Below are 60948 nucleotides of genomic sequence, written 5' to 3'. Positions count from 1 at the left end.
AGTAGAGTCAGACCTCCTGGATTTATTGTTTCACATTTTCACCTGCTGAAATTCTAGTTTGTTAGCGTTATTATTGCTTCTGCTATGTGCAGACAAAGGGTATGACACCAAGGGTAAATGCAGACTATGACCCAGCTATGAAGGGCATGTGTATCGCATAGCTTTTGGTTTTTTCTCCCTGTGGAAAGCTTACAGCTCTGTTCATGGCAAAACAATTGTTTATATTCATGGCATTAATTTGAGTGGTCACCAGGTTAAACCTTTATCAGAATGGACTGTTTCCAAGTGTAATATATACCTCTGCAATATTGAAGTAAATGTACGAGTATGTAACTCTAGCTAATTTGTTTTTTCCCTTTGTTGATTTTAAGTTTAGGGAGACAAACTTTGAATCTTATTTAGATAGTTTTAAGTTTTGGGAAATCCCCTGATGCTTAGTTCCTAATGTTACTCTTTTTTTCTCGAATGTAAACACAAATGTATGAATATGTACATTAACTCCATGCAGAAATCAAGAGTACAATGAGGTGGAAAAGGATTGAAGGACGAAGATCGCTTGGTAGATAGGGAGGTCATTACGTATAATAAAAAGATGATTTATACGAATCTTCCATCATTGTTGCTGCTGCAGGTGCTTTCTTTTCAGGGAGGGCGCCAGCCATGCATCCACCAAGTATGCCTTGTTCAACCGTAGAGATTATAAAGTTTTTCTGCAACAAATACAAATACATTCAAGGATTAGTAATAGATATAAGCAAATATGAAGGAACTTATGTTAAAACATATGAAAAGAAGGTGAAATTTAAATTACCTGCAACGCTCTTGTCGAAGCAATCGGTGTCACACTTCATCTCGCAGAAGGTACTGCTTCCTCAACCAGCTTGGCATTCCTTTTCGCAGTCGTGGAAAATGCGTCCTGGGCTGCGGCAGTAGCCAACCGGACGGCGGCTACAAGAACAAGGCAGATGACCAGCAATGCACTTACTTTGTTCCCCATTGTCAAGCAGGAGACCTTTTTGGTCAAAGTAACCTTCTTTTTTAGCGGAGAACGGGGCATTGTCAGGCCCTTTACAGTTTTCGATGGGCCATGTTGGGCCAGCCACAGGCTTACGAACGAACCATGCTGGTGCGGACCATTATGCAGCTAATAAGCCCAAAAAATATTTCAATGACCAAATTGCCCTCATTCTTTTCCCGAACTTCCTCAGTTTTCTAGTGTAGAACAACTTCTTCCTCAAGACAGCTCCTACTTAGATACGGAGAACAGAGAAAATAAAAAGGAAACAGAAGGGAAAACCTCAAAAATCAAAGCAGAAGCAGATCGAAGGAAGAATGGAGTGCGTGTTCGGTCTAGTAGGCAATGGCTTCGCCATAGTAGCGGCGGACACGTCGGCGGTTCACAGCATCCTCGTTCACAAATCCAACGAAGACAAGATCATGATCCTCGATTCTCACAAACTCATCGCCGCTAGCGGTGAATCCGGCGACAGGTTCCCCCCTATCTTTTTTTTTTTAAATCTCCGTATAATCTACGAATATATGTCCTTATCTTCACGTTCTAATAAAATTTTTAAAAAAAAATTCATCAGAGTGCAATTCACGGAGTATATCCAGAAAAACGTGGCTTTGTACCAGTTTCGAAACGGTATTCCCTTGACGACTGCGGCCGCCGCTAATTTCACTCGCGGTGAGCTTGCCACTGCCTTAAGGAAGGTATAAAGTTTATTCCTTTTTTACAGTTTCGATTTAGGGTTTGACTTATAATTAGGTTTTTATTAGTTTTGAAATTATAACTAATTTTACATATCCCTTAATATTTGTTAAGTTGAAAATTTGTAGAATTTCTATAAAGCTTTTCAATTTCAATTTACTTGTTAAACTTTTAGCGGCAAAGAAGAATATAAATCCATGTGGAAGAAGAGTGTTATTTTAGAGTTGACACTAGTTAAAGGTTGACATTTTGTGTCGGAGTCGATATTAGCTATAATCGTTTTAGCTTTGCTTGATGTCTCTCACGGTCTTGCATATTTGAAGAATTGTTCAGCCTGTGACATAGATAACTTGTTCTGAAACCATTTTTCTAGACCAATGTAGAAATGGTTTGGTGGGTTTGATTAGTGTAAACCTTTACCAGGCTCTCAAGTATTCAAGGGTGGGTGTAGTCTAATATGATTTTATCGCCTGTTTTACCAGAATTTGTGGCAATTACTTTGCTCTGTTTACTGCATAATCCATTGTACTAGATATAGCATTGTTGATGAGTGCTAAACTATGATGATCAAGCTGAAAGTCTTACATGGAAAGAGGCAAACTCTTATTGTGCTTTTATTTAGAGCTGCATATGTTATAAAACTATAGCCATTTTTGGGGAGGTTCGTGGGTAATAGCAACTACTTTTTGGGATCAGTTGAGTTGAATCGAGTGCTTAGCTAAACCATAGGAAGTTCTGAACTTGCTGGGAAACATTTTCTCTGCTGAACTAAACAGTTAATGTTGAGCACTGTATTTGTTTGTGATGCTTAAAGTTGTTGGATGCTGAGTCAATTTGAGTGGCTATCGTCTTCATTTAAACTCCCAATTTTTGTTTGTCCTTTGAGCTGTACAATTTAGGGATTTTATGTGACGTATTAGAAGCATGTGAAAATGGTGTGGTTTCCCATTTTCATATGTTCTTGAATGAGATTTTTGTAAAGATATTTATTTTTCAGTGCAAAAAAAAATGTAATTAAACCTGGTACTATATATGATTGATGTGGTTTTGGAGCTTGGTAATCAGAACATTTGCATCAAGGACATGTACTAAACAAGGCTAGGCAATTGTTTCTTCGGTGTTCTGCAAGACAATTACCTGTGCTTGTTTATGCTAGAATCTTTAGTACTAGAAAGTTATAATTCTGTGTAAACTTAATTTAAGATTGAAAGTAGAGTTGATGCTTTTATGGCATGAATCCATGACCCACTGGTGCCTCACTTCAATTTAAATCGGATGTGGTTTCTGATGGAACATCTTGTCAAGCTTTGTGGCATTAATCCTGGTTTTTTTGGTTTGGAATATCATGTTAGAAAGGGCTAAGGTTTTTCAGGTTACATGAAATTATGTTGTTGCCTTTTCAGCTCGTGTGATGACTCTGAGCCTATGTAATTCCTTTTCATGTCTTTGAGCCAAAAAAAAAAAAAAACCTTTTCATGTCTGAATTACTTTTATGTCTGGTCAGCTGCTTCGTGCTGGTGTTCAGTTCCTTATCAGTCTTTGTGGTCCTTGAATCTTGCATTAAAGAGAGTTATTTCTTCTGTTGTCTCTATATATCTCTTACTCTTAGCAGTGAGGTTAATTTTCCGAGCTTTGATTGACCAGAATGAACTGACTAATTAATGAAGAAAAGATAATGCAAAAGTGTTTGCTCTTGAGCCTTGCTCTAGATAAGTCATCTGCTTTTACAACAATAAATTTTATCCAATAAGACGTGATTCAAAATTTGATCTGCAGTTTTAAGCAGTTGGCATTTGCACTAGGTATATGCATTCTTGTTGCTTTTGTAAGTACTTTTGAATGCACCTAAGATATATCTCCATTCTTGCATGAGACATGCACCTTTTAATTCTGTTGTTTGCCATAGCAAATGCTGAATTTTTTCTCCTGCTCACCTGATTGTTCTTTTACTTCTGTTGTTAACGATAACTGATTTGGTCTTTCCAGAATCCATACTTTGTGAACATCCTTCTTGCTGGCTATGACAAAGAGACAGGCCCATCTTTGTACTATATCGACTACATTGCTACACTTCACAAGGTTGATAAGGGAGCATTTGGTTATGGATCCTATTTTTCTCTTGCTATGATGGACAGGCACTACCACAGTGGCATGACAGTGGAAGAAGCCATTGATTTAGTCGATAAATGCATAATGGAGATCAGATCAAGACTGGTTGTGGCACCACCGAACTTTGTTATCAAGATCGTCGACAAAGATGGAGCTAGGGAGTATGCCTGGCGTGAATCTGTCAAGGATGCTGAAGGTGCTTCAGCCTGAAGATATATCCTGGATTTTCTCTTCCATTCTGGGTGTTGAATTTGCATGTACCGATGGGAAACAATGTCTGAGCAGCAAAAACTTAGTATCAAAAACTATTTATCCACCCTCTGTTGCTTGAATTGATGATGTTTTGAAGTGCAAAAGTTTAGAAAATGTGATGATATTTATTTTGAAGTGGAAACCATTGATGGGCAAATCTTGTCTATTGGGAGTTATTTTACTGAAATATAACTAAAGAGCTCTGAATTAGGCATTTTAGCTTCTTAATGCAGGAAGATGTGTTCCACTCGAGACGAGAAGTTGAAAGCATATGAGCTTTTTTGAGTCTTGGCTCATCTCCATTTTCCTGCAAAGTTTAGTCTGTCTTACCACAGTTCACAAGTGGATGTGTGAAAAGGCAAATAAATGGTAGATCAAAAAAAAAAAAAAAGAGGATCGAACAAATCAACAGTATCAAACTCATGGGAGAGGATTCCATTCCAAACCTCCCTGATCTGTATTTTCTAGCAATGGTACCCAGAAGTAGGAATACAAGTTTTGAGTTTATTGTTTAAAGCTACATTCAGTAAATCTCATGTTTGAGTTTGACCCAGTCTGGACGATGTGTACCCGTAGTTAATACCATGAGAGTGAAGCAAGAATGCAAACAGGATTGTCAGGTTAAACATTCTGATTAGGCCAGGGATATCAGTAATTCTTTTGTTTAGAGAATTTAACTCATAGGCAAGAATTTGATCCTTCAACAAACATATGAAGCCTGTCAATGTTCCGTCAACTAGTGCTTTATTCATTCATTTATTAACCATTCTCCAAATGCCAGAAGAGGAGGAACAGTTCTTTTTTCTATTTTCCTTTTTCATTTTCTTAAATAAGGTATTCAATGTAACCGGAATACCAAATTATAACGAATAATGCTATGTTGCCTCGACATTTTTAGTATGAAAGTTGTCAAACATTCATTTTTTTGTTTTTATTTGAATAGTTTCAAAATTAAAAATGTTCGCATCCTTTATCATTCCTCTTTAATTATATATTCCTAGTAAACAATCTAAGGGCTAAAAAAAAAAAATCTAGTAGGGCAAAACTACGCAGAGGGGAAGCTCTACATCTCATCTCCCAGCCTGAACTAGAAAACCGGTTCAGTACTGACGTAGAGTAGATGTCAATGGAACCACCGTGGAACCTCGAAGCTATCTAAGCTCCTTTCGAACAGGCAGGTAATTAGGTATGACTAGGCTTGCAAAATAGAAAAGTGCTGGCAAAGCAGCAATGGTACATGTCATTCTGCCATAATATAAGCTCCCAACTTCTGCTCTTAACTGCTTGATATCTCTCTCTCTCTCTCACACACACACATATTTGAGTCAGCCAATAATATTGGTTTTTATGAGAGATAAGGAAAGAAAACAGAGAGAACATGAAAAGTGAAGTTTGGCATGTGATAATATTGCCAAAAGGTTATATATGAGCAAGAAAGCTATAGCAGATCAATTGCTATTTTAGGAAAATAAATGAGTTGAATGAATTTGAAAGGTCTCATGGAGCTGATTCTTGTTAGGTTCTGCTTCTAGAGATACCTGAAATTCTAGTTTAGCTGTTTCTACTGATTGTCAAGTATGGCCGGTTTTACCGCTCGAGCGTTTCAAGCTCCTGATGATTTGAGAATCATGGGCATCGTCCCCGTTGGCCGTTGCCCACCATCTTTGTAACTTTACGTTTGAATCAGGGCCAAAAAGACTACTACTTAATTTTAATACAAGGTCTGATATTTCTTTGCATGAACAAATTCAAAAGAAAGGAAGAGGAAAACATGGTAGTAATTTCAGGCTTCTTGCAGAATTTGCAATTCAGAAAGGCCGAGTGCAAGGGCAGATCATACAGGCCCTACTTGACTGGAGTCCTCCCCTCGAAATCCGAATTCATTGGATCCTTCCACAAAATAAAGCCAATTGGCCCAAAGAATCAAACAAACCAAGGGGATGCAGCCACGTCAATCTCCTAAACAGGAATGGCTTTTTCTCTGCCACCTTGGACTCTCATATCATATACTCTTTTGTCAAGAAAAAGAGCATGTACGTATTCGCAGCTTGCAGGGTCAAACCTTCTGGTTGATGTGTCATTATCTTCTTTTTTTTCTCAGTCATTTCGTTTCTTTACTTTTCTTTCCATTCCCTCTCTTTTCTTTCCAACCAAACAGTAGTGTAAATGATTTCTCTTTCTTTCGATTTTTTAAAAAGAAATTATACAATGCCGATAAATCCAAGGTTTTTTAGTTTCCTAACACCCCAGAGTCCCTTAATTCCGGCATTATCTGTATCTGCATTGACCACTGTATCTTTTGTCGCCTTTCTTTCACAGTATTTTTGTAGCTTTGCTTTCTGCTGAGGTGGGTTTTTTGTTTTTTTTAAATCTCAGTGTGGGTGGTTTTTTTTTCCAAATCTGAGGGTGGGTTTTTTTTTTCTTTTTTTCTCTCAGCACAAGCTTTCTTTCCTCATTGTTTTATACACTGACTCATGCTCACGTGCTTCGTACGTATTGAATTGTATATTTGAAAATGTTGGGTTTTCATTTTCTGATAGATAACGGAAATCCTTGACCTTGATTATATTTCTGCTTTGATTTTCCGTCTTCTTGCTGATTGTCGTTATCCTGTTTTTTTGGGTTAACTCGTTACTGCTCATAAAGAACTCTGGTGATTGAAAAACTCTTTAACTTCATGGCTGGTTTTCTGATGATAATGAAAATGCTTAAACTCGATTGTCTTTCCGCTTTGCCATTGTCCTGTTAATTTGTTTATTGGTGATTGCTCATAAAAAAAAAAGGTTTATGCTTATAAAAATTTCAACTTTAAGGCCTTGCTTGTGCTTCAATCCTGAACTGTACATGATTGTCATTGCTGATGATGCTGAAAATGGATTTCCATTTTTTGCAGTTGTAATGTACTTTGTTTTAAATGTATAAGCCTGCTTTTGTAAGTGGCTAACGATTGTATATTTTGAATTTTGTTTCAAATCAGTTTCCGGTTGGTGATGGGAATGACTGGTGACAAGTGGGATGATGAATATTCTGTCATTGGAGACAAAGGAGAAATTGATTTCATTGATTATGAGAACGATAACTCTGTGTGTAATTACAATCCACTTGAAGAGGGTCCTGTTGTAGTCTCTGCACCATTTTCTTTTATAGATGGGAAGCCTCAATCCGTCTTTGTGGGAGAAACTGCTTTTGATTCGATCACTATCAGAAACACCAGTGGTGATCCTATGGATTTGTGGACTAAAATTTATGCATCGACTCCTGAGGATTCCTTCACTCTTTCTTTGATGAAACCTCCATCAGCAAATTCTGAAGGAAATAGAAGCCAAGGGTTCATTGAATTTTTTGATTTAGAGGACAGAATGATACAGCCTGGAGAGACTTTAACTATTTGGCTGTCTTGCAAAGCAAAGCAAATTGGCTTGCACACTACAGTTGTGCATTTTGATGTGGGAGGTGATAGATTAGAAAGAGTGGCCTTTCTGTTGGTCGAAGATAAGATCTCACAATCTTTGGCATCTAAGAAGCCATATTCTAGAGGACAGAGAAAGAAACAATTTGCTGTGGATGCATTTGTTACTGGATCACGCCCAGCAAGGGCAATGGAACGAGGTTTCAAAAGCAGGCTTCCCCGGTATGACATTCCAAAGGATATTAGAGAGCTGGTTGAGAGTAAGCAGACTCCTGATGTTATTAAAGCAGGTCTAACAAAGGATAATTATGCATCTTACTTCAAACATCTTTTAATCTTGGAGGAGTTACAACTAGAGGTAACTCTAATCTTCAGTAAGAAAGAAGATTAATATTCGTGATGTGAAATTATTGTTTATTTTCTTCTAAGATTCTTCTATTTTTGTTGGCTTCAGGAAGACATGAGGGCCTATAACATGGAGAATATTAACATGAGAAAGAATGGAAAGTTTTTATCGCTTAAGGTCCCAGGGCTTGCTGAAAGAAGGCCTTCACTTGTCCATGGAGATCATATTTTTGCTAAGCTCCCTTGTCAAGATGCAAGTGAAACATCTAGAGTTTATCAGGTCTGTGTACATAAAAATTACTATATGTTTCTCCTTTTAGCATTGAAGCACTTCCAGCCTCTTTGTGTGATATTTGAATGATTCTAGACGCCTGGGTGCTGCCATGTCAATTAGGTCTATATGTGACTTGATGCTTAGATACGTACTTTACTCCTTTCAAGGTCAAGCATCATGGATCATTAAAAACAGAAGAGCAAGGTATATCTTCATGTTTGATAGATAACGCTGTAACATGTGTAATTCTGATACCGCTCATCAACATAATCTGTATTAACAGGAATGCATCTACCCATGACTGCATAACACAAACTGGGTTGTCTTATTATGTGAATCTCAGTATCTATGTATTACGCATGTGGTATGGATTTTCTGATATTTTTCTCACTCTTTCCCTTTCCTTCAATTTCACTGGAGTCTTTAAAGTTCCTTGGCCCTTTTTTCTTTTGGAGAATCTTCTGGACCTTTCTCCATCACTGAATGTGGTGATTTGCAGGGTTTTATCCATAGGGTAGAAGCTGATGAAGTGTTTTTGAAGTTTGCACCAGAATTTCACTTGTCCCACATAGATGAGAATCTTTATAATGTACAGTTCACATATAACCGAATCAATATGCGGAGGTTATACCAAGCCATTGATGCTGCAGAAGGCTTAGAGTTAAATCTCCTTTTTCCATCTGAGTCCCCGAAAAGTAGGCTGATTGAAACGACTCCTCTGGTGCCCATATCTTGTACACTTAATGAGGAGCAGATGTGCTCAATTGAGATGATCCTTGGCTGCAAAGGAGGACCCCCTTACGTGATTTATGGGCCTCCAGGTACAGGGAAGACCATGACAGTAGTGGAGGCAATCCTCCAGCTCCACAAAACTCAAGATTGTTCTCGAATTCTTGTCTGCGCCCCTTCAAATAGCACTGCTGATTTCATACTAGAGAAACTCCTCAATGCAGAGTCTGTTGAGCTCAGAGAGAATGAAATATTCAGACTCAATGCAGCTACACGTCCATACAATGATGTCAAGCCTGATTTTCTTCGGTTTTGCTTCTTTGATGAGCTTGTCTTCAAATGTCCTCCAGTTAGTGCTATCACCTGCTACAGAATCGTCATATCAACTTACATGAGTTCCTCCCTTCTCTGTGCAGAAAGTGTTCCTAAGGGCCACTTCTCTCATATTTTCTTGGATGAGGCTGGTCAAGCTTCAGAGCCAGAAAGCATGGTCCCTATAGCCAACCTTTGCCAAAGAGACACAGTTGTCGTGCTTGCTGGAGACCCAATGCAATTAGGCCCAGTTATATACTCCAGAGAAGCAGAGACTCTCGGACTGGGGAAGTCATACTTAGAAAGGCTATTTGAATGCGAATTTTATTCTGAAGGGGATGAAAATTATGTAACAAAATTGGTTAGAAACTACCGTTGTGACCCAGAGATCCTATATCTCCCTTCATTGCTTTTCTACAATGGTGAATTGATCCCTTGTAAAGATTACATAGGTTCAGTCTTGAATTCAGTTAAGTTTCTTCCTAATAAGGAGTTCCCTGTCTTTTTCTTTGGCATCCAAGGCTTTGATGAGAGGGAAGGAAGTAATCCATCATGGTTCAATCGGATTGAAGCCAGCAAGGTTGTAGAGGTTGTTAAGAGTTTGACAGCTAGTGGCATTTTGAGCCAGGAAGATATTGGTGTTATAACCCCCTACAGGCAGCAAGTCCTCAAACTACAGAATGCCCTTGAGAATCTTGACATGCCTGATATCAAGGTTGGAAGCGTTGAACAATTTCAAGGACAAGAAAGAAAAATTATTATCATATCTACTGTCCGATCAACAGTCAAACACAATGAGTTTGACAGGACCTACTGTTTGGGATTTTTGAGCAATCCAAGAAGGTTTAATGTGGCCATTACCCGTGCAATATCTTTGCTTGTTATTATTGGGAATCCCCACATAATTTCCAAGGTATCAATTTTCACTTGAGGTTGTCATTTACTATCAAATATGTTGCTACTCTTTTTTAACTTACCTGTGTTCAACCAAATAATGTCATTGCTGTAGAATCATCACAGGCATTTTATCATACCTACAGCCCAAAAATTCAGTTTTTTATGTTTAGCTGACTGTTTAATCTTCAATGCATGGCAGGACCCATACTGGAGCAAGCTTATATGGCGTTGTGCAGATAACAACTCTTATCAGGGCTGTGCTCTTCCTGAGAGGCAGGTGTATGTTGATGAAGTTTCAATTGAGGAGGATTGCTGGAACCATGATGAAAACACCCATGCTGAAAGTGGATGGGTTCAAGGCACCATTGAAAGTGAAGTTCCCAAACCTGTTACAGATGAAGCTGAGTGGTCTGACGGTTGGAAATGAAATACTAACCCTTCAAGGGTTGTTTCACTTTTTTTTGCCCTTATTTTCATATGACCTTTTTGCCTGCGTTTGCTTAACAGTGACAAATGTGATGAATTATGTGTCTACTTCAAGTGATAATATGACATAATGGTAAAGCAAAAATGAGATCTTCTTACACTATTACCATCTGGATTTCATAATGCTTTGCTGACAGAAAGTATTTTACAATATCAGTTTGCCAATTACAAAGTAATATATTGAACGAATTGGGAGATCTACATTACTGTCGGTCTACAACTGAATCTAGTTAAGCAGAAAAATCATCATCCCAAGTAGAAACGAACTGCTCTGCTTGTAAATCTGGGTTGTTGCAGAAGAAACAATGGCTGGTTCTACTGATGAACTTGGTGGCGGTGGTGATCTTACAGCAGATTCCGGGGGTGAGTATATTAAAGCTGATGAATCATTATCTGAACCTGTAGAACGATTTTCTTAATTTTTCTGCACCAATAACAGTTTAATGCTAATGCTATAGCCTTCATATACAATTGAAATCTTAACAACTTTTGGTATCTGCCTATTTTCAGATTCTTAGGACTGGTAATAACCCTTTTCATTTCATAAAACGAGCGATGAACTACCCTTTAAAATCTGGTTTTTTTCTCTTTTAAACAAAACCAGTAACATCTGGTCATCTATGTGTATTTCAAACAAATAATTTAGGCTTGCATTTGGTCAATTATACATGAAAAAATGAAAAGGAAAAAAAAAAAAAAAAGAAAGAAGAGAGTGTTGGGCTTGCTTACCAGAACTGGAAGGTTTCAGTCTCCCTGAGTCTGTGGTGCTAGGCAAAGGCGGCAACGCTGGTACACCTGATGCATAATCGTAATAAATAATGGCATACCATTACATTAATCAATCAAAAGATTAAAGGCCTGGAACCGTATTAATTCTAAATCAAGAACTTAATTTTGATATTTGGAGTCAAGATTACTGTTTTTTCTACTGAAAGAAAAGAAAAGATGATAAAGAAATCAGTGAACTAAACAATTAGGTAAAAAGAAAGAAATCAATTAATTAAATAATTGGGTAAAAAGAAAAAGATGAAAACCTGTAGAGCAAAGCGAGTACAGAGAAGTGCGGTTCTTGGCCCTACAGAAAGAAGACAGTGAAGCGACCCTGGACTGGTTCAATGGGAACCCAAAGATCAACGGCTGCCGGAGGATGTAACAGAAACAGTAACTGTCGCCTGATTCGAAAGCTGAGGACCAGGCGGTGCAGCACTGTGGAGCGACAATGTCGGTCGCGTTGTTTGGCGGGGCTGACACATACGGGAGGCAGGGCGAGAAAGCCACCAGCTCCTCCACGCAGCCTGGCTGCTCAGGTGGTGGTGGCAGCGGCTGTGCCGCCACGGCAAGGAGGGTTAAGTGGAGGATCGCTATGAAGATGGTCGTAGCCATGGCATAGAGGGACAGAGAGAGAGAGAGGTTGTTAAAAATCTGTTATACTGGAGGGCGCTTAGGTAAAATGGGAAGGAAAGTGGCGGGAATGGCCGTTAACCGTTAACCGTTAACCGTTAGCCGTTAGCCGTTAGCCGTTAGCCGTTAGCCGTTAGCCGTTAGCCGTTAATTATTTGGGAGAAGTCTTTCAAAATTGAAACTCTTTTGAGGGCTTGGGCATTATTTTTCAAGCCCGGACATAGTTTGATTAACTTATTTTATTAAAAAATATTTATATTGTTATTAAAATTTAAATCTAAAATATGTTAAAAATATTAAAATATTATTTTATTGTTTTAATACATGCAATTGAAAGTGATCTACAAGAAGGGCTCAGGGGTGTATACTTTTGGAGTGTTAGCTTAAACAGATATATATATATATATATATATTATATGCAAATGTTCACTAGTGTAATCTGCATCTGCATGGCTTCGAAAAGCAGGATTAAAGTTTTAAGCTAATAAAATACATCCCTGAAGAGCCAAGGACAACAACAACGAAATTTGATGAGCCAACATCTTGGTTTTCTCCTTTCCATTTGATGTCCCGTTTCTCATATCAGACACGTACGATACCGGTTCTGAATTTTCAATCGAATGCGGCTTCCTTTGTTCTTCAGCGTGGCTATTGTCCTCAGTCAAGTTCAAGGGAACCTGAATCTGATCCTGAGCTGGGGGAGCAAGAACATCTATAGAAGGCGCAGAAGGTAGAGTAAGATTTCTTTCCGGACTATCTGGTGGAAGCACCACCGGCATTGGAGCTAGAACTTCACATGAGAGAGAAAAAAGAAAGGAGATACGTTATGCTTAAGAAGGGAAGTAAGGTCATATCAGGAAAAGAGTATTGATATCCGACATTACCTCGACAGAGGGTCAAGGAAGGCACTGGTATGTAACAATTTGACAATGGCAATGACAGTGGGGTGCTTAAAGGAGCAATAAACGATGACAACAGTGAGCACAAGCAATTATATCCGGTTTGGACGACTTGATTAAGGGCCCTGCAGCATGCAATCTCAATGGAAGAATTAATACCTTGATTGAAACACTGCCCAAGGTCTACATCCTGAACAGAGCAGCCTTGCATTTGGCTGTTAAACATGGGGGCAAGCTTGAAAAGCACAATTGCTAATAGCCAAGTAAACACCAATGAAACTTGCAGTCCCCGTAAACCCATGGTGTAGTGAAGAATTCTAGTTATATGTATAATGTGCCTTTCACGGGAGTAACATTGCTCCCATACTGACTTCAGCAGTACCTACCAGTTACTACCTCTCCTCCCTTTGCTATCTTTTGAAACAATGGCGAAGAAAATGCAGGGTGTTCTGTTTTTCCTTAACAGAGTGCTCTGAAAATGTCACAATCTCACAAACTTGTAGTTAATTATAGGGGAAAAAAGGCTATATTTTAACTGAGTTTCCTTAGAACAGCATGCCAATCTTGATGGGTGGTTTGGTAAATCGAGATCAGTCACGCGCATTGTGAGAAGTAGGTGGGTGAATCAAACAATACTTCTCGTAACAAACTTTGAGGTTCTAATTTGATGACCAAAGCGTGAGTGAGGCATGAGGATGAACATGAATGCTGATCACGTTGATCAAGAGACACATTCAGAGTTACTGCCTTGTATGTTTGATATCTTAGCTGATTTTACCAATCGTTTACAGATTTTTCGTTTCCATTTAAAACGTCAAATTAACCATTAGGCATGAAAAAACTGTCACTAGAGAAATAAACAAATCTTCTAATTTACTTATTCAGTAAAACTTACACTAATATCATTTTATTTAGGAACAATCACCCAATATAGCTCTCAAAACAATTGTGTCACTCACACCCCTAAAAGAATAAACTTCTCAAACAAATGGATTAATACGTAGAAATAGGAGATATCGCCGCCTAGAAGCTCTTGAAAATCACAAATGCTAATGTGAACACCACAAGGAATGGTGAAAAAGAGTAAGCGGGGTTGGCAGATGACGGGGTAAGAACAGGGCGGCTCCCTGTAGTGGCTGTTGGGGCCTCAGAACCCACTGTTGAAGATGGCGGAGTTAGAGCCGGTGTGGTGTCGGATTCTGGTGCCTCAGCGGACGGTGATGGTTCAGGCACAAAGGAACCTGTTCAGGAAAACAAAATTAACGAAATCAATATCACACTGATAATTGCCTTAGGCTTTGTGGTAACTCAAATGCAACAGCTTTCACAATTGAGCTGAAAGAGCAGTTCTATTTACCCTTTGGGCTTAGAGTTGGTGAAGCTCCAGGAGACAAGGTGGGTGAGAGTGCGATCGGACCTGTGAAAGAATAACTAAACCGATAAGCACATATGGTTCAGTTTATATTGACCTCATAAAATAAGAGAACGAACTCTGCAAACGTGCAGCTCTGGCCTGTTTGAAGTAAACTCTATTTGTCCCATATAAAATTTGAGTCAAATTAAAGCAATTTGTAATGGAATCCTATCATCATTTTGGAAAACATACCTGGAGCAGGAACAGGTACACCAGAGGTAGCTGCAAAACAAGAAAACGTTCATTTAGTGATTTCATTCGATTAAAAGGACAAAAAATGTAGAAATGTGATCCTTAATGTTGTATAGGTTGAATATATTTCACCTTTGCATTGGACGGGGACACTAGGCATGTTACAAGCCCGGGGAAGAGAGATAGCTAGAGTTTGGTTGATTGGTATCTGGAAAGGGACACCTCCGGTCACAATGAGGCAGAAACAGCCCATGCCACCACTTGTGAGGGTCTTAAGAGATTGGCAACAATCTGCAGTTGGTGAAGTACCATTGGCAGTGCTATTCCTAAGGAAATTCATACAAGGGGTGAAGGTACTGAGCATCGATGGATTGCATGGAGTATTGATCTGGCCATAAACAGGCAACATCAATGCTGTCAAAGCTACAAACAGAACTGGTACAAGGCGGGAAGATGCTTTGGAGAAACCCATCATACTGTGGTCGGGACAGACTTTGGAGGAGTTGATTAAGAGGAATTTATGTTGGTCAAGAAAAAAATAATAGATGATTGGATGTCGGAGTTTGGTGATGATTGGAAGGCAAAGGATGAGTGAATTTATAGAAGAAGGGGTTTAGGTCAGGTGGGCTCGAAGTTGGTTTTGAAGCTCAACTACCATAACCAATATTGAGTAAAACAAAGGAAATTGGTTTAGCCACGTAGTTAGTCTAATGGGACCCATTTTGACCTAAACCTGCCACGGGATGAAGTGCCAATGTTATCAATCGAAAGGTTAGTGAATCAGACCAATAGGAACCATTTGATGAATGTCCCACTGCAAGGTTTCACTGAATCCGCAAAAGATGTGATAGAGAATCTTTAGTTAACCTGACTTAACCCACTATTCTTTAAGCAGTTGGCTGTCTATTGTTACTCAAACTACTCCCATTTCGTGTTTCGAGTCACCGCAAATTATAGGCAATTTAATTGTTTAAGGAAGAAATTAATCTTCATTCTTTAATTCTTTCGGGATGGTTTAAACGTTTAATTTTGTTCACTACTTGAATATGAAAGCAATTTTTTGTGATCTTATGAGCTACAATTCAAACCAATTAACATCTGTATTATCTGATAATTTAATTTTATCATTTTATCTAAATTTACAAATTTAACAACAGGCAATTTATAATAGCTAACTTGTCTTAAAAAAAATTTTGACATAGTACTTTAAAAATTCCTTTACTATGTTGAAAAAAATTCAAATAAGATTTTTTTTATTATGTTTAATTAAACATTTATAATTTTATTTTGAATTAAATAAAATTTTATAATTAATTAATTATCATTAATCAAAATGACATTTATAATTCTTATGTCATACCATGTTAACATGTATTGATATAACATGATGATATATTTATTCACCTACATTAACATCATCTAGCTATAAAATTACAAATATTATTTTAATTAATAATAGTTAATCAAGGTTACTCATAAAGATATATTTGACTTAAAATAAAATACATTAGTTTGATAAAATAAAAAATTTATTTAAATATTTTTAAATAATTCAAAAAAAATTAAAATATTATACTAAAAATTTCCATTCTAGTAGGAAGCACTGTTACAGTCCATGATCTTTTCTCATTCATTGACGGTAAATGAAGTTTCCCTTTTCTTATGTTTTAGTTTTATTTCTCACATTTCCCATGGTAATTTTGTTTGAATTAAACTCGGCATTAAATATATGGTGCGGTGCCTAATTTTCTTAAACACTTCCTTATAAAAATAAAGTTATCAGGATGCTTGATCCATTTATTTATAAATAATGTTTTTTTATCTATTATCAATATCCATATCTATAATATAAATAGAAGTACGGATATGGAAAACTTTTTGATAGATAAAAATATCATATTTAGTTTTTATATTTAGAATTTTTTTCTTAATTTTAATAGTATTAAATATTGTAAAATTTCAATTATATATAATTGAAATTTTAATTTTCTTTTATAAATAATTCAATTCAATTATAATATGTATGTCTATTAATTAACTTTTACATTTGAAAAATATTTAAAAGATATATACAATTATAATTGTTATTTAAAGATATATATATATATATATATATATAGGGACGTGGAATCTACAATCATTTAAAAAAATCTGTTCTCTTTCTTCAGGGGCATATTACTCTAGACAAATAGTTGTCTGCCAAGTGTCAGATCCTAATTAATCCTCGTCGATGGTGTTAAATTTGTAGTATCAGGTTACCTGACATCTTTCGTCAATTATCCAAAGGTCATTTTCAATTCATGCATTTGGGCCAGCATAAGCATCTTGAGTAAATATGGGCTTTACATATATCCTTTTAGTCTTTACATATTTAATACCCCAAATTGACACATGTTACTACGTTCTTACGAGGATTATATAGCTTACCTCAGATTGTATGTTTTAGTTCACCAATAAGCCTTAATTCGAAAATTTACTACAAATAATCCTAATTTACTGATTTTCTATATAAATCAGCCCCCTTCCCTGCACCAGAATCCAACCCAAACTACACAATCTACAACTCCTGCTCAAGGTTCGTGCGGCACTTCGGCGGGCATCTGTTCTATTATAGTCAAATGGCCTCAAGGAAGATCACCGGGGGTTTAGTCCTGCTCCTGGTAGCCATGCTTTGCACAAGAACCATGGCTCAGTCAGATTGCACCAGTGTGCTAATCACCATGGCTCCATGCCTCAATTACGTGACAGGAAGCTCCTCAACCCCTTCTGCGTCATGCTGCTCGCAGCTTGCTAATGTTGTTCAATCACAGCCACAGTGCCTTTGCATGGCGCTCAACGGCGGCGGTGCGTCGCTGGGTGTGTCGATTAACCAGACACTTGCTCTAGCACTCCCTGTTCTTTGCAATGTGAAAACTCCACCCGTTAGCAAGTGCAATGGTAAAAGCCGATATGTTCTCTTTTTTAGAAAATGACTACATTTTATAGTTCAGCCATGTAATTTAGAGTTTGATGCTTTAACTTTTTGGTAGCTGCTGATGGACCTGCAACTGCAATATCTCCTTTTGATTCTCCAGCGAGTTCTCCTCAAGGTTTACCAGGCGGTTCAGCTGACACCCCAAGCAGCTCATCAGCATCAGGTCTTCTCATTGGTTCTATACCTGTCAACATATTGATCATTCAGGCTTTAGCTAATTATATCAGCTTAAACTTTAGAGCTTCTAAGTTCAAATCTTATATACACTGTAAACTTAGGTCTAGCTAGGCTTCTATCTAGCACATGGAGAAGCTAACAATAACATAAGCATAATTTGCTATAGTTAGATCCTTCCATCAACTCGAACTTAGACCAGTACTTCTGCTAAAAAAGAGAAAAGGTTACACATACTTTTGCTGCTAACCTATACTCTACCTTGAAAAATGCTTTCTTGGAAGCACAAAATGTGTGACTTAACAAAACCTAAGGAAAATTGATGTAAGAGCTTAGAACCACGCAAGAAATAACCTTAATAGTTTCAAAATCCTAAACCCCTTTGCTAAAACCTAAATTGTTGGTTTCAAATTTTACTAGTTTGAGGAAAAGTTTGAAACTAATTTCGACATCCACATGGGGGTCTTTGTCCATGGAGCAAACTATATCAATAGGGGGTCTATTTGAAAATATAGTTCGGTTCAACTTTCACCGTCACTGTAAGTACATCAAAGCGGTTCAATCATCTTCTCATTCTTTTATTGAATGGATGCAGGCGGGTCTAAAACAGTTCCAGCAACTTCCAGTGAAGTTATCATTAAGATGCCGATTCAGCTCATCCTGTTCTTGCTGCCCATAGCTTTATATGCTTCCATTTCCAGCAATTTCTGAGGCTGCTATGTGGGATATCTTCATGCTTCTATTACTGTTTATGATGCTATCTACTCGTGTTTTGTTCAGCATTTCATTGTCGTTTTAACAAAAGTTTGTATGGTTTGGCTTTAATTACCTCTTATATAAAGCTTGTGTGGTTTGCTAAGTTCATGCATGAGTAATTCAAAAGGTTGTTCACGCTTCAACTGTAATGTCTTTCAATGATAAGAAACTTATCTTTTATATTTTGAGTAAATATCTTTGAATCCAAAAAACGAAAATAACTGGACCTTGGCCGGTTTAAAGCATGTTGAACATTTTATTTTTTATTTTCTTTGATATTGAAAATCCCTAAATTTTGATAATTTTTAACAAGAGCATAATATATTTGAAAAAATTCCTAAACTGTTTAGGAAGATTTAAATAAGTGTTTATTCTTTTATTACATTCAATTATATTCTTATATTTTTATATTGAGTTAAATAAGTTTTTATAAATAATTGATTAACTGTAAACTGTAGTTAATCAAATCATCCCTAATTATTTGTAGCTAGTATAATGTATTAGCATGTCATAGTAGATGGTGCTTATATGATATGATAACATATATAATCATGTGATATTATTATCTTTCGTTTTAGTGTCATGTCAACTTCATATTAGTATAAAAATAATAAATGATAATTTAATTAATAAAAGTTAATCAATTGTTAATCATAAGAAATTATTTGATTGAAAGTAATAAAAATAAAAATTTAGTTAATTTTTTATATAAAAGAGAGAATTTTTTTTAAATTGAAAAAAAGAAATTCAAATTTTACTTTTTAAGTAAAGAATCATATATCAACTAATAAATCAAATATTAAAATATAAATCAAAAGTTTTTAAAAACATTATATCTTTAATAAATTTCTAATACGATGCGGGTAAAGAATTAATTAGCTCTATTTTCATAATGTTTTCACTTTTGGTTTCTTTTAAGGGAAATACAAAAAGTGAAGAGGAGAAGAAAATTCAGAAATGCAAGATTTTCAGTTTTGATTCGAGTAGGAATAGAAGTGCAAATGGCCAAGATGACAACTAGCAATAGTTTCCAATGCCATGAAGGCACCAACAACTGTCCCTCTCTTTTTACCCTTAAATAATTAGGGGACCTCCAGCAGGACCCAAAATGATTTCAAATCCCTCTCACCCATGATCGATGGGGTTAGGAGCAACCTACTCATGACCTAAGGATATGGCTGGCTCAACTTCTTTTTGGAAGTCCTAGGTCTTAGCCATAGTGATCAATTCAAGCTCACGCTTCAGCTTAGTTTACAGACCAATGGGGGAGTAATTTGATCCGTTTTAAGGGTATTGAACAAAGTTAAAAAGGACAATTACGAAATAGGAATCATTTACATTGAATTAATTAGCAGTACAAAATTGACCTTTTAAGTCATATTAAAACTATGTAATCTTTCATAATTTTCTCCCACCTCTTTTTCCCATTTTTAATTCCTTAAAAGAATGATTTTGCTTCAGTTTCCAAAGCCCAATCGAACCTTGCATGTTACACACTTTCATTACGTCTTCTCATTGATAAGAGAGAAGAGAAGAGGGGGAAATGTTAAAGAAATTGTAACAGAGAAAATAGTTAAAGTGAAACCCCATTTCTCTCTTCTTGCTATGATAAAAGTGATGGCGTGAAATCAATCCATGCACCTTGAAAATGCATCTACACTTTCCATCGTGTCAAGTCTGCTAAAATTAACAATGAAAATCACAAGCTCCAGGGGAATTGCCTAAACCTTTCAATCGAAATCTCCAAGGAATTTAACTAAAAAAAAAGAGACGATAGAAAACACCTGAACCAACGTAGGGGCAGCTGTCCTCTTTACCATGTCGATGACGACCGATTACAATTTTGTCTTTTAAATGTCTGCTCCTTGGTCCTTGAGACATGTGTCGTGTCCTAAATCATCAATGGGGGAAGTCAATTTTCTTTGGTCTGAAGCAAGAAAACAGAGTAGATATCATTTTCAGAGGATGCCCGACCCAAACATCTAGAAGAAGCAAGCAAGCAACGGCCTTCTCCAACACTCACAGTTTTGCTCAATGTCTTTTTTAACTTTGTAAGCGAATTTTTCTTCTTTTTAAACCAGATTCAGATTCTTAAAAGAGAGTTTTACAAAGACAAATTCCGTAGAAAGGTGGAGTCAGAAACACGTTATGCTTTCTTCATAGTTGGGGCTTCCAAGAGTGTTCAGTTTTGAACGTTTTAAACATCTATGCACCCTGCATCATAAATTCATCAACGGAACATAAGGTTGGTCACCCACAAAACCGCCCTACGTAGGTTTTTTTATGCTAACCAAACAAATAGTAATAAGCCTGAAGCCTCCATCATTGAACACTTCAGAGATATAACCTGTAGTTGACTATTGAATCCCGTTCAAGAGTAGGAAAGTTGGTCACCCACAACTCTTTTTCCAGACTTGCTGTTATTTGTTCCTTCCACAGTCTCCCTATAAAAACCAAACCAAACCATCCTGCCATCATTCCAAAGTTGCAGGAAATCAGCACAATCTTGCAGGAATTCTCAGCGATTACCCGACCAAGAGAACTAATGGCAAACGGGAAGATGGCAACATGTCTTGTCTTGGTCCTGGTTGCCATGCTTTGTGCAGGAGCTACAGCTCAGTCAAGTTGCACTAGCATATTGATCAGCCTGTCACCCTGCCTCAATTACATTACAGGGAACTCATCGACCCCATCCCAACAATGCTGCACACAGCTTGCAAATGTCGTACGTTCATCGCCACAATGCTTGTGTGAGGTCCTTAATGGTGGTGGTTCATCACTGGGGATCACCATCAACCAGACTCAAGCTTTGGCCTTACCTGGCTCATGCAATGTCCGGACTCCACCCATCAGCAGCTGTAATTGTAAGGATGCAATTAAATATTTCTTTCATATTTCAATCTTGAATAAATATCAACAAAACTTATTCCTTAGGTTAAAAGTTCTTCAATTAAGAGGCAATTAGATTTTACTCAAAATTTTTCTGATATTCCACTAACACCGACTGCTTGTTATCAGCTGCTTCTCCAGTTCCAGCGGATTCACCTGTAGGATCACCAGAATCTGGGAGCATAATTCCTACAGGTACAAAATAATTGTTGCCTTGTAGACTTTCTTTCATCGCCAGATTCCTGCCTTGCTTAGGCATCTACTTTATACTGAATTTTTTCACTTAACAAACAATCTCAATCAGTATGAAAACAAATGAGATATGTTCGCCCAAATCTTGTATATTTGTTCCTCAACTCTGTTCACCGGAGTAAATGTTTATAAAATGGGTGCAGGCGGTGGATCTAAAACTGTACCATCCACACAGGAAGATGGCTCATCAGATGGAAGCACCACCAAATTGTCACTCTCTCTTCTTATCTTCCTTCTATCGGCCACCTCATACAGTTCAATCTTCTCATCACATTGAATCTTCTTTAGTTTGCCCTACCTCTCATGACACCATCTTGTCAGTGAACATTTTACGGTATTCTTAATTTGTTACTTAGTTTCCCTTTAGTGTGGATACATGTAATATTTATACTTTTATCCCCTCCAAGGTCCATATGGTTTTGTATTGCTGAAGAGAGTTCTGGCTTCTCTTCCCTTCTAAATAAAGATTGTTTATGATTACTTACTGAATATATCTAATAGGGATTTATAAGCGTATAGTACTTCTAAGCAACAAAAAGTCAAATAAACATCACAGCAAGAAGTTAATGATATATAGAAGTAAACAAAAGTTGAAGCTCAAAACGTGTACACGTCTATGAAAACAATATTGCAATTCTGGCATATATTGGGGTCAACCAACAGCCATAAAATAGGAGAATTGATAATCAAAAGTTTGTAATTTCCTAATGCTGTTTTACCATTAACTCGCACAGAAGTGTAAAGAGAAGCATCTGGAGAACCACCTTGCTCCGCATAAGTCAGTATTCCAATCAGAGAATTCCTTCTAGCAGAATTTTAAAAGGTCACAGCAATGGTAAGACCTTTGGTGTGCATTGGCACTCGATAAAAGAAAACCGTTGGCCAAGCGTAACCATCTTCAATGATGTTTACTCACACAACTTAGTTCTCATATATCGTCATAGTGATTCCATCTTCAATTCATACCTGTTCCAAAGAATAAATTAACTTATGATTCAATTAAGCTAAGAAAGGTTTTCACATGCTTTTAGGAAGTAGTGTTTTGAAGCTGAAATTCGAAGGCTAAAAACGACCATATCAAAGGAGAGAAATAGCAATCTAAAGAGTTCAGTATGACCAAAACTTTGTCTTAAGGTAACCAGACCAGATGAAAGATAATAGAAGGACAACCCTTACACATGCTGTAGCCATTTGTCCAGATATCTGAAATCACTTCTCTCTAGTAATGTAGATAAAAGAGCAAAACAGGAAGCAACACAATATACTTAAGCTAACAACATGCCACAAGGAGATCCAGTTAAAGATGAAAAAGGGATCTAGAAACAGTCCCTTGATTTGCATAACACTTGCCGTGCATCCACCATACTTAAGCTAACAAAGCTTGAAAAGTTAAATGCCAGGGCAAGTATGAACCATGTGTAGCTTGTTCATGTTACATTTCTACACAAAAGAACGGTACCTGGACATTGGAAAGCAAAACAAAAAATCCACTTATAAATGTTTTACCCTAAAAACATTTAACATAAATAGACCAGAAAATAACTCCACCCTAATGAATCCATCTATTTTGCCCCCAGATATCTGCCCTAAATGGTTCAATCTAAAAAGAATATTTCACTCATACATTTGTTCCACAATTTACATTTGTCAAAATCAAAAAGGTCAAGGGACATCCTCTGCTCTCTGCACACATATCATCAATTGCAAACGATTATAATTCTGAAGCTGCAACCATATACTGCAGCTTGATCAGCATTGCACCCCTCACAAGAAAAAAGTAACAAGATTGCTAATTGTCATAACAAGATAATCAATATTCTTAAATACATAAACAAATTCAAAGATACATCCAGGATGAAGGTCATAGCTCATGAACATCAAACACGTACATATAGATGTTTCCTAAAAGCCTCACAGTCAGGAATGTGATCGTGATCGCACAAATTCTTCTAGTCTGTCCCAGACCTCCAGCGCTGCAGCCCTATCTTGGTGTCTCTTATTTTTGCTAATCTGAATAGTTGGGGCACATTGAGAAAAACAGAAGAAGAGAAATAAGAGGATAAGACAGAGGAAGAAGAATAGGTTACACCAAAAGTTGCACTAAATTAAGATGAAAAAACCATAGCAACTAAGGAGGAAAAAATCTTACCGAGATAATCTTCACATTCCATTGCTTCACAATCTTAGCAGACTCTACACTGTCATCTTCAAATCGCATAAAAAATCCAATAACTGCATAAAATTCAAGAATAAGTGTTTATTCTAATCAAGAGTGCACAATAAAATTAGATACATTCTCATCTTCCACCCATCCAAAAAACTAATTCTAAAACACTGACAAGTAAAGACCACATGTTAAAAGTATCAATTCTAAAACACAGAGCACAACCCCAAAACTTCATCATATCCATAATTTAATGCATTATACATATTAGACAAAATTCTCAGCTTCACATTTAACTTTTCAATCACGCTAAAAAAGACCCATCACAAATTAAATAGTAAAACTCAAATAATAATCCAGCTAAAGCTCAAAAACGCCCCCACTTACTCTTGTTAAAAATCTCCACATGATCCTTGAAAGGCCAATCCTTGAACTGCCACTCTTTCCCCAACACAAATACTGCCACAACACGATCCCAATCTTCCGGCTTCAAAGCAGAAGGCTTATCCCTCACTTCATACGCCGTTACTACCCTATCTCTGTCCCTACTAAACTTCTTCTGCACAGTAACACACTCTGGTCTTGCCCCTTTCATCTGCTTCACTTTCACATCAGTAGGCACAAAAACCCCATCTTCCAAAAACTCCTTCACATTATAAATAGTAATCAAAGTCTGAAACGCACTGGGCACTAAAATAATAGGCACTCCTTCCCCAATTTTGCTCCCTTTCAAATGCATTTTCGGCTTCGAATCGTATCCCACCATTTCATCCCCATAACTTAACCCCAATCGCCTCTCTTCAGCCCCCATTAATCTACTCTTAGCAACTAACCCATCTTTCCTCTGCTGGGACTCAAGTCTCTGCCTTTCTTCTTCCCTTTTCGTTGATGCAACAAGAACACTATAAAAATCCCTATTTTTACATTCCAGAATCCCTTCTCTATCCTTCAAAGGCTTCTCAATTGATCGAATTATTCCCATATAATCCGCAAGTTCTGTCTCTTTATCTTTAATATCGAAATGAATATCTCCAATTTCATCCAAAACAACATCATTGATATTACCTTTGGGTTTACTGCTATCAGGATCGAACCCAGAGGGATCGGGTCGAAACTCGTCGGGGAACTTCGGTGGGTTCCAAACAATGGAATCGGAGGTGGAAACTTTTCCGGTAAGGTAATCAAGGAGGGGTTTACGGTCGGTGAAAGTGACGGCGGGGATGCGGAGAGAGAGGGAGTTGTGCATGTAGTCCGTGTGCTTGAGATGGTGGTTTTGGATGTAGAAAACCAAGGTTTCGAGAGTGTAGAGGTTGCCTTGTTTGGAACGGTAGGCGGTCTCGCCGGAACATGGGAAGGAATAGTCGGTGCCGAAGCGGAACTCGTCGTTGACTCGGACGATTTTGTCGAGCTCGCCCCGGATTGTGAAGTCGCGGAGGGCGGAGAGTGGGTCCATTGCTTTTCGAGGATTGCGATTCCAAGAAACGGAAACAGAAACAAAAGAAGGGAAATCTTTTAGAGGGCCGACGGTTTTAGCAGATACTTGCGGTGTTCAAGTGGATTTCGTAGTGATCTAAGGGAAACAAAGATCCTGGTCAGTTCTGCTGACCTCCTTTTCTCCTTTCCTGTTGGAACTTGAGGGGATTTTATTTTTTAAAAAATGAGGGATTATACAATCATTTGTTAACTTTAATTTTTTTTTATAACAAAAATAGAACTCTAATTTTTTATGTTTGTGTTAAATAAATATTATGAGCAGCAGGCTATTATTCAAATAAAGATAATAAATTAATAATCGAGAAATACAGTGACAACTCTCCTATTTTGTGTTGCTGTGACTATCTCAACATCCCTTTTCCTCTAAGGATTTTAATTATTTCATACAATTGGTTGAACTGAAATGTTTCGCCATAGGCAGGGGCAGCTTGTCGAACATGGCCTACAAATTTATTTACAATAATCAGGAAACAATTCATCAAATTTGAGGATCAGTAGAGACAAGACTGAACATAACCCGGTCTCTAACTCTCCCCTTTAGGATGAAATACTTCCTTAAAACTCCTTCCTTTTGAAACCCGGCTTTCTCCAGCACCCTTTGAGACCCCACATTTTCTACATCAACCAGAGCTTCAAGTCTCTGCAAATGAGGCCATTCCACAAAAATGGTCTTGGCCACCATTTTCACAGCTCTTGTTGCAATCCCTTTGCCCCAGTACTTGGATGCCAAAACATAGCCAAGTTCACCCCTGCATTTATCCTTGCCTGAATTTGCTGTGACTGAAATGGCACCAATCGGTCTGTTGTCAAGGCATATTGCCCTGAACCAAGGGTGAGGTAGAACTGTGTTTCTGATGAAGTTTAAGCCATCCTCTTTGTTTGTGTATGGCTCCCAAGTGCAGAAACGAGCCACTTTCTCATCAGTAGCCCAGACCATGAAATCATCTATGTCTGAAGGATCTAATAGCCGAAGAGACAGATCGGAACATTCATCCTTGCCTTTGATTGTATCTAATTGAACAGGACAGTTTTCTTCCATGCTTTCTTGTAACAAAATTAGTGTAGGTCTTAATGTAAAACGAAAATTTTAAGATAAGAAGCCACCTGGGGAAGGGCGAGATGCAGATTCCCCTTGGCTATATACAACAAAAGGTAGTGGCCTTAAGAACTTGCCAGGAACAAAGGTATGGTGGATTATTGATCCTTCCTTGGAGTTGGGGGAAAGGGGAAAGGGGAAAGGGGAAAGGGCAAAGGAGTGCTTTGGATGGCCGCCCTGTTTGACTTGTGTATCGAGGCAACCAGTAAAAAACTCCTGCGAGCAAACTTCTTTTTTCTGAAAGTGACTAAGGAGCCTTGGTCGGCAAAATCTAGAATATTTTCCGTAGTAAATGAAATAGAAAAATAATCATAAGTTGCTATAAAGCACCAGTTGATAGCATCATCATAATACTAAATAAAACTTTCAAACTCTTGGCTTCACTTCAATGACCAGAAGAAAAAAATACCAGGGACCAAGCCTGCTTAATTTTCCATTACTTGGGGTGGTGAGCACTGGATGCATGCATCAACTGGCAAAGTTGTTTGTAACGTTTGCTTGTATTACGCCGCCCTCGGTTGACCACCTGCCGATTGAAGTAGCCCCAAGTTTTTATCGAAAAGTGAAAGCTGCACATTGGAAAGAATTCTATTGATGAAGGTATAGGTTTATAACAAATTACCACAAGTGTTTCTGGGTATATACTTTATTAGTGCAAAATGTTGAGAAATATGCTTAAAGAAACAAAAAATTTCAACCAATAGTTGTAGTTATCATGAAGTGCAGATAAAATTTATGTTACGTAAACTCTTGATTTCATCTTAATATATTCATATCTGATATTTTTTAAATATTTTATTTTTATATAAATATAATATTTGAATTCTCAAAATTAACTTAAAACTTATCAAAAACATGATATAATCATGTCTGGCATTTGATTTCAAGTTCATGTAATATAGGGTGAAACCATGATTCGAATGGAACATATAAAACAAACAGTTGCACCAAATAATGATGACTACAACCTTTACTTATAAAAAATTGACTTACTTACCTTTTGAAAAAAGGAAAAAGAACACTATTTTTACTTGCCTTTGAACAAGAATTCAAGGGTCTACTGATCCGGTTGGAAAGGCTAAAAGGTTTACGGGCAAATGGAATTGTGAACTGGTCGGCTACGGTCCTCGGCTTGTATAAAATGGATGATAAAAGTGTTCCACTAGATAAGCTTAATCAACATTAGGCCAAAAACAAAAGGCTATATTCAATTGAAGCCTTCGATAAAAAAACCGAGTACTAAAGGGATCAAAAAGATCCAGAGCAACTGAGGTCCAAATATAATTATACCAATGGAAATCACGCTAAGACCCTATGAACTATCAGATATCGATGACTTCATGGAATGGTCGTGTGACGATGAAGTGATCAGTCGAACAAGATTGAGGCACTTCAGTTCAAGAGAAGATGCATTGAGCTACTTAAAGGAAGTAGTCATTCCCCGCCCATGGTGCCGTGCTATTTGTTTGGAGGGCAAGCCAATTGGGTTCATAGCATTCAAGCCATGTTCTGCCAATGAAAAATGCAAAGGGTCAATCAGCTATGCTTTGGGCTCAAAATACTGGGGCAAAGGTATTGTCACAAAAGCTGTGAAAATGGTTGTTCCAATTGTGGTTAAGGAGTTTCCATATGTGGAGAGAGTGCAAGGTCTTGTCGACGTGGATAACAAGGCTTCACAGAGGGTATTGGAAAAGGCAGGGTTCCAAAAGGAAGGTACCCTTAGGAAGTATCTCATTCTCAATGGAAAGACTACTGATGTTTATGTATTTAGCCTATTGGTCACAGATCTACTGGCAAGTTGAAGGGTTTTGTTTGATTGTTTTCTATACCCCATTTTCATACTACGTATATTTGCATTAATTGTAATTCACAGCTTGTAAAATGCAAAACCCCCTTGCCCCAATGCTTGGAGGCTAAGAAAAAAGCAAGCCAATTTCACCTTAGATAAACAATTGTCTGGATTTGCCAGCACTGATATTAAGGTTCCCAAAGGCCAGCTAAAGGACACCATATCAGTCGATACACAGCAGGAAAATTGGCAAAGCTGTCACTTGTTTACGTCCAATCCCTTAAAGTCCAACTCTCCCATCGTGAAAAAATATCTCTCCAATACGATTCATCTCTTTTCCATCCAAATTCAACTTGCCAAAGGCGACAAATCTTTGCAGGTCACTTCAGTCATACAATTCATGTCATGAAGTGGAGGAAAACCTCTAGCTAAAGGGATTCTTCCGACAAAAGGTAATGCTTTTTCTACTTTGTTTGGTATAGAAAATAGACTCTTTCATTGACTTGTGTCATATCTCAATTCCTGCAAAGGCGATGAGGAATGAGCACTTGGAAATTCTGGGATTTGAGGGACGTGTTAAAAGTTTGAACTAGAATCTATACATAGTTGCTTGCTTTAAGCTGATCTATAGCTTCCCATTGCCGCCCCTCTAATTCTTTATTTATTCAGCCTTTTTTTTGTACAACGTCATATAAAAGTCAGTCGAGCATATATTGACACCAAAGGTTTCAATCTGGAAGTACTAATTTTTTTTAATAAAAAAAAATCTAATGTTAGGATTAATAGAATATATTAAATTTATGAGATAAAAATTGTGTTGCTCAAGGCCCAGCAACTCCCAAATATGCCAAAACCCAGGCAATTAGAGCTACAAGTGTCTCAACCACTAATCTGTCTTCAAGCTGACCAACCAGTGTTTTTTTCCTTCATTTTTCTGTTTGTCTTCTTTTGGTATGGCATCTAACTTTGTTTTTATGTCCAACTAAAGGACACTGATTGATTTTACTTTCACTCGACCCACTCCTCGTTCGTATCACTTGCTTATTCTTACAGTTGTAATTATAGAACTATCCTTCTTTTTGTACTTGATCTAGTTATTGGTTTAATTCTTCTAAATGGTTATACTATATGTTAATTATATATGTTTCTATGCACTTGGAGCTTTGGACTTGGGTTCTTAGCGCCCAGTCGATTGCCTGATACGAGGCTGGTTCGATGCAATGCACCGAACTCTATCATTATTTGACCCGGTTCGCGGTTTTGGCTACCACAATTGACATATATTTATGGCTTTCAATCTATTTCAGGCCTTGCGAAGGAGAAGACTAAACTCTTGGCCAACGCAAGAATACAGTATTTTCAAAGCTCCTGACCCTGGAGCCAGCCATCTCCAAAGGCTGCTTTTAACCATTTCAGCCTTCATTAATGGACCCATCAAGAATCTCCCTCCGTCGTTTCCTAATCTCCGACGTCGACGACTTCCTGAAATGGGCTAGTGATGATAAAGTAACCCGTTATCTCAGATGGAACACCATCACTTCCAGGGAAGAGGCCCTGTCATATCTTGAGAATGTTGCTATACCCCAACCTTATCGTCGGTCCATATGTTTAGATGACCACTCGATCGGATACGTTTCAATCAAGCCAGGATCAGGCGATGATGAATGCAGAGCTCACCTTGGGTATGCCGTGAGTGCAGAGTACTGGGGACAAGGGATTGCTACAGCCGCGCTGAAGATGGCGGTTTCCAATGTGTTCAAACAGTTTCCAGGCTTGGTAAGGCTTGAAGCTTTAGTGGAGGTAGAAAATCTGGGTTCCCAAAAGGTGTTGAAAAAGGTTGGGTTTTTGAAAGAAGGCCTGCTAAGGAAGTATGGGTTTTGCAAAGGTGAAATAAGAGACATGCTTGTCTACAGCTTCTTGTCAACAGATTTGATCAAGTGATCGCTCCAAGCCCAAAAAAGAAAAAAAGTCCCTTCAAAGTTTACAAGTTGATGTTGTACTTTTGGCCACAGTGAGATTAACCTGCCCACCAGCTCAATTTGCAGAAGGCATTGAAATGCATTAAGAAGGTCGCTATGTCCCATACTTGCCTTAATTATTATGTATGTCTAACACAAAAGTAGTGCAGAAGGACCCTATGTACCATAATCTAGCACATTACATATTTACATGTAAGGATGACCGTGTATTCTCAAAGAAACATTTACAATTCAAGTACTTTTTTCCAAATGAAGAATATGCAGTGGGGTTCTCCAATTTATTTCCTTTGTTCTCATTCTAGGAATAGGAGTATGGACCATAGTATTCACCCTCTGTTTTATCCGCAAAAAGGTTTCTACACAGTTCGCATATTGCATTTGATACCATGGGAAATATTGTTTATAACATTTGAACCTAAAAGCATAAGAAAACTATATATAATTATTAACCATAGTTACCATTCACTTGAAAAATCTAGGGATTTTTTTTGTAATTATGAACCCACAAGTGAGTAAAGATAAAAGCATGTAAACATATGTACTATATATCTTTGATACATCATAGAAGACAACATGATTGAGAACATTACATCTTGGGTTTTTTTTTTTTTCAACAAATGATGTCACCTAATTCAACATTCAAATGAAGTGATTGCTCAGCTTTAGATTAGCAGCAGTCCCAATTCTCCACCTCTAACAAATGAAATTGTCTTTTCATACTAAGATTTTTAGTACAAACAAACTATATTAAATTAATTAACTACATATATATTTATTGACAAAATGTAAGAGTAGATAGGCTGTTCAATCCAAAGTAAGACAAGATGTGTCAATTTTTCAATGGATAACTAATGCCAATGAAGAAACTAAGGTAAGATACAATAGGAAGTCCCTTGTCTTTTTTTTTTTTTTTTGGTTAGTATGCTCAAGTTAGTAACAATTACACTTGTGCAGGTAAAATCATTTGTTGCTAAGATCACAAATAAACTTACCAATTGAATTAATCTCACGATGATAATTAATTAAAATGAAAAATTGATAATTAATTGACTATATTATTGTTATTGTAAATATTTACCTATATATTTCATTATAATAAAATAAAAATTGAAATTATTAAGAGCTATGTTTGAGCAAAAGGACCCAGTAACTTTTGGGTCGTCAAAACATTTGACCTAAATTTTGGAAATTAACCTTCTGAAAATAAGATTTGGCGAACATCAACATCAGATGGTTATGACACACATGTGTATTGATTGAATTAAACTCTGAGGCCCCTCCGATCTTCCAATGTGGGACCACATGGCGGTTATTAGTTTCCCTTTTGATATCAGTTGTGATCACCATCCATTTCCCGTATGCCACAACACATTGTATGTGCATGCAGATAAGAGATTGCCATCAAAAGGACGGCAATGATCAGTGCATGCGGTTAAATCCTGAGAACAGAAAAGGACCAAACTTGGGCTTCAGAAAAAAATCATTTTATGTTTTTCAAGGTCCCAATTAGTCCAATCAAAGTGCGCCACGTGGTATGCAGAACAGGGGTGATTGAAAGAGGTGGGCACACCCAGCACTTCAATGGATTTTTATCTGTGAACAAATTTTTAAGTGACACGAATTACCTTCACTTCGCTCCCAATTCAATCAAACATTCAGATGCTTAATTTTAAGTACAACTATCAATTAAAATTAATTAATTTAAAAATGTTATTTGCTCAGTTTTTCCACTTTGTCAACCCCACTGATCTACTAATACCTTTTTGTGTTTTTGGGGTTGATAATGAGGAAATTAATAATTGTGATGAGGAGAAAGAACAGTGTTTCCTTGCTAGGTAACTTGTAGACGTACTTGCTTGGGAAAAGAACAGTGAATAAATGTGCCCTTTCATGGACAAAGACAAATCGAAACTTGCCCTTCTCTTTTCGATGCTTTTTCCAAAATTCCTACTTAGCTTCTTTAATACAATAACCCTTTTCATACCCAGCAACCCATCATTCTCTCCTCTTTCTTGTTCAATTCAATGAGTGATAATTCTTAGAAGGAAAAGGGATTAATAATATCAGCCACATTTCCATCTTTGAAGTCTCCATCAGTGCTTTTGTCATCACGAGGGGAATCCTTTCATATCCTTCTTGTTGTTTTCAATCCAACTCTTCTTTCTTTCTTTCATTTGCCTATCACATTTCACTTTCTAAGAGCCTGGGTATCTTCACCACCAACAACACTATACCCTTTCTCTCTTTTTTTCTTTTTTTTTTTTCTGGGTACTTGTATTAGGCTTTAGTTGGTAGTCACTAGTCAGGGAACTTAATCAAAAGGAATGGGGTGGAATCTTTGAATGCACAATCCTAGTCGACTTTTTCACATATTGATCAAAACACTTCATTTAAGCAAACTTAATTTTTAAATGGTTTTTATTCCAATTATGAAGTAGTATCAAGGGCTCAAGGAACTGTTAGCCTTCCTGTTGATCTTGCCTTCATCTAGTGCAATAGTTAGGGAACTACAGCGACACTGGTCCCCTTCCTATTCAGAAAACATCTAAGCATGGAGCCATGCAAAAAATGTGATGATTGCAGTGCAGAGAGTTTGGATAAAGCAAGACGTAATTGTCCCAAAAAGCTTAAAGGAAAGGAGAACTTGGGTGCCTAAGAAAAGAATGTAATTTGGGCTTGGATATCGTTGTAGCTGGATGGATATTTCTCAATCTTTTCTGCTTCTTCCCTTTTTACCTCGATGTTCTTTCTGCAGGCTAACTGTATAGTTGTGATCAGAAATTTTGTTCACATTACTTTTCACTTCTTTTAGGGATTTTGCCTTTTACTTAGGATACGCGGGGCCTTGCATAAGAATTAAGATACAATCATACAACAAAATTTAAGGTTGTGTACTTGCATGGTTTTACCCCAATCTCATGACCAGTTGACAATAAATTAATCCTTCCTATCTATTCTAATTAATGCATCAAAGACAGGAAATTATCTATATATGCCTTCATACAAAAGTGAAAAACTGACTGGATTTCATTTTGATGGACTATGAAATTAACACTGTCATTGAAGCCTAGCTGGCTATGTCCATATGCCTGAAAGGTGAATGGATGGTGTATATAGATTTTGCAATTATTTCAGAGGTCAGAAACAAACAGCAAGAGTGCTAGTGCTAGTGCTAGTGCTAGTATAAAAAAAACGAAAGAGAGATGATCGTTAATGAGTAGAGTAGGGTATCACCAATCTCACTATATACTTAAAACTTATGAAAAAGGACATCTGAATAGGTTCGTGAATGGTCCTACCCACTAGGTTTTACCATGTGAGCATTAAGGCCCCGTGGGAGCTGTGTCACCTACTTCTTTTACTAAGTTTCTTTTTTGGTGAAACGTACGTGTCTTTGCATGTAAAGAATCTGTTAATCTAAAAACAGCTACAGGGTAAAACAAACTGTGGTCTGAACAAGGCGGAAGCTTTGCTCAATCATTGAACCTAAACCCAATTGCTCATGGCTGCCTTTTTCAGCTTTTCTTTTCTTTTTTGTTAGGTTACTCTCCTCTCTGGCGGGGCTAGAGAGGGGTAGTATATGTACCTAATGGAATGAAATCATGTCTTGCTTGACCTCCAGCTAAAGATCCAGTATAGAAGTATAGTGTTAGTAGTAGTGATCCTTTTTTATAAAAATTGCATGGCATCATCATGATTGGGACAATTTTGATGCTATAGATATGTGGTTCTCCTTTTTCATTTTCCTTTAGTTTGATTTGGTGAGGTCTAATGGCCGGATTTGAGGTTCCACTACAGCTTGGATTTTTGCTTAAATTAAGTAACAGAAGACTGAGGAGTTGGGTTACTGAAATTGCCCTCTTATCGTTGGATAAGTAGCTTCAACTCTAGGTTAGGAACATGATACAACTATAGAAAACGAACCATGGGTGCATTTAACATTTGTTCTTGAGTGGTGTCTTCTCTCTGGTCTTATCATGGCCTTTCTCTGGATTTACTTGCTAAAGTTCTTCTCATCTCTAACACTCCATCATTAATAAATGCGAGGCATCCAGGTGATCAAGTCAATGTAGGTCCCGTTGGTGTGGAGCTTGATCAAGACTCGAGAGCTTTCCCATAACACATTTTTTGCTTCAAAAGTCCTTTGAGAGGACAATTAATTTCCACACGCAATTGGACAAGAAAAACCTTAAACAAAAGGAAAACATCACATTATTCACGTTCCTGCTTATGATTTGGGTATATACTTATATATATATATATATATTTATATCACATATTAATAATTCATACAACCTATTCTTATTTGAATTTATGAAATCTACCTATTTTTCAATAATTAAAATTTAGAATGGTATAACCATTTTCGAGTCGCAAAGTCAATTTTACTCATAAAAAACCTTAATTAACAAATAAAAAAGGCAAGGATATATATGGGGTCCCTCTCTTTCAATCTTAAACTATTGCATCGTCATAGAGATGTTATTATCAAGATCATAAGTGCTTGCCTCTAGGCTCTAGCTAGGGTTACATCATAACAGAAAAGATTGATGCAATTCCCACTTGCCCCAACTATATATAGGGTTAGGTTTTTTATAACATGATGTGGACATCGTAGTCCTGCCATTTCATTTTCATCTTCCTTTTTCCTTACCATGAACATTGAAGATTATTATTGTCCTTTTTATAATCATTGAAGAACATGATTACTGTAACCAGATTTTCATTTTATTTAATTAATCAATTGGTAATTGAGTTATAATGTATATAACATGAAGGAATATTTGCAATATATAGTGCTTTTATGTGGTGTTAAATGAAGTGATTATGCCCATATCATTTCTTATTATAAATAATTGGATATATGAATATTAGAATTAAAAATCCAAACTCGAAAACAGATATATAATTTTTATTCAATAATTATGAACACAAAAAAATATTAAATTATTGTCACAAATTTTGATAGATTATTCGATTTTAACTAAAAAAATTTCATTTTTATCGATTCTTTCCGTGTACAGTTAAATTTAAAAATTCATTAAATTTTGCTCTGGGTTTCCATTTTGTTATGTAACCATAATAATCCAAAACTTAATTATAACTTATTTCACTTAATTATTAGGGGCTCCACCTTTAACCTTCTCATTGACAAAGACATGTCCTCATTAAAAGCTTCTTCATTTTAAAAAAAAATGCTTCAAGAAATTAGTCAAGTGATTACTCTTCCGATTCATTACGAGGTCCTGAAAAGCATTTATGAATCACCTACCTCATAATTAAAGCCGATATGTTGCCCATCCTCCAAACTATACACAATTTAAATGATTGATGGGCATATGTTTGTAAGAAATAAAGTACAAATTTTGTGTGCTATCTTTTATATGGATCCTTTAAGATTGGTATTTTTATTTTATTTTATCTATCTATTTCTAATCGAGTCAATTAATTAGGACACATGAGACTGGTTTAATTAGAATCTCGACGCATAAGGTAATGCTCCCTAAAGGACAACATTAACCACTATAAATAAGCACCCCACCCCCAACCCTTATTTTTTTTTTGGTGATTGCAAAACTATGTAATAAACCTTTTTAAGGTTGTTTCATGTGTTATTAGCATATTTAAATATAGGCGAAGCCCGTATGATAAACCCTGCCGTTTCTTTAAAGCAATTAATGATTGAAGAAAATTTGTTAAACAATATGCAACTTAGAAATAAATAATACTAGTAAATTGATCAACATTTTTTAAAACAAAAATTAAATCTAATGATGGGATAATACATAAGAAATAAAAAATATTATCCCTTGTGAAAGAAGATTTGAATACTAGGATGGTATATTAGTAGAAATCTTAATTATAATCAAATATGTTTCATATATATATATATATATATATGTCACTTATTACAATTATGGAAAAAATTCAATTAAATAAAATAATATAAAAATGAAGTAAATTCACATTTAAAGAGACTTGAAGTTTCTACGTAAAAGTTCTAACGCTTTTTCTTTGAAAAAAGAAACGCGCTCATTAACTAAATATGAGTTATAATTAATGCAATCACTATAACCGCTTTAAAGGTAATTAAACTAACAAACCATTCTAATAATGATGATTTTGATTTGCATTAAAGTCAATTTAAGTCAATGATATATTGTTAGTTAGATTAAAGAAATTATAACAAATACTAGAAACCTCATTTACTCTAACATGCACACAACAATTTTGAGCTATATCTCACTAAAAATTTAAATAGATGTAAGTTTTATAATTTTACTATATAAAAAGGGGTAGATTGCTTTAAAAAATGTAATTAAAATCATAATTTATTATAATGATGATTTTTGTCCTATTATTTTATAAAAAATTAGATTTTGAACTCCGATTTTTTGAATTGTAGATATATAAACTTATCATAAATTCTTATTGAATAAAAGCTACTATTATAAAGAAAATAATTATTATTTTTTCAACAATAAAATAATTCCGACTACTCCTACAAATATAAAGATAATTAATAATAAATTTATAAATACTTATTTTTTTTGTAAGATCGACGCATAACTTATAAAAAAAATTAAAAAACTCGCTATAAAGTAAAATCACAGTAATCATACAGCTGTTTTACGTATTTATGCCAGATGACGATATGTACTGTCCTGATCATCCGTTGAATAGATATTCTTAGGCAGAGTACCAGGATAGCGCCTGTGGCCTAATGGATAAGGCGTCTGACTTCTAATCAGACGATTGTGGGTTCGAGTCCCACCAGGCGTGACCTGATACCTCTTTTCAATATTTTTTTCTTTCCTAGAAGACTCACTTCAAAAAATTAGTTGGCCTTTCCAAAACAAAACTGAAATTGTTCTCATAAGCAGTACAAAATGACTTCTGTTAATGAAATACTCATCAAGTTATAAAACAATGTGATCTCTTGATTCGTCAGAACTTTTCATACCCATTTTAATTTTCATTTTATTTTATATTTTAAGTTTGGGTAAGTAGATTGCTTTTAAAACCTTCTTAATTTTGATATCACTTATCAGGTGTTTTATGTCAAAGTTGGAAGTTACATAATTATTTGGTTAACTTATATATTTTTTTAATGGCAAAATAATGTCACCTTGAGGAAGATTGAGGCTTGATAATGTTTTATTTCTCTTTATTTGAGGAAAAGGGAATCTAAAGTCAAATACGTTATAAATATATATAAAAAATTTGGTAACTATCTTTTCATATATTGTTGAAGTGAAAAAAATAATAATGGGACAAGTATACCTTTCTTTTGTATAATTTCACGTAGTAATAAATTGATTTACAACATTTAATGTATTATATTAGGTGGAATGATAAGTCAACTCAAATTATTGAACATAATAAAACATATTAAGTATAGATTAGATATATCAACCTACACAAAACACAAATTTCATTTCATAACTAAATAATAAAAAATACAACACGAACACTGCTTTTTCATAATTCAAATCTTGTTAACTATTGGTCAAGTTATTGGGTCATAACACAAATTTTCGCTATAGTAATAGAAAAGATGTTGGCTTAAAGATGTAGACTTTATAACCAATAATAATGCACAAATATGATTGAATTTGAGACAAGAAACTCCATCAATTATCATTAATTTATTTTAATTTAAATTTATTATACAAATATTAGGACCAATCTGGTTCCCAAAAGTTTTCATGGAAAGCCATTTCTTCCCACAATTTTTTATTTTCTTCTTTTCTTTTTTTTTAGCTCCATTTGAAATTTCTCCTCCCTCTATGTACACATTACATACCACATTGTGGCTCCTTGGCAGTAAGCTCCCCTCGCACCTGGACTGAAACAAAAGCGAAAGGGCTAAAAGTGGGGTAGCTCAAAAATTAACTAAAAACTGAAAAAAAAAAAAAAGAAGGTGTGGTGCCCGGAGGGCGGGGGGGGTCCAGCCTACTGCTTCGGAGTGGTTGGGTAAGTCAAGGTATAATTAACCCTCTGGGCAACCATCATTCTCGAAGGGGGTCCCTCCCAAGATTCTTCCCAATTGTGTCCCTGCCTTTAAAATCGATTCATAGTTTTCACAAGGGTGTTTCAGTAAAAACGGAATTAAAATAATTTACCTGAAATTAATACTAAGTTGTTATTTATCAAATACGATATCAGTGATGGGTGGGTCCGGGTCAGGAATCGCGGGTATGGAACTGGGAGTTAAGTAGGACCCACTTTGAGGCCCATACGGGGGACCTTGAGTATGATAATGATGGGTCCACCAGGACGGTCCGTGATTTATTTATTATTTTCCAAATCCAAAATTGGTCCAAAAAGAAAAACTGTGAAGGGCCCCACCTAGGGGCCTGACGTAGGGATCAACTTAACCTGAGCTTATGGGTCAGTGTCCTTCACGTAATGTAAGTCCCAAGTGGATTTCCTTTCACTACTTTGGTCAAGTTGTTCAGTCGGCTAGCTCATCAAATATCAGGCACTGTATATTTTCAAAACTAATAATCTTTTATTAATTTAATTCCAACATTCAACAACTCTTAAGCTTCAAGCCTCAGGAATCAAGACAGTGTTCCAATTAAAGGATAATAAAAAAAGAGAAGACCCCAAACTCCAGAGCCATGAAAATCAGCCAAGCCAAGCCAAGCCAAGCCAAGAGCTGCAAAAACGAGTGCTGCTTTGATTAAGCTGAGAATGTACGGATGGGCAGTCCCGTCAGCTTTCAAAGCCTCGGTGTTTTTATAAGGAGGCAGCCATTGATGCTAACAGAGGCAGAGGAAAAGAAGAAAAAGAGAGTTTAGCAATCGAAATTCCACTGAGAAAAATCCATCAGCAGTTGTAGAAGAAAGCAGCCGAGGGTAAAAGAAAAGAAAAAATAAAAAAAGGATAACTGACGTGAAAAAACACATGCCATATTAGGAGACAGTGAGGGGGAGGTGGTTTTAGCCAAAAACTGCTGATTCCCATGCAGACGCGTCTTTATATTCACCCCCACCAACTCCTCAACTTAACAAAAGGCTTTCTTTTTCTCTGTCTCTCACTTTCTTTTCTCTTTTTCTCTGTCTTTTCTCTGCAATTCCATGCTAATTTTTCAGCACTGATGATGGAGAAACTGCAATAGTGGGGTTCAAATAAAAGAAAAAAAGATAAACCCAGTAAAGAAAGATAGAGTGAGAAAAAAACTGATCAACCCACAGTTCAGAATTCACTAATCTTGTTTTGTTTTCTTGTTGGGTTTTTCTTTTCTTTTATTGTAGTCCTCGTTAGGTATCATAAATTTTGTATTGTTTTTTCTTTTCTTTCTTTTTGGGGGGTTGTGTGAAAGGGTTTTGTCTACATCTATTGAATCTTTTTAGTATGATATAGAAAAAACCAATTTCTTTTTTGAATTTTGGACTGCATTGAGAGGAGATAAAAGAAAGTGGAAGGTAGAAAAAAAGAAAAGGAAGAAGCAAAAGCAAAGCCAAAAAAGAAAGCTTTATTACATTATAGGAAACAAAAATACAAAACCTTCTTTCCTTTGATTCATTGCACGTCTGGTCTCTTTGATGATGACCCGTGAGGGTCTCTATGCATGTCTGTTCTGAAGTCTCTCCAGATAGATTCTCACTGAGAAATTGAGGTAGCAATAGCCGAGAAATAAGGGAGATTAAAGTGAAATCTTTCTTCTTCTTTATTGATTTTTTTTGTCATGGGTTTGTAGTTAACTGTTCAGAAATGGAGGCCACAGAGTTGTAGCAGAGACAAGGAGAGGTGTTCCATGGGGCCTTCGGTTTTGTTTTCTGGTTTCTGGGTTTTGTAAAGATGGTGGTTTCGACTCTGTTGATATTGCCCTTGTTTTCCTCATTCGCATATATTAACCTCAAAAGAGGAGAAACAGAAAATTCCTTTTTTTTCTTACCTTTGAAGCTTAAAGTTGCCTTGAAAGGTTAATTCTTTCAATCAGCAACAGCTTCTTGGTAAAATCCCAATATTTTCAGGCGAGTCTCTCTCTCTTTTCCTTTGTTAAATTGCCCTTCTCCATGTATTGCTTTGATTTTTTTTTTTTAATTTTTCTTTGCCATGGTTTACAGGGCAAGAATAATACTGCCAAATTTTCAATTGATGCCCTAAAAGAGATCAAGAGCGAGAATCAGCAAGCAAAGTTTTAGATTTTAATAATGGCAGACTGTGGCGCTACTCCTCCAAGTCCCACAGACAACAAGCAACAAAAGAAGCCCACCTCATTTCCTAGGTTGTTCACTGGTTTTACTTTAAAAGCCTTTTCTGATAATACTGAGGCTGTTATGAGCCCAACGTCTATACTTGATAGCAAACCCTTTTCAGCTTTCAGAAACCCATTTTGGTCTGAATCAAGCATCCCCAAAACCCCAGAACCTGAAACTAGACACAAACTTGACACTAAAGGGGTTGGTCTTGCCATTGTTGATGCTCTCAAAGATGATGATTCTGATTCCAACTTGTCAAAATCTGTCCTGTTTGGTTCACAACTAAGGATCCAAATTCCATCTCTGCCCCCTGTTTTTTCTCCAGCAGAATCTCCTAGAACACCTCCTGAGTTTGGTATCAAGACAAGGAATTCTCAATTGAGTTCATTTTCATCTGGCATGTCTCCTTCTCCAGTGAGGAAAAGCATTGAGACCTTGAATTCTCCTGGGGTCTTCGCTGGGAGTCTCTCAGCTACTGAGATGGAACTCTCAGAAGATTACACTCGTGTAATATCTCATGGGCCTAATCCAAGAACCACCCATATTTTTGATAATTGCATTGTTGAGAGCTGTTGTGGGGCTGTTGGGTTCTCTTCTTTGAAGAGGGAGAATGGATTTTTGGCTGATAGATCTAGTTACCAATCGGAGAGTTTTCTCAGCTTCTGTTACACTTGCAAGAAGAATCTTGGACAGGGAAAAGACATTTACATGTACAGGTTAGACTCAAGTTCTCCATTTTTGGAATTGTTTTCTGCTCTCTTGTGACATGATTACTGTTTTGGTATTACTCTATCTTCTTTTATTTTCTCCTAATCTTTTTCTGTTTTTTCAGTTTTCAATGTGAAGGAAAATGTTTTGATCTAGTCTAGTGTATGATGAAAATTTGATCCAACTTCGATCAATTAATACCTTGAGCTTAATTTGAATGGTATTTACCTTTTAATCAACCTTGTACTTTGTAGTTTCATGAGTCTCAGGACATGTAATTTGAGCTTGGTTTGATGTGTTAGCGGAATAATTTCAACTTTCTTAAATATCAAAGTTGCTTTTTTCTTTTTTTATCAATCCAAGTGATATCAAAATCTAGAATCTGATTGCTCTATTCTCTTTCAGAGGGGAGAAAGCATTTTGCAGCAGAGAATGCAGGTACCAAGAGATGATGCTAGAGGAAGGGATAGATGAACTAGAATCTGATGATATCTTTGGGACTTGTTCTTGACGTTTGTTTTGATCTTCATCAGTCTTTTTTCTTTCCCTCCAAGAGCCAGCCAAGAAAATGTAAACCAACTCCACTACCTTGTTCACAGACCATCATAAAAGTATTGGTGGAAATAAAAAAAAAAAAAACCAAGTACTGGATTATATATATCTTTTAAGCATTTTAAGCTGCTTAGATGTTTGAAATTGAACCTTGGTTTACTCCTTACATCTCTCTCGTCGGGTGGAGGGATGGAGCAAAAGGCTCTGATATTTGTAGAATTCATTTTCTTGCAAGTGATAATTGGGTGATTACTGTTGGGTTTTTGTCCACGGTTTTTGGTTTTCAAAGTTGGTGGCAAATGGCAATGATGATCATTCTGATTTGTGACTTAAAGCATGTATTATCTTTGCTTATTTTTATCTACTAATCATCTTTTGATAAGGCACTAAGAGCCAATGACTTCAACTGAAGTAGATTCTTTTCTTTTCTTAAAGTACGCCTTTATCTTCTTCTCCTGGTCATATTCATTATTTTCTAGCTTTTCTTTAATGGATTATGCAGGTAGTTCTATATTTCTTTATATAACCCTGACGTAAGTCTAACCATTTCCAAGGAACAGATTAGTGAATAATTCAAGGGAATAATTCTTCATGACACCAAATTTTAAACAAATCAAATACGTAAGCTTGGTGGGCTGCCCAAGGGAAAAGTTGCGTCTGGGAAAGGAAGCTTGCCCCGATGATTTTAAGATCTTTAACATTATTTTAAAGTTGCTGGTTGAAACTTTTCATCAATTATGCATCATTCTCTCCTGTGACAGTAACATGAAGGAATGAGTTGAATGCCATTTTCTTCAAGCATTAGCTGAGCAACGACTTTAAGAAACCTGACATGTTCCCAACTTGTATGCTTTAAGTCCACATTATTAAATTCATGTGGTCAAGAATTGTAAGCTGAAAATTAATATACTCGAACTGAAAGGTAAACATGGAGATTAATTGAAGTAACTGCTGTGAGACTACTACAAAGAAAATTGGCACATGCAGTTATCAAGCTTAGAAAAAACCTCAGCAGTCTTAAGCTAGTCAGGCTCGGTTTTGTTTGAACCACAAACTCCAATATAAATTAATACTTGTCTCGTGATTCAGGGTATAATTTGAATCCAAATACGACTCAAAACGCTGTTGGTTGTTTGTTGCTTTTGGGGTCTATGTGTTATTGCATCTGTAACTCAAAGAGGTAAAACTTGCCACTTAAAACTCGCATTGAGAAAGAGCATCAAAAATGGGAGAGAAATGATCATCGGGTCCATTTATGGTGACCCAAGTTATCAAAATGCTGCAGGACAAAGGCAGGCAAGGGGGTCCTGGTCTGGCCAAAGCCTGCCCTGACAAAGAAGGGGTCCTGCCATGCCCACCACAACCCTTTCACTATGGCGGATCTATTGGCTGTAGCCATGTGCGAAGCATAGGGTTTAGGAATAGTAGCGGTTGGCACAGGGAGAGACCGGGCGTGAAAACAGAACAGAATTTGGGACCATTTCCAAGTTAGAATCATCCCTTCTTTTTCCTTTTTCATTTTCCCTTCTCACTGTTTTGTACCGTGCGCATGGTATTGGCACTGATGCTTCCACCCTATGATATTTTCTTTTGAAAGGGATATTTTGTTTTATTAGCATAGGAAGTATTGAAAATTTATTCTTATAGTTTTAAGGGTACGCTTTAATTCAAGTAATGAAATAGAATAATTATTCTATAAAAATTGATAAAGTTAGAATAACTATTTTATATAATTTGATTCACGAAGTGACATAAAATAAAAACAGTAATAAGGAAGGATTAAGAATATGTAAGGAATGATTATTCCATTTTACCCAACTAAACATACCGTAAATTTCTTTCGACAAGAAACAAAAAAATACTATTATGGTTTATTTAAACATAAAATCTTGTTTCCAAGAATAATTCAAATGACAATTTCACTTAAATTTCTTTTATTGGTGACCATAAATTATTACATTGTTAAACCCATGAAAGTCTAGCCCAATCACTTCAGCCATAAAAACAAGTTGGCCCAAATAGTTTGGATAGTGCTTTGGGCTGAACCATAAAGGCATCGAGCTCATGCCTGGCTGCATGTCAACCACATTTTCGTAACTCATCTTCCTCCCCACGAAAACCTTTGGCAGTAAAGGCCTGCTCCAAAGCAAGTGTACACCGAACCAAACGGTTAAATGGTATTTAAAGCCTGCCTAGGGACAGTTTTGTAATTAGGTACACAACAATTCCTCTAAACTTTGGCTTTCATTAAAAAATTAAGAAAAGCTTAAATTAATGGCTCCACATTCTCTTTCCTCAATCTCAATCTTACCCTCCCAAAACCTCATTTTGTCCTTCCTCTCCTTTTCTCACCTCCCCTCTCACCAACAAATTCGCCATCGTAAAGCGATCGTTCCCGTCGCCGTCTCTCACTGCCGCAGGCTTCGCCGGAAACATCGTCGCAAAAGAAACGATATGTCCGTCACCATCCCGCTTACCTCCAGGGAAAAGGAACCGTTTTTAGATTCCAGAAATAGTAAGTTTCTTTTTTCTTTCTTTTTTTTCATTTCTGAAGAGAAGAAAGAAATGCAAGAGAAGAATTTGAATTTAATTTTAGTGTTTTCTTTTAGGTGCTGGAAATAGAGAAATGTTAGCGATGGAGGCGGAGCAAGAGAAGACGACTTCGACGAGTTCGAGGAAGAAGAACAGGTATTTCGGCAGCGGCGGCAGATTGAAATGCTTCGGTGTCGATTTGTCGCCGGACAATGTGGCGGTTGCTATGGTGTATTTCGTTCAAGGCGTTTTAGGCCTTTCGAGGCTTGCTGTTAGTTTTTATTTGAAAGATGATTTGCATCTTGATCCTGCAGAAGTATGTTTCCTTTTTTTCTTGATTTTCTAGCTGTTTTTAGTGATAATTTGATATTTAGCACTTGTTTTAAGTTAATATCGGTATTTCGTTTAATTGGGTAACGGAATGCATCATTTTATTATTTATATGAAATAATGATGGTAGAATAAGTATTACATTTTAGTCATTTGTTCATTTTAATCAAGTATGGTTTTGTTTTTGTTCAATTTGCTTTTGCTATATACCAACGTACAAAGATGTTTGCTTCATAGCGGCTTTGAAAGGTGTAAAATGTTTTGATTGTTGCTTTTACTGTTTGCATTTTGTTTTTTTGCTTTTTGCTTGCTAAAAATTGTTAAGAAGTAGAAGCAATTAATTAAAAGTGAAAAAAAAAAACCAAAATGCTGCACATATTCTAATATAATTGTATAAAGAAACTTGTATATTTTGTTTTCCAAAAAAATTGCATTTGTAATTTTGATCTTCTTTGAAATACTATTTGTTATTGTGCCCAACTTTTGTTTGTTGGACTGAATTCTACTTGTCATTGCAAAATTTAGTTATAAAAACAGAAATGTGGAGGGTTCAAGCATTGGACTATTTGTCTCTAACACCATGGTGAAGAATAAATGTAAACTTGATAAGCAGGCAGCCTAAGAAGAGCATTTTAATGAGTTATCATTGCATTTATTGCATATTTATCTTAATATCTTTTTCAAGGACTGACAAGTTATACGTGGTTGACTAGACAGCAGTGATATCAGGATTTTCAGCACTGCCCTGGCTTGTTAAGCCACTTTATGGATTTATTAGGTGCGATTCTGTTAACTACCTCTTTGTGGACATCCTTGGGAATTTTGAAGTATTTATTTGTTTCTGGATTTGTTTAGAGCAACACTCTGTTTTTGCAGTGATTCAATCCCACTATTTGGTTATCGAAGAAGGTCATACTTGGTTCTATCAGGGCTTCTTGGTGCTCTCTCTTGGAGTTTGATGGCCATGTTTGTTGACAGCAAGTATAGTGCTGCATTTTGCATACTTCTTGGATCTCTTTCTGTTGCCTTTTCAGATGTTGTGAGTGTCTTCTGCTTTGCAGAATATTTTAAGTTATTCACTTGAAGATGACTGTTTCTTTCAAGGGCAGTTTAGACTTCTATGATTTCTTATAGCTGCACTTTTATTGTGATGCATATTGCCCATGGTAATTTTCTTATGTAATTTAAGTTGGTTACATTTGAAGTCAAAACTATCTATTCAACCAACATTTGAAAGAGAAATATTGCAGGATTTTCTGCCAATATTTAGCAACTTAATCATACATTGAAGTCAAGCTAAGTTGTGCTTAAGAATAAAATAGTAATTTAATCCTTTTAAAAGTTTTAAGGAGCTGAGAGACTGAGACTTCCTCTGTGCATGCGTTGCTCAGATGTAAAGTGTATAATTCCATGCAATCTTGTTTGAACACATTCATCAAGCCAAACAGAAGATAATTTTCACAGCTTTTCAATTAGTTGGGTGTGCTTTATTCTAACAGATGCCATTTTTAGTGCATTTTCTGTCTATGGGCAACTCTTACATGACTGCATGAGCATGTGCACTTTACACTACTCTTAGAAGTTAAGTCTTAAAAATCTCTGTTTAGGGGTTCCCTTAGTCATATTTTAGTATTATGTTAGAAACTAATGCAAAGTGTAGGTTGTAGATTCCATGGTTGTGGAGAGGGCTCGTGGGGAGTCACAAAGCATGTCAGGATCTCTTCAGTCTCTATGCTGGGGATCTTCAGCTTTTGGTGGAATTGTAAGCTCCTATTTTAGTGGCTCTTTGGTGGATGCTTATGGCGTAAGGTAGTTAAGGTGATTTTTTACGGATATAATTTGCAAGGACAAAAGACATTTCCAGCTAACCATGGTGTTACCAATTTAATGTCTCAGGTTTGTTTTTGGTGCCACTGCATTGCTACCACTGATAACATCTGCTGTTGCTGTTCTTGTAAAAGAACAGCCTGTGCTTGGCCCAGCAAGGGTGCAGAATGTTCTTTTGGGCAATCCTAGCTTTCTTGAAAGCTCAAGAGAGAGTATTATTCAGTTGTGGAATGCTGTCAGACAGCCCAATGTATTTCTTCCCACAGTTTTTATTTTCTTGTGGCAGGCAACACCGCAGTCGGAGTCTGCCATGTTTTACTTCACGTAAGTTCTGTTATTTTGTTTAAATTTCTTTGTTGTCACCTGATTTTTCTGTTAATTGGTTTCATATCTGCAACAAAAGGTTCTTTTCATTTCAGCACAAATAAACTTGGTTTTACCCCAGAATTTCTAGGACGTGTCAAGCTTGTTACTTCGGTTGCTTCATTGGTTGGAGTTGGACTGTATAATGGATTTCTAAAAAATGTTCCATTGCGCAAGATCTTTCTTGCCACGCCAATTATTGGTACAGCTCTTGGAATGACTCAGGTTTGTGATTTGATTTTCTTTTGGTTGAAGTTATTTAAAGATGGTTTGCATATTGTGTTTATAGGCATTTTTTATATCTTATTTTTTTATTTGCTTAGGTCTTTCTTGTTACTGGATTGAACCGGCAGTTTGGAATAAGTGATGAGTGGTTTGCAATCGGGGATTCCTTGATTCTAACTGTTCTTGGTCAGGTAATATACGTTTACTTCTTCCTTTTTGCTATAATCTGTAATAGAAACGAATGATCTCTGCCTATGGTGACCATTATCTCTAGTTGGACAGGTAGTAGTTTTGAGAATACTTGGTGAAATTGTGTGCTTTTTGAGTTACTGCCTGGTAGAAGATTTCTTTTAAGTCTTCCCTTTTTAAATAAAATTGATGTTATAACATGAAAGGAGTTTCTTTCGGTACTGTTTCAAATGTGGCTACAATAATTTGAAGCCCTTTTCGGAAGTCTATTAACTCCAAAGTTAGAAAGTTTCTTTTACATTTTCCTGGAGTCCCTTTTCATCAATCTACTTTAGGCTTGTAATATCTAATATAGCAAGATAGTTATGATGTGATGGTCTCGCGATATCTTTTCATAGCATTCACAGTTGCTCAACTATTTCTATTTATTTTATTTCAAGTCCTGCTGCTGATTTTGTCTGCTCTTTACAATGCTGCAGGCTTCTTTCATGCCTGTTCTTGTACTTGCAGCAAAACTATGTCCAGAAGGAATGGAAGCAACACTTTTTGCAACTCTGATGTCCATATCAAATGGAGGCAATGTCGTAGGTGGTCTGATAGGTGCTGGTCTGACCCAGGTATTCGGTGTGACCAAGGATAAATTTGATAACTTAGCCACCTTGATAATCCTCTGCAATCTCAGTTCATTGTTGCCTTTGCCTCTACTTGGCCTCCTTCCTGGGAATGAATCTGACACTGTTTCTAAGGAGAATGTAGATATTGAGATGAAATCTAATTGAATTCTGGCTATTTGCGCCGCTGTGTGCAAGATGTGTCTATCCTCTTCCATAAATTTTCCTCCTTTCCAAAATGTTTGAGCTTTTTGTTTGACTATAGATTACAGTTTAGAACACAGGGATGTAGAACGAGGGGGAGGGGAGAGCTCTGTACATATAACGGGACAGATTCAAAGCCCATGCTTTGCTTGATTGAAATGACTTATGACTTAAGAATTTGATTGTTCTCTGATGATACTGCTTTTGATTACGTTGAAACAACCAATCCAAGTAATTTTGATAATAATAAAATGTAAAAACGATAAATTGTAGCATTACGACTTTTTCTCGTGATGGAGTTAATCGTTTTAATCATTTGGTTAGCAAGCCTTATGAGTTCTTATTGAATCGTTTGAAAGGGCATATTTTTAATGCATAACAAAAGAAATTCCTTTCAATTTTATCCAACAAGAAGATATTAGAAGAAGGAAAACTGTAGTACATATTAAAGTGTAGCCAGTAGCTTGCCTAAGGCTGACTCAAGGCTCATCTCATGCTAGAGATGGGGATAAAAGCAGAGCCAACAGCCTCACGGCGCAACAAATTGACGATAACAGTGCAATAGAAAATGTTCCAAATGCGGCAGGCCGATTTTTGTGCAGTGCACATGGGCGGTCCTACAAAATTTTCCTTTCCCTTGTCATGTTCCCCGTGTCTGTCTAAACTTAAGCCATGACCATTTTCCATTTTAACAAAAGGAAAAATCTAGGTCAATAGGTTGTTCTAATTTTTAATTACATTGGATAACACCGTGATAAATTATGGTAACTCGAATCTCTGTCCATGCGGTTGATCTACCCAATTGAGGCAATCTAGTGTTCATCTTTCGCAGCAGTTTTTGCCAAACACCAAGAACAAAAACCAGCAGTATGGATCTAACTTGATAAAAAGTTTTGAGGTTGTTCTCATGGAAATGATCAAACATTGCATACCCCGACTCCCCAGCCATAGCCATTGTTCCTTACTCTTTCCTTTCCATTCGTTTTGGTCGGAATGATACACCCTTGTGTTATAGAACTTGGTTGTGATATGTTGGTGTTATCTGATCAAGTGAAAAGTAATTTCCCAGGATGAAAGCTAATACAGCAGCTCTTGAGCCACTACCAAGTTACAGCATTTGAAAATTATGCTTAGTTTGAGCTTAAGACTGGCTCCTTTGGCTCGTTTATATTTCTGTGAATAAACCTCAGGGGCAGTTAATTTTGTGAACGAAACTTAGTTCATGAATCATGCTTGTTTACGAGCTCGCAAGCAAAACCCATTTTATGTTATCATTGGATTCATTTAGATGTACATAAAGGTTTGAATCTCTCTGATTCATAGGTTAATTAGTTTAACTGCATCTGTGCTGTTGGAATTCCATGTGCATGATGCAAGTGTATCTCTCAAATTATCTTACAGCAAAATGAGAATATTGGATCAAGATATATATATATATATATATATTTTTTTTTTGAAAGTCATTCAGAGAGATTTCATTAAAACCAGGGGAATGAACATTTCCCCATATCTGATACAGGGCCATGGTAACAGAAGAAATCCACAGATAATGGAAGTTATGCCCACTACCAGCCGGAATACCCCTCGATATTCACAGATATTGGATCATGATACCATCCATCAACTTGGACAAATTGTACAAGGATAATATAAGGTAATGAGTTATTCTCCTCCAAAATCAATCTATCAGAACCTTATTGATTTAAGAAATAGGGATTCTCATATTTATAAAATTCTCTGATTTGGTGTATGAAATCTAAGCACTGAGAGGCTCACAGAAACTCCTTGATTGGCAAGCTAGGCCAAAATATCAAATCATTATATACATATATATATATATATATATATATATATATATATAAAGACTTCTACAGTCTGCATTGTCCAAAATTAGAAATAACTGATGAGGCAAATCTGCTTTCCTGCATTAAATCTACTCTTCTGCTGAACTTGCAAATTAGCAACATTTAACTTGCATGTTTTCAGTTCATCATTTTACATAAAGAAATAAGAGTTGGACATGGGAATTGCCAGATTAGATTCTTCAATTGCTCAACAATTGAAAAACAAGAACAGGATTCTTCATAGCTCAGACAGCAAAGACAACATCCCCAAAAGTTGTGTTTTTTTTTCTTTCTGAGATGGAAGAGAGAGTCGGAAGTTGAAATTGAAATAGTTGTTGAGGTCAGAAATGATTGAAGCTGATTTAATAACAAAAGGTCAAAATAACTAATTATAATATTGAAACAAAAGGAAATATCCCACTTCATCACATACAACAAAAGCAACAGTTTCATAACCAATAGTGATCACAGTTTCAGAAAAATAAAATACAGAAAATTGTGGGTCCCAATTTTTATATATGTATTTTATTTTTCTCCTCAAAGGAATCCACAGTTTTGTGGGTGGAGAAGCACAATTGTTTTGGATCAGTCTGCTGTTTATTATAATGCTCCATGTACCCCCCCAAAAAAAAAATGCTCCTAGTGATGTTTAGTAAATTCTTTCTTATCTGAGATGCTTCTAGCTTGTATATATGTTGATGGTGTTTCTGTTTATCTCTGCTTGTTTTGGATGATTGGATTTACTCACTTATCCAAAATAGAGAAAAGGAAATCATATTTGCTTTACCAAAATCCCTGGGACTACACATATGTATGACTTCCCTTGGCCATTGCTATGTTATTATTTGAAAGGGGAATGTTCTTGAGATGATGAAGCTAGCATTTGATTAAAACGGTTCCCAGTTATCATTAGATAATTGATAAGTGATTCTCATTATGCTTGTGGATATATTCATTATATATGATTGTGGATATATATGATCATATCTGGCTGAGGCAACAATTATTACAGACAATGATTATGAAGCAAGGGCAAATCAGAGAGTACTAATGATCATTAATAAGAGTTTTAAGCACATCAGCTTATTGACAGAATTTGAATTCCCTGGCAGAAAATGATTAAAGGAAGCCAATGCTAGAAGTTTAGTTGCAAATGCCAAATGATTATTGGGAAATGAGAGCTAGTTATGGAATTAATTAGTTGGGGTTGGGGAGGGAAGGAATCCTTGATCGGAAGTAAGGGCGAGAGGAATGCATGTGAATAGCCATGTGAAGGGCATTAACTTTTTTTTTAGCACACTCAACCTCCCATTAAATTTTTAACATAACAAAACAAAGAAACCCATGTGAGAATCATTGACCCTATCCCTGAGCCAATGGATGTAGGGCTAAAGCTCAGGTAGGAAATGGTCATTCAGAACAAGGCTTAAAGACAAAATATTTTTCAAGAACGAGATATGGCTCTAATAACTAAACATCATCACAAGAAACACAACAAAATGCCATAGGAATATAAAGATTCACCCGACAAAGATTAAAACCAGGTGAATTCTTGTTTTCTTACTTTTGCAACTTTGTAAATGGCTTGGCTCGCTCCAAATGTATCTGTGAGCTGTTAAGCCGGTCTTGAATTAGATTAATTGACTCGGATGCAAGCCCTTTTTGTATCTTGAAGAGTGAATGCAAATTAAGTTATAAGAAAGAAATGCATTATCATGGCTACAATTCCCATCAAGATGTTTGGATTTCGGATTCCTATATAGTACAATTAGGCCGATGAGGAAGAAGTTTCCAATGAGAACACGGAGTTGTAAGATTATCTCCAACATATAGTGAATGACCACATGCCTGGTTCATGGATGTAGTTGGCTGCTATACCCAGCCAAAAATGGGGAAAAAAATGAAAACAAAATTTCAGAAGTAATTAAGGACATCCTTTTCTATATTTAGCTAAAGCTTTATCCTCTTGTTCGTACATGGTTTTGGCTAGATATTACTCAAGGGAAACGGCTGGTTACTGCTCAAAGAAATTGATTGGGAACACCATGGTGGCCATTGGAATTGCTGGACGTCTGCCGGGCAATTACTCGCATGTTAGGGGTGCTTGACATTGACCAAACTTAACGTGGCCAATGCCCAGATATGGCCTCAAGGGGGCCGGACCGGGTGTGCTTCAGCCTGAGCAACCCCACATGCTCGGCCATTGCTTGTCTGGGGACCTGTAGAATAATATGGAGCATGCTCATCTTTCTTCATTAAGGACAATATTTGACTGCAGTTTCGGGGTTCACATGGGGTCAGGACTAGCTCGAGGTACCCGATGCCTAAAGCTAACAAACAGGGTCCTCAGTCTCATCTTAAGAAAACTGGTCCAGGAAAAACCACTTTGCCTTCCATATATATATATATATATATGTGTGTGTATAACAAAACATTTATGATGTTTAGTTAATCAGCCTGTTTATGTTCGAAGAGCTTGGCAATTTGTCTTGACGTGGTTAATTTGTTGCTTGAAAAAGTACTCTAATTTGAACCACCACAAAAGTTCTGCTACCAATCTTTTTGTTAGGATTGAACCTAATCAGAAAACTATCAATCTAGCAAGGTAGGTTGTTATTACTAGTAATTAACATGTTCAACTAAAAGCCGAAAAACATGCTTGCTTGTCCCTCCTTTGAACAAAACGATTAAGCAATGGCAAGATTCGCTGAAGCAGGCCAAAGATGCCCTGGCCTAGGCCCCTCATCCAAGCTCAAGTACGAAGGCAATTGCTTGGGGAAAACTGGGGTGGGGGAGGGTGGGAGATCTATGGCTAAAATATGATTTGTGAAAGTTAACCCTACAACTGATAGACATGCAAAAGAGGATTATAGAAAGATTTCATGTTGCCAATAATGTCAAATCAAATGGATCATTAGTAACCACCACATGTGTGGGATTCTTCGGACCTTGCTTATCAGCTCAATTCAAGTCTTGGTAATTGCTTAAAAACTGGCTAAACAACAGCATCATTGCTAATTGAATTCAGGATAAAAAAATAAAATTCTCCCATCCTTGACAGCATAAAAAAGTGCTTCACCTTTTGGGAATGTTCTGTCAAGTTAGTTCAGCTAAGAGAAAGAGGTCAAAGAGCGTTCATGACCCCTTTATGATTGGCGTAATAAACGTCCGTTTCCTCAACAAATCTTGGCTTATAGCGATATAATCAATCCTTGTGATCAAAATCACGTGAGATTGAATTCTGAGGGAAGCGCATGCTCGACCTTTCCCACATTATGTTTGCAATGATAAACCATTTGATGCCCCATTGTAGTGGATTGAATCAATCTTTCAATATCTGGGCCATCACTTGAGTGGAAATCATCCAAACAAGATCTTACAAATCCAAGCAAGTGGAGAGTAATCAAGGATTTTGGCCTATCATTTGAAACGCTTTGTCAATGTTTAAGAGTGTGATTATGCCCCTTTTAGTTGACTCTAAATCATGCATGTAAGAGACTTCTCTTTCAACTGTAAATGATAATTGCTCCCAACTTAATTATATACTGATCTGATTTTGACATTGCTTCCAAATCATAAATTTGGGCATGTTCTTGATTAAATACAAGCTCTTTGGGGTAGTTTGCTTGGTAAGAAAGAATTATTAGAATACAGCCCTTTTTTGAAGCTATATTGCAATATGACGGCCAACTTGGTTGGTTGCAACTACATTTAATTATGATGACCTACATACTTTTCTTTATTTTATTCTTTTTTTGTACTGAAAATCAGACGGTGAAAAAGACTTCCACTCTCTGATTAAGGTTTTGGTTCGAAGATTAATAATTGTTGTGTTATGGAAAAGTTTAGCACCTTGTTTAGGGCACAAGACTTTGAAAAAACAGCTCCAGAAAGAGCTCTTTGACTGTACTTATGCAGTGTGACAGACACAGCTGAAGTCTTGAGAGATTTCTTGGGGTTTTCCACTGATATTTCCATTGTAGTCACTCTTGCAGAAATTATGGGTACACTCCAACTAAAATAATCCGTAGGATGAATGGTTTCTTCATATGGCAATTCAGTTGCCAAATTTTGGGTTCAGGATACTTAAACTGACTAATTGTTCTTTGCCACATGTCCGAATTCGAGAAGCCCCTTGCCAAATTAAGTCAGCATGATTAGAAACTACGGTTTGGGTGAAAGCAACCTTGTTCCATATAGGTGAAAGCAGCCTCAAACCAACCACAAAAAATTATAAATGTGAATCCTAATAGTATCATCCGTCAATAATTGATAGTTTTCAATTCTTTTCCTTTTCTGGATTATTTAATAATTGACAATTTCCCTTGAAATGATGTTAAGTTCATGTCAAATGGAGAATCAAAGATGGGAAATGGGAAATGTTTCTCTTCTCAAAGATCACACACCACTATTAAGCTGCTTAAAAGCTACTACGGGCCCCTGATTTATACTATTATCATTCTTGTATTTCTCAAGATTAATATTAAACTGTGTATGTATATATATATATATATATATATATTAGAGAATTCGATAAGTATATGTTCCATATAATGATAATGGCTCTTCATATTTAAACCAGGCATAGAAGCTTGGATCTTGATGGTGAAGCTTTAATGACATAATGCAATCGGCAATTGCAAAGAGAATGGGAAGAAGAAAAAATTGGAGGAGATGATGTGATTGGGCAGAACACATGGAGCATATAGCATGTCAAGTTTGACTACACTCCAAATGACCATACCTTCTCCATTGAAAGGGCAAAGAAAAAAAATTATGTTCAAGTGTTCTAATCATGCCAAAAAGTTGTTAGCATTATTGCAAGGCAATGTAGAAAGCAAACTTCATGGTCATGTTGTCATTTTTCCTGTTAGGTCATATTCACTCTGACTTGTCTTTAATGCCTAATGAAATTTATATGTTATTATCACCAATTAAGCAGGATTCTAACTGGTTCTTGATCAGATAGAAACATTCAAGTAACCATCTTTGTTAATAAAACTAAAACAACCCTTGTCCCACTTCTTTTTCTGCAAAGATAAGATTAACACAAAAAAGGGAAAGAATTATGTGTAAGATGGATGAAAGAGGGAGATAGAAGAGCTGAAAAGGAATAGCTTGTTTTATGTCATCTAGGCCTTGACAAAAACAGAAAATTCATTAACAATTTCAATGCAAATTAACTTCACAACTGTCTGATAGATCATTGGCTGTTGAACCACCTAAGGCCAATTGGTCAATAGATTATGGAAGCAATTTTGACCTTATTGCAACAGTATGGTTGATCAGTCAAGACACTGCATGGAATTAGAATATAAACAAAGAAAGAAACAAAGCCCAGGCCCCCAGCCTCAAGCTTCAGCCAAAAGGCTCATGAGCCAGTAAATAGCCAGGTCAAGCTTTAAGCCAAGGGCTAGGAAATTCCCCTCACACCAACCGAAAGTAACTGTCAATCATACAAAAAGAAAAACTACCAAAGAAAAAAAACAGAACAAAGAAAAACCCACCCTGGTGGAGTTTTAAATCCTAGAAAGGGCCACGAAATTGAGGCCCCCCTCCGACCATATTGTCTCAATTTCCACTGCCCCATGTCCCTTAGAACATGGAGTAAATTATGGGAGCTTCCGCCTACTCTAAACTCCAAAGTCCTCATATCCCTCTTATCTGAGACCAACCATATAAGCTCTCATGCAAACGCCAAACGTTTTCTGACACTTCTTGTACCAACAAAAACCATCAATTCCAAGGGAGAAACTAAGGCAAAAGAAAAAAGAAAAAAGAAAACAAAGCCCACTTTCTATTTTATCATTGCAATCAAATCCAACTATAAAAGTAGCCATTCTACCAGCAGCACTTTGTTTTATCATTTTCCTGGAATCCCCTTAAAACTTGGGGAGAACAAAAACTTCCAGTCCATCCTTCTTCAACCTTGAAGCAAAAGCGAAAAAGAAAAAGGGATAAGGAAAAAAAAACGATATGGAAATTGAATCAGTTAGATGTGAGTGTTGTGGTTTGAAAGAAGATTGCACCCAAGATTATATCAATGATGTTAAGGCCAAATTTGATGGCAAATGGCTATGTGGGTTATGCTCAGAAGCTGTCAGAGATGAGGTGAGTAGAAGCAAGAAGCAATTTGGTGTTGAAGAAGCTGTTAAAGCTCACATGTCATTTTGCGGCAAATTCAAATCCAATCCAGCCGTTCGAGTTGCTGATGGTATGAGGCAGATGCTGAGAAGAAGGTCGGGAGACTTGTCAAATACACGTAATTCACCTTCTTCTTCTAAGAAGTTTGCAAGATCGGCTAGCACAAAACTGTACTAATTGGCCAAAAAACAAAGGAAAGGGTGGAAAGGCCTTTACCTTAGCTGGAATAATATTGAGAGTTAAGCCTTTTTTCGGCTAAGTTTTCAACTTGTCTTGTACAGGAGATGTTATTTCAATGGAGGCTTCTTCCTGTTTTTGTTTTTCTTTAACCCCGCCCACTTGATATGGTATGCATTTCTTTTTCCCATTTTTTTCTTTTCCTGTTTGAAGAGATCAAAGTTTTTCAAGATCTTTTGTTTTAACTTTTTCTTATCTCCAAATAATAATGCTTCATGGCAAAAACAGTTTCGCTTTCTCTTTTCCCAATTTTCAAAACCAAAGGCTATGAGGTTCCATTTCATTTTCCTCTGATATTTTTCCTCAAGAAAATCCTAACCATGGACAGCTTGAAATTATTCTAAATTTACTACTGCTTTTCCCTTTCATTTCAATGACATCTCTGTTTGTGATGTTCTTCCAACAAGCTGAATGTTGGAAGGTTAAAATTATAAAAAGAAAAGGGCTGGGGGGTGAGGGTGGAATGGTTTTCACCTTTCCCAAAAGGTCAAATGACTTTACACTGATGTGGGAAATGAGGGCAGAATTATTGGTTTTTCTTAGCCATGCTGGTATATTATTGGCTAAAGAACAAGGAGTTTGGCAGTGGAGAGTAGAGAGTTATTGGCTCTTGATCTGGAAGATATTTACCCCGACTGGCTCAGTTGATTCTCAAAGACAAAGAAAATCAGTAACAAATCTAGGCTTTTTCAATTTTATAATACAGCCGTAAAGGTCAACTTTCCACTACCATAGAAAGGACTAAACCAACACTAATGCCATATGTTTCAATGATTTGAGCTAAATTATCGTTATTTCCCACTATTAGCAGTAGTTGATGATGAAAACTTCCCGATTCCTTTGTAATAGCTGAGTTAGTACTGTTACTAAGCAATACTTAGATGCAAAGCCGTTGGATTAAGCTCGAAGTTAATCTGACTTGCCTAGGAATATATATGAAGCAAGTACATTTCAAATGTCTTCTTATAAGCTTTTCCTTATGTTTGAAGCCTTCAATCTTGTACCATATCAGTTTGAGATGTTCCATATGTTAGCAACACGAGTACTCAGGAGTTGAAATAACCTGAGTTACAACTGTGGAATCTTGGGAGATCAGCTGGTAGGCCATCTCATTAAATCTTTCCCCTTTCCCTCCTTTTCAAGTTTGGTCTACCAAAAGCCACCTTTTCTGTTGCTGAGCCTACCAGTTCATGTTGATCAAGACAACTTTTCTATCCAGTAGGCAGCAGCAGGTCCCCGCATTAGGCTATCAATGTATACAGATGGTAACACTAGCCACAACTTGTAACATCAAAAAAAAAAAACTTGCACATGTTCCTTGAGAAATATGTAAGAGAAAAATCTTCAATGTCAGCGGTCCACGATCATTTGCTTAATCACCAAATTTAAGCATCCTAAGCAGGCATTCTCAACCTGTTTCGGCACTAATTAATCATGTTCCATGTGATTAGTTAAATTAGTTATAGATAGGTCAACCATTGCTTTTTGATATTTGGCATCAATATACTTGGTTTCTAGAGGTGCCATGTCTGATTTGAATCGTTAATGTATACAATTTTATGACATTTCGAATCAAATTTTAAACATGCACGAAAAGAGGAAACAAATCAGTGTTTTTTCACAGTTTTCAATCATAAATTATCAAATACTTTCTGATAAAGGGATTGTAAGGCGGAATTGTTTATGTCCTAAGATTTGAAAGTTTGTGCTGACATTGCAGGCATCAATCTTCAAGTGGCATCTGTTGGGGCGCATCAAGTTATCTTAAGAAAGTTTCACATGAGAAACACTTGTTCTGCTTGGATGATTTTGCGCCGTAGAGTAAATAATAAATCAATAAACAGAAACTGCTGTAAGAGATTCCTGTAAAAAAAGCAGATGTCACATATATTCCTGGGGAGCAACTAAAAATGGTGGTTACGGAAGAGTGACAAAGAAGCATTAAGTCTTAATCTAAACCTAAGCATCATATCCAGTTCCTCATTGGCGAGCATCTCTTCCTTGGTCTGCAGCCATGTAAATATCAATAACGTGTTCGGTAGGAGGAGGTCTCTACAAAGGGGAATATCAGTCCAGAACCTTGATTCTTCATTGAAAGATGGAGACCAAGATCATTACTTTTTGAAAACTATTAATCCACAATTTCTGAACGTGTCATGTGCCTTGTGAATTGAAAATCGTTTTTGTTTGTTATGTCAATTAGTTTTAGAACTTGTAAATTAATGTGCATACATGGTGGAGACAATTGAACATGACATTCTCGAGAACTTATAAAGAGATTTCAACAGATGTAAAGACATGCTGTCTGAAATTTATAGGCTTTCAAAACCAAATTTTAGGCATAAAAGGAACACAAACTAGCAAATAGGAAGGCCTTGTGATAGCTGCTGCTACTGAGTCAGAAAGAAGATGCCAACTGCCACTGTGAAATTTGTTTTCAATTTCACAATGGGTATATGGCTATCATTTTAGCTTATCTTATCCTAGCCGATATCCAATTGTCATTTCCTTTTTAGTGTTTCCATTGATTTTTCAGCGTTTTCCCTTGTTTGGCACTCTATAATTATCTTATTGTTGAGTCATTGTTTTCAGCAATGGATAACTTGAAAGTATCCAATTATAGGCCAAAGCAATGATAGTTAATGGCTTTAAAGTAGTCATAGTGAGGATATGCATATGAATGTAAATATGTCATTAATTATTGGAAAAACGTTTGCACCAAATATACACTGGAATCATACAAATCTATCAAGGGATGTACATCAAAATATACCTAGGTGTTCATCAATCTTATGAATAAGATCTCTTACAAGATAGTTCATTAATTTTCCCCCTGAAAATATCACGCTCTTCTCCTGTCTAACTACTTCGTATTTCATAGGCATCGCTTCCCCTTTTCTTGCCATTCCTGGATTAATCTTAGCATAAAAGCAGTTCCACTGAAGGAATAACATCAGGACAAGAGGATATCAATGTAACACAAGGGTTTCTAAAAACATGTTGGGAACAACTCGCGCAGGCACCCTGCCATGTTCTCATCCTTTCACCCCTAATAAATACAAGCTCTAATCACAAACAATTCTTAATACATTTCAAATTATATATGTTGTTACAGAATTTCTCTATTTAGGATCAAACAGCTGACTAAAGTCTCAAGAAAAGTCACCAATAGTCTTTACAAGAACAAAGTCCATCTTTATAATGATGGAACCTTGTCCTATCCCTGACAACAATCTCCCTACCATACAACTTTGAAACTAACTTCATAAAGGTATGGCAGTCCTTACAAACTCTAAGATTCTTAACTATCCGAATGCATGAATCTTTTCCCCCATTAATAAGTCCATAACAAAGTGCCAACTTCTCACTATGCCATAGAACCACCTCCCTTTTTTCTTCCTCTTCTAAATCAACCAGAACACTATGGGTATTAGGAGAATAGCCAACCAGCTTCAAATGACTAATCACCTCATCCAACTTTTCATAGATCTTATCTGCCTGTTTGTGATCCCTATCTGCCATTAAAAACTCATGCACCTCATTGTTCAATTCTATCCTACTACATCCCTTCTCCTTAGATATGCCTCTTTCTTTCATTAAGTGCCTCAACTCCCCAACATCTTGCCACTTTTTTTCTTTGGCATAAATATTTGACAACAACACAAGAGCCCCATCATGATCTGGCTCCAGCTCAAGTAGCCTTTTGGCAGCAAATTCTCCTAATTCAGTCTCACCATGAATTTGACAAGCAGCCATGAGGGATCCCCAAATGACAACATTGGGTGCTAAAGGCATTGTCTCTACAATCTCAAGAGCTTCTCTTAAGAGATTAGCACGGCCAAAGAGGTCAACCATGCAACCATAATGTTCATGTTTAGGAGCAATCTTGTGTTCATTAATCATGGATGCAAAGATTCTTTGGCCCTCCTCAACCAGCCCTGCATGGCTACAAGCATAAAGCACACCCACAAATGTAACTCCATTGGGCTCAACATGTGCCTCTTTCATTTTATGAAAGAACCTTAGAGCATTATTGGCATCCCCGTGTATGGCAAATGCATTGATCATACTGGTCCAAGATATTACATTTCTTCCTGTCATTTTCTCAAAAACCCCTCTTGCTCTTTCCAAACTTCCACATTTGGCATACATATCAATGAGAGCATTATTAATAGGTAAAGCTCCTCCAAAACCATTCTTATCAGAATATACATGTATCCATTTGGCTTTCTCTAGTACACCAAGATGCGCACAAGCTGATATAACACTCAGCATTGTCACCTGGTCAGGTCTCATTCCCAGAAATTGCAGTTCATTAAACAATCTTAGAGCTTCTTGTGGTTGATCACTCTCAGCATAACCAGATATCATCGCGCTCCAACACACCAAGTCCTTCTCTACCATTTGGTCAAAAATCAATCGAGCATCCTCAATTCGTCCGTGACTTGAATACCCAGAAACCATTGCTGTCGAAACAACCAAGTTCTTTGGTGCCATCTGATCAAACAATTTCTGAGCCATCTCCATGCAACCACAACTTGTATACATAGTCACCAGAGCACTCTGTAAATGAGAATCAACCACAAGATTTTTTTCAATAATGTAGTCGTGTATTGCCTTCCCATGATTTAGATTCCCAACATGACCACAAGCAGAAAGAATACTGGAAAGTATAAACTTATCCACCTCAATATTAGCCCTCTTCATCTCCTCAAAAAGCTCCAATGCACAATCAAAAAGTCCACTCAGACAGTAGCTGTTAACAACTAAATTCATTAGACAAACCAACATGGGTTTCATCACAAAAAAAAAAAATTCTAATTACTTACTCTTTTTAATACTATTGTTTTTTACTTTCTCATAAATTGCTAAACAGAACAAAAACTAATACCAATAGAAAATACAACATCATATCATATTCAATTAAAAATGAATAAATAACTAAATACAGATTTAACTTAAACACAGAAA

General features: G+C 36.6%; 12 protein-coding genes and 1 non-coding gene across 23 annotated transcripts in view; 8 read left to right on the top strand and 5 right to left on the bottom strand.

Annotated features, from left to right (window-relative positions):
* The first annotated feature begins 1227 nt into the window (after positions 1 to 1227).
* LOC110421436 (proteasome subunit beta type-2-B) lies at positions 1228 to 4214 on the top strand. The gene is made up of 3 exons (XM_021435039.2): positions 1228 to 1490; positions 1590 to 1713; positions 3698 to 4214. The coding sequence occupies exons 1-3, from the start codon at positions 1333 to 1335 to the stop codon at positions 4028 to 4030; spliced, it is 615 nt and encodes a 204-aa protein (XP_021290714.1). The 5' UTR covers positions 1228 to 1332; the 3' UTR covers positions 4031 to 4214.
* A 906-nt stretch (positions 4215 to 5120) lies between these two features.
* SDE3 (P-loop containing nucleoside triphosphate hydrolases superfamily protein) lies at positions 5121 to 10630 on the top strand. Of its 7 annotated transcripts, XM_089784445.1 has the most exons (7): positions 5127 to 5250; positions 5871 to 6105; positions 6392 to 6419; positions 7050 to 7839; positions 7936 to 8106; positions 8600 to 10054; positions 10238 to 10630. In XM_089784445.1, the coding sequence occupies exons 4-7, from the start codon at positions 7063 to 7065 to the stop codon at positions 10463 to 10465; spliced, it is 2631 nt and encodes an 876-aa protein (XP_089640571.1). In that variant the 5' UTR covers positions 5127 to 5250; positions 5871 to 6105; positions 6392 to 6419; positions 7050 to 7062; the 3' UTR covers positions 10466 to 10630. The 7 variants fall into 7 exon arrangements, with proteins under 7 accessions (XP_021291867.1, XP_089640571.1, XP_021291866.1 ...); XM_021436192.2 differs by lacking the exon at positions 6392 to 6419 and having other exon boundaries at positions 5121 to 5258; XM_021436191.2 differs by lacking the exon at positions 6392 to 6419.
* Positions 10631 to 10710: 80 nt separating this feature from the next.
* On the bottom strand, positions 10711 to 11910 carry LOC110422326 (Bifunctional inhibitor/lipid-transfer protein/seed storage 2S albumin superfamily protein). The gene is made up of 3 exons (XM_021436196.1): positions 11559 to 11910; positions 11254 to 11319; positions 10711 to 10923 (listed from the first exon to the last, which is right to left on the bottom strand). Exons 1-3 carry the CDS (start codon positions 11905 to 11907, stop codon positions 10751 to 10753), a joined length of 588 nt encoding a protein of 195 aa, XP_021291871.1. The 5' UTR covers positions 11908 to 11910; the 3' UTR covers positions 10711 to 10750.
* A 491-nt stretch (positions 11911 to 12401) lies between these two features.
* LOC149526870 (uncharacterized) lies at positions 12402 to 13125 on the bottom strand. The gene is made up of 2 exons (XM_089784546.1): positions 12810 to 13125; positions 12402 to 12715 (listed from the first exon to the last, which is right to left on the bottom strand). The coding sequence occupies exons 1-2, from the start codon at positions 13123 to 13125 to the stop codon at positions 12402 to 12404; spliced, it is 630 nt and encodes a 209-aa protein (XP_089640672.1).
* A 548-nt stretch (positions 13126 to 13673) lies between these two features.
* Positions 13674 to 14986, bottom strand: LOC110422005 (Bifunctional inhibitor/lipid-transfer protein/seed storage 2S albumin superfamily protein). The gene is made up of 4 exons (XM_021435761.1): positions 14563 to 14986; positions 14431 to 14460; positions 14182 to 14241; positions 13674 to 14065 (listed from the first exon to the last, which is right to left on the bottom strand). The coding sequence occupies exons 1-4, from the start codon at positions 14903 to 14905 to the stop codon at positions 13848 to 13850; spliced, it is 651 nt and encodes a 216-aa protein (XP_021291436.1). The 5' UTR covers positions 14906 to 14986; the 3' UTR covers positions 13674 to 13847.
* A 1909-nt stretch (positions 14987 to 16895) lies between these two features.
* On the top strand, positions 16896 to 18508 carry LOC110421999 (non-specific lipid transfer protein GPI-anchored 5-like). Of its 2 annotated transcripts, none has more exons than XM_021435750.2 (3): positions 16896 to 17367; positions 17505 to 17567; positions 18174 to 18508. In XM_021435750.2, the coding sequence occupies exons 1-3, from the start codon at positions 17049 to 17051 to the stop codon at positions 18287 to 18289; spliced, it is 498 nt and encodes a 165-aa protein (XP_021291425.1). In that variant the 5' UTR covers positions 16896 to 17048; the 3' UTR covers positions 18290 to 18508. The 2 variants fall into 2 exon arrangements, with proteins under 2 accessions (XP_021291425.1, XP_021291424.1); XM_021435749.2 differs by having other exon boundaries at positions 17460 to 17567.
* Positions 18509 to 20279: 1771 nt separating this feature from the next.
* LOC110421175 (Bifunctional inhibitor/lipid-transfer protein/seed storage 2S albumin superfamily protein) lies at positions 20280 to 21966 on the top strand. Its single transcript, XM_021434679.2, has 3 exons — positions 20280 to 21198; positions 21353 to 21418; positions 21619 to 21966. The coding sequence occupies exons 1-3, from the start codon at positions 20880 to 20882 to the stop codon at positions 21750 to 21752; spliced, it is 519 nt and encodes a 172-aa protein (XP_021290354.1). The 5' UTR covers positions 20280 to 20879; the 3' UTR covers positions 21753 to 21966.
* A 67-nt stretch (positions 21967 to 22033) lies between these two features.
* On the bottom strand, positions 22034 to 25270 carry PHP (PLANT HOMOLOGOUS TO PARAFIBROMIN). Of its 2 annotated transcripts, XM_021434676.2 has the most exons (4): positions 24027 to 25270; positions 23625 to 23707; positions 23365 to 23485; positions 22034 to 22441 (listed from the first exon to the last, which is right to left on the bottom strand). In XM_021434676.2, exons 1-3 carry the CDS (start codon positions 25090 to 25092, stop codon positions 23393 to 23395), a joined length of 1242 nt encoding a protein of 413 aa, XP_021290351.1. In that variant the 5' UTR covers positions 25093 to 25270; the 3' UTR covers positions 22034 to 22441; positions 23365 to 23392. The 2 variants fall into 2 exon arrangements, with proteins under 2 accessions (XP_021290351.1, XP_021290350.1); XM_021434675.2 differs by lacking the exon at positions 22034 to 22441 and having other exon boundaries at positions 22862 to 23485.
* An 11437-nt stretch (positions 25271 to 36707) lies between these two features.
* TRNAR-UCU (transfer RNA arginine (anticodon UCU)) lies at positions 36708 to 36780 on the top strand. Its single transcript has one exon. It is a non-coding gene; the product is annotated as a tRNA-Arg (tRNA).
* Positions 36781 to 38764: 1984 nt separating this feature from the next.
* LOC110422067 (NAD(P)H-quinone oxidoreductase subunit, putative (DUF581)) lies at positions 38765 to 41637 on the top strand. 2 transcript variants are annotated; one of them, XR_016351590.1, is made up of 4 exons: positions 38765 to 39983; positions 40077 to 40927; positions 41044 to 41139; positions 41325 to 41637. XR_016351590.1 is itself a non-coding variant. In XM_021435837.2 (3 exons), exons 2-3 carry the CDS (start codon positions 40164 to 40166, stop codon positions 41428 to 41430), a joined length of 870 nt encoding a protein of 289 aa, XP_021291512.1. In that variant the 5' UTR covers positions 38769 to 39983; positions 40077 to 40163; the 3' UTR covers positions 41431 to 41637. The 2 variants fall into 2 exon arrangements, 1 of the variants encoding a protein (XP_021291512.1); XM_021435837.2 differs by lacking the exon at positions 41044 to 41139 and having other exon boundaries at positions 38769 to 39983.
* A 1949-nt stretch (positions 41638 to 43586) lies between these two features.
* On the top strand, positions 43587 to 47945 carry LOC110422243 (Major facilitator superfamily protein). Of its 2 annotated transcripts, none has more exons than XM_021436075.2 (9): positions 43587 to 43986; positions 44081 to 44319; positions 45047 to 45111; positions 45210 to 45372; positions 45994 to 46142; positions 46230 to 46484; positions 46580 to 46748; positions 46847 to 46939; positions 47417 to 47945. In XM_021436075.2, the coding sequence occupies exons 1-9, from the start codon at positions 43746 to 43748 to the stop codon at positions 47714 to 47716; spliced, it is 1674 nt and encodes a 557-aa protein (XP_021291750.1). In that variant the 5' UTR covers positions 43587 to 43745; the 3' UTR covers positions 47717 to 47945. The 2 variants fall into 2 exon arrangements, with proteins under 2 accessions (XP_021291750.1, XP_021291751.1); XM_021436076.2 differs by having other exon boundaries at positions 43849 to 43986; positions 44068 to 44319.
* A 7136-nt stretch (positions 47946 to 55081) lies between these two features.
* Positions 55082 to 56069, top strand: LOC110421882 (uncharacterized). Its single transcript, XM_021435594.1, has one exon. It carries the CDS (start codon positions 55573 to 55575, stop codon positions 55915 to 55917), a length of 345 nt encoding a protein of 114 aa, XP_021291269.1. The 5' UTR covers positions 55082 to 55572; the 3' UTR covers positions 55918 to 56069.
* Positions 56070 to 58648: 2579 nt separating this feature from the next.
* The window catches only part of LOC110421832 (pentatricopeptide repeat-containing protein At4g14820), a 3263-nt gene continuing 963 nt past the window's right edge, over positions 58649 to 60948 (bottom strand). The window contains 1 exon segment of the mRNA XM_021435517.2: positions 58649 to 60733. Within this exon segment, the coding sequence (XP_021291192.1) occupies positions 59140 to 60733 (1594 nt within the window). The 3' untranslated portion in view covers positions 58649 to 59139.

This window comes from Theobroma umbraticum, unplaced genomic scaffold (assembly GCF_002168275.2).
Source record: "Theobroma umbraticum cultivar Fairchild unplaced genomic scaffold, ASM216827v3 scaffold_130.0, whole genome shotgun sequence".
Taxonomy (NCBI): Eukaryota; Viridiplantae; Streptophyta; class Magnoliopsida; order Malvales; family Malvaceae; genus Theobroma; species Theobroma umbraticum.
Note: the sequence above shows the minus strand (reverse complement) of the source record. Positions and strands in the feature narration are given on the sequence as shown.

Excerpts from the sequence above, each read along its gene's own strand:
- LOC110422067 (XM_021435837.2), top strand. The coding sequence starts at position 40,164 with ATGGCAGACTGTGGCGCTACTCCTCCAAGTCCCACAGACAACAAGCAA. Across the intron at positions 40,928-41,324 it reads AAAGACATTTACATGTACAG|AGGGGAGAAAGCATTTTGCA; the intron begins GTTAGACTCAAG and ends ATTCTCTTTCAG.
- LOC110422326 (XM_021436196.1), bottom strand. The coding sequence starts at position 11,907 with ATGGCTACGACCATCTTCATAGCGATCCTCCACTTAACCCTCCTTGCC. Across the intron at positions 11,320-11,558 it reads GTACTCGCTTTGCTCTACAG|GTGTACCAGCGTTGCCGCCT; the intron begins GTTTTCATCTTT and ends ATTATGCATCAG. Across the intron at positions 10,924-11,253 it reads ACTGAAACCTTCCAGTTCTG|GTTCAGATAATGATTCATCA; the intron begins GTAAGCAAGCCC and ends ATCGTTCTACAG.
- LOC110422005 (XM_021435761.1), bottom strand. The coding sequence starts at position 14,905 with ATGATGGGTTTCTCCAAAGCATCTTCCCGCCTTGTACCAGTTCTGTTT. Across the intron at positions 14,242-14,430 it reads TGTACCTGTTCCTGCTCCAG|GTCCGATCGCACTCTCACCC; the intron begins GTATGTTTTCCA and ends ATTCTTTCACAG. Across the intron at positions 14,066-14,181 it reads ACCAACTCTAAGCCCAAAGG|GTTCCTTTGTGCCTGAACCA; the intron begins GTAAATAGAACT and ends TTTCCTGAACAG.
- SDE3 (XM_021436192.2), top strand. The coding sequence starts at position 7,063 with ATGGGAATGACTGGTGACAAGTGGGATGATGAATATTCTGTCATTGGA. Across the intron at positions 8,107-8,599 it reads AAACATCTAGAGTTTATCAG|GGTTTTATCCATAGGGTAGA; the intron begins GTCTGTGTACAT and ends GGTGATTTGCAG. Across the intron at positions 10,055-10,237 it reads ATCCCCACATAATTTCCAAG|GACCCATACTGGAGCAAGCT; the intron begins GTATCAATTTTC and ends AATGCATGGCAG.
- LOC110421175 (XM_021434679.2), top strand. The coding sequence starts at position 20,880 with ATGGCAAACGGGAAGATGGCAACATGTCTTGTCTTGGTCCTGGTTGCC. Across the intron at positions 21,199-21,352 it reads ACCCATCAGCAGCTGTAATT|CTGCTTCTCCAGTTCCAGCG; the intron begins GTAAGGATGCAA and ends GCTTGTTATCAG. Across the intron at positions 21,419-21,618 it reads TGGGAGCATAATTCCTACAG|GCGGTGGATCTAAAACTGTA; the intron begins GTACAAAATAAT and ends AAATGGGTGCAG.
- LOC110421436 (XM_021435039.2), top strand. The coding sequence starts at position 1,333 with ATGGAGTGCGTGTTCGGTCTAGTAGGCAATGGCTTCGCCATAGTAGCG. Across the intron at positions 1,491-1,589 it reads AGCGGTGAATCCGGCGACAG|AGTGCAATTCACGGAGTATA; the intron begins GTTCCCCCCTAT and ends AAAATTCATCAG. Across the intron at positions 1,714-3,697 it reads TTGCCACTGCCTTAAGGAAG|AATCCATACTTTGTGAACAT; the intron begins GTATAAAGTTTA and ends TGGTCTTTCCAG.
- LOC110421999 (XM_021435749.2), top strand. The coding sequence starts at position 17,049 with ATGGCCTCAAGGAAGATCACCGGGGGTTTAGTCCTGCTCCTGGTAGCC. Across the intron at positions 17,368-17,459 it reads ACCCGTTAGCAAGTGCAATG|CTGCTGATGGACCTGCAACT; the intron begins GTAAAAGCCGAT and ends ACTTTTTGGTAG. Across the intron at positions 17,568-18,173 it reads AAGCAGCTCATCAGCATCAG|GCGGGTCTAAAACAGTTCCA; the intron begins GTCTTCTCATTG and ends GAATGGATGCAG.
- LOC149526870 (XM_089784546.1), bottom strand. The coding sequence starts at position 13,125 with ATGGGTTTACGGGGACTGCAAGTTTCATTGGTGTTTACTTGGCTATTA. Across the intron at positions 12,716-12,809 it reads TTCCTTGACCCTCTGTCGAG|TTCTAGCTCCAATGCCGGTG; the intron begins GTAATGTCGGAT and ends TCTCATGTGAAG.
- LOC110421882 (XM_021435594.1), top strand. The coding sequence starts at position 55,573 with ATGGAAATTGAATCAGTTAGATGTGAGTGTTGTGGTTTGAAAGAAGAT.
- PHP (XM_021434676.2), bottom strand. The coding sequence starts at position 25,092 with ATGGACCCACTCTCCGCCCTCCGCGACTTCACAATCCGGGGCGAGCTC. Across the intron at positions 23,708-24,026 it reads TGTGGAGATTTTTAACAAGA|TTATTGGATTTTTTATGCGA; the intron begins GTAAGTGGGGGC and ends AATTTTATGCAG. Across the intron at positions 23,486-23,624 it reads GGAATGTGAAGATTATCTCG|ATTAGCAAAAATAAGAGACA; the intron begins GTAAGATTTTTT and ends CCAACTATTCAG.
- LOC110422243 (XM_021436075.2), top strand. The coding sequence starts at position 43,746 with ATGGCTCCACATTCTCTTTCCTCAATCTCAATCTTACCCTCCCAAAAC. Across the intron at positions 46,143-46,229 it reads GTGGATGCTTATGGCGTAAG|GTTTGTTTTTGGTGCCACTG; the intron begins GTAGTTAAGGTG and ends TTAATGTCTCAG. Across the intron at positions 46,485-46,579 it reads TCTGCCATGTTTTACTTCAC|CACAAATAAACTTGGTTTTA; the intron begins GTAAGTTCTGTT and ends TTTTCATTTCAG.